The following is a 54,743-nucleotide window of genomic DNA, read 5'->3' on the forward strand; positions in this document are numbered from 1 at the left end:
ATAAAAAACATAGTCAAAAGAAATGAAGGCCTGGGAAGGAAATGTAAAGAGCATGAATTATGGAGATATAGGATGAAACTTTTAGTCTCAAAAATAATGATCTTCCAAAAGACATTGAGGCAATCACCTGCCATGAATTTAGATTCTTAAGGTTCATTCTTCCTGCTTCTGCTGTTGATCTTTGTCTAAATTTGGATGAAGTCATAGCCTGTAAATGGACAATGGCATAGACAGAATTATAGATGCTATGGCTATGACCAATCATGTTCATTTTTTAAAATGTTCCAGGAAGATCTTCTAGTTTTATTTTCCCACTGCAGATATCTCCATTCACTGAAGTTTTAAATACACAGTTGAAGGCTTGCTGCCAAAAGTCTTCAATAAATCCATCTTCTTTGCTGGATGGATTTTTATTTAAAACAAAAGGAGTGAATCTTGGTAGGTTATTAGCAGGAATTGTGAAGGACACAGCAGCACCAAGGACCATTTGGGCACCCCAGTCACATTGATAAACATGTGAAGTAAGTTCAACTTGAGCTGTCAATATCCAGACTTTTCTTTTGTTGATCTTGTCCAACTTTTTTCTTTCTTTCTTTCTTTCTTTCTTTCTTTCTTTCTTTCTTTCTTTCTTTCTTTCTTTCTTTCTTTCTTTCTCTTTCTTTCTTTCTTTCTTTCTTTCTTTCTTTCTTTCTTTCTTTCTGATAGCTCTTGTAACCATCCCGGTAGTATCATGGAATATGATTCACCATAAAATATGTTATTTGTCCTGCTATCCATGATTTTATCATGGATTTCTTCCCCTTGGTTGAACAAGCTGCCAATTTCATTAAAATATGTTATTATGGACATTTTCTCTATGGCTTCAAAGCTTAATACCATGCTTAATCAGAGGCCTTTTTTTAGCTTCTGTCAGTAGACTACATCATATACCACCCTCTTCTTTCCTTCTTTTCTTTCACAACCAGTAGCAAATATCTTCAAGAACTTGTTGGAACAAATGTCCATCTGGGTTCAGTTCCAAGTGGGGGGGAAGACACTGGATTCATGAAAGTTGCTTGGAAATAAGGTTTATTGATGTGGACAGGACCACATGGTTTGAGGTCCTTGATGGGGGGAAGGGAAGAGATGCTGGCTTTATGCCCTCTCTGGGCTTTTGAATTTGAGCTTGTAATCTGATTGGTTGTCACACTCCCATGGGGCCATGCAGGGGAAACTCTGTAGGTTGTCCTGAATCCCAGGTTTGGTTCAGCCTTGCTGGGTGATGATGTAATGAATAGGATTGGGCAATTCCTACTATGGCTCTGCCTGAAGGAGGTAGATCTTTGTTATGTAAAGTAGACTGGCTCAGGCCTTAATGACTCATTGACAAAAATGGGGCTGAGTTTCTGCCTCCCTTTTAGGGGAAATATTCTGTCCTTTTAATATCTCCTAAAACATTTCATTTTTCTAGGAGAGGGGTGGGTGCAGACTTCCTAAATCTGTTGGAGGGCAAAATGCCCATGAAGCAAAGTACAATACAATACAATAGTAGAGTTGGAAGGAACCTTGGAGGTCTTCTATTCAACCCCCTGCCTAGGCAAGAAATCCTATACCATTTCAGACAAATGGCTATCCAACATCTTCTTAAAGACTTGCAGTGTTGGGGCATTCGCAACTTCTGGAGGCAAGCTGTTCCACTGGTTAATTGTTCTAACTGTCAGGAAGTTTCTCCTCGGTTCTCAGTTGCTTCTCTCCTTGATTAGTTTCCACCCATTGCTTCTTGTTCTACCCTCAGGTCCCTTGGAGAATAGTTTGACTCCCTCTTCTTCGTGGCAACCCCTGAGATATTGCAACACTGCTATCATGTCTTCCCTAGTCCTTCTTTCTATTAAACTATTAAAAGTGGACCTGGCAAGTCAATATTTCAAAAGATGGTGATCATGATTGTGGAGATTCTCCCATAAACTTAATATGCATCATGTCAGCTGCTCACTGTTTCAGTAATAATTTGTAACAGAAGTGGGTTGCAAATCCCGGCGCTACCAGTTCACTTGTGCTTGCACACGTGCACTCGTGCAACGCTTCTGTGTATGTGCAGAAGTACCTGGCTGGGTGGGTGGAGCCTCCCACCACTACCATTATTGCTTTGCCCGATCCGGGACGAACCGGGATCAACCCTCCTCTGATTTGTAAGTATTTAATAGATGTTTCTGGAAATATATTATGTAACTTTCCCTGCAAATATTGGTGAAGGTTTTATGTGAAACACATGAAATCAAGGAAAATTATGAAGGGGAAAGTGGAAAGCATGGGGAGAAAGCAAGTTGGCAGGGAAGACTGCTCTCTTTTGGGCAAAAGCGGGTGGCTCTTTGAAACAGTAGGTGATGATGTTCTATTGACCACTAGGAGGCACTACATGACCAGATTGAGTATCATCAGATATTGAATCTGAGGATTTTTCCATACTGGTAAGGATGAACTTACCTTATGAATTGAAGCAAGGAAGAGGCAGTTCAGTATATTGTAGTAACTTGATTATCTGCACGTTAAATTTCCCCCAGAAGGTGTTTGGGGACTAATATTTTATCAAAGCATTCACCTTTGGAGGGGATAAAGAAAAATGGTCTGCAATGGAATGTGCGTCATTCTCCTTTATGGGGAAACAGAAAAAGATAATGTCCCTTCATTCAAACCAGGAAATGAATGAGTTGATTCTGAGTGCTAAAATCAAAGGGCCCTTTAGCAATAAAGCTGTGTGGTTGTTGTTTTTTTTAATAGAAAGTAGGTTTTATTCATCTTTTCTTTTTTCCTGGGACCAACTTCTTTTCATGATGGTCAAATTTTATGTGCATCCAGAAAAGCTCAGATAGGAAGCATAATGGCTAGCAATGAAAAGAGAACAGAAAGTCAGGCAAAGTTGCAGAGAAGTGAGTAATATTTCATGAAGAGAAAGAATAAACAATGAGGCTAATCAAGTCTGTTATAAAATTACAGACTCTTCTTAACTGTAAGACGGAAGTAATATACAGCACTTAGAACAGTTTGAGCTAGAAGACCTTTAACTTACTTCGTCTCTAGGGAGAGTTCGTGTTTCCTTCTCCTTTTTTCTGGGAGGGGAAAGCATTTCTATTTTGTGCCTGTTTATTTCCTTTTCAGGTTTTGACGTGAACGATCAGTAGATGTTGCAAATGGCTGTAGTTGGCAACCACAAAGATATCCAAATGATTGTTGGTAACGTATGTTGGCTGGCTTTAAGCTGTGTGATTCCCAGAAAAACATGTATCTGACAAGCTCTCTGTCCTTTGCTAGAGTTGTTGCTTTAGATTTTTTTTTAGATTTTAAAAGGAGAATGGCAACCTGGCATGTTTCAGAGCTGTGGACCTCACACAGACCCCAGAAATACTCTTAAAAAATATTCTGGAAGGCTGCAGATTTTTTTTTTTTTTTTTTGCCTTCTGATAAATTGATTTTTTAATAAAAAATTTGGTTAAATATTCTGGATGGTAACCGTTTCATGAGCTACTCATAACACATTCTCAAAATTTCAGACGTATTCATTAAGGTTGGAGGATCGTGTTTGATGTATACTATGCACACCTGGTCCAAAATATTGTGCTTGACAGGATAAGAGAACAAAAGGGTAGATCACCACCATTACTGCTAAGGCCAACATTTTCAAATACCTTGCTGAACCATTATGCAATCCTTGTTTGTCCTGCTGTTATCACCACCTCACAACATTGCTAGAAGTAGACTTCAGCTATGACCATGTAAATCTGAACCTTTGCCCTTTTGCAAGTTTCATAAAAGATTACACACTTGTAGCTGCCCTCTTGATGTTTTTTGAACTTTCTGCCCCACCCATCAGTCTCAGGTTCTCTATATTCTCATAAACGTAAATCCTTCTCTCATGGTGATGTCACATAAAACAGAACTTTAACCCTGGTGTGTTATTGTAACCTGTCATCTGGCATAGTTCAAGGATTGTTTCCTTTAACTACAGGTTGTTGTTTTGTTTTTGCATGAGACTCATCATTTCAAAAGAAAGGCAAGAATTTGAAAAATAGGCAGACCAAGTCAAAAGGGAACTAGATATGAATTGTCCAAATTTTTACTCAACGTTAGATTATATCTTAGATTTCCTGGCTGTTTTTTTTTTTTAAAGAGTTGTCACTTTGATTTTTAAGCAGGGGAAGGAGATAGAAATCTTGTAATTGTGTTGTCCTTGCTGGGAATATTAGACATGAGGCAGATCCACATTTTCTGCTCACCTATTAATAGTAGGGCCTACCTCCAACACGCACACTTCTGGAATTTAGGAATGACGACATCATCCTCCATCTGTTCCCTACTATTCATACATATTATATACCCGTGATGATGAACTTCCGGGTTGCTCATAGGGCCGTTTTTCTCCCTCTGGAGAAAAGCCTCCGGAGGGCCTCCGGGGATGGGGGAGGCCATTTTCGCCCCCCTCCCCCCAGGCTCCTAGAAATCCTCGAAAAACAAGTCCATCATGTGCCAAAAGTGGGAGGTTGTGCATGCATGCATGTGGAGGTCACGCACATAGAATTATGGGTGTGGGGCATGCCCATGTATGACTCCCCCTGCACTCCCCCCACTTTTGGCACATGATGGGGAAAAGATTAGCCATCACTGCTATCTACCCACCCTCCCCAGTTTGCGTTTATTTGGCTTCAAGACTCCTACCTACTGTTCTAAACTATCGTAAGCCCTCCTTCATAGTTGATCTGCAGTCCTGTCTTCCAGACCTGATTGGCTTTAGCACCTGACATTATCTTCTCTCCTCCAGCAACTGTCCTCTGCCTTTTATGTCCATTTCATCCTCAAATGCCAGCCTCCAATATTTTCCATTAGTCAGCAGCTGTTATTTCTCTATTTTCAACTGACTCAACTATGGTCCATTAAGCTGAGGAACATTCCTCATCCCTTTTCCCCACTAGATTTTCATCAATTCATTCAACCCTCATTATCTCTCCAAGAGGTTTTGGCTCAGGCTTTGTAAAGCTGGTCTCTTTGATTACCCACCCAACCACATACCCAAAGGACTGCAAAAGTTTTCTGTCTCTTCCCTTTCCTCCCATCCTCTCTACATGATCTTCAAGATGCAGACTCAGTATCTTGGAATAAAACTAGTGTTGCAAAAAAAAATGCTAGTTTGTTCTTATGAAGGAACCATCCATTCTTCCTTCCCCAAAGTTTTTACAGATCTAGAATGAAATCTAGAAATAAAGAACAAGCAAACTGTTCTTCTTTGGGTTGACTTTTGTAACACCAGGGCAATGACGACAGAAAAATGATAAAGAAGTATGTGCACACATGTTAAAAGAGAATATATGGGAAAGGAGGTGGGATCAAGATATCTGTATGTGCAAACATTTGGGAGAGTTAAAAGAAAGAAGATCTGCCCACATAGGAGGATGAGAAAGTCAAGAAGCAGGGGAAATGTGCATTCAGCACCTAAAGTTATTTGACAGACAGCTCTGGTTTCTATGCTTTTCATTACTGGATGTGAAAAAGCTAAATGCTTTGAATTTTTGCCCTTTGTATACCTGCTTTAGTGATCTAAGAATTAAATTAGAAAGGAAACAGAGAAGAAGAGACCCAGAAGATTTCCAGGGGGAACATGGGAACTCAATTTAAAAAAAACAAGAACTTCTTGGTTTCATTTTCAACTTGAGAGCGGAGGAATACATAGAATTTGGAATGTTCTGTACAAAGCAGTAAGCTAATAATTCCAGTATCCATCTATACAGATTAATTAGAATAATTAAATATTCAAGAATTATGGGAGGCAAGAGATAAGGAATTATACATGGCTATCAATGAAACATTATTTGGACATCTATACATCACATTTCTTTTAAAATGATAGTGTGAGATTGACAAGACACAACTTCTGCATCAGTTATGCAATGTCCATCATCCTTCATTCTATACTTGTACCCCATTTTCAGGATGGGTGGACATATGGCCTTGATGTATTCATATATTTAAGTTCATTTTATTCGATTGTGAAGTAAGATAAACAAAAACTTATCTTGAGTAGAGTTTTATGGCTGTTAATTCCATAGACAAAATTCCATATTGCTAATATAATATTGCTAATTCCATATTTTTTCGCTGGCAGGGATAAAGACATGGCTTGCTTTTGCCTTATTGTGAAACATTGTGGGGTGTTTTTGTCTTTGTGTATGTCCATGACTATAGTCCTGGGAATTCTAAGTAGTCTCCCATAGACATACTCCCCAGGTTTGATCTGATTTAGCTTTTCAAAGATCAACCAAGGTTAGCTACGTGCTACCTTATGAGCTGGCCATTGTCTTGCAGCTGAAGGCAAGACAAGTAGCAATGGAGAGAAGCAACCTAGAACTAAGGAGACATTTCCTAATAGTGAGAATCAGTGTGATCCAATCAATCAGTGGAACAGTTTGTCTTCAAAAGACACAGCTGCTCCATCATTGAGGGCTTTTAAGAAGAGATTGGACAGCCACTTGTTTGAAATTGTATAAGGTCTCCTGCTTGAGCAGGGGATTGGACTAAGAGACCTCCAAAGTCCCTCCCAACTTTGATATTATACAGACATCCTGAACGTACCTGCATCGTTTCAACTTCTATCCTATAAACTTCTATCCTAGGGCACTGCACACCAGAACAACTAGACACAAGAACAGTTTTTTTCCCAAATGCCATCACTAACCCTAACCTTGGCTATCACTAAGTGTTGTATATTTTCATTCTTGATGAATGCATTTTATTCTCATGTACACTGAGAGCATATGCACCAAAGACAAATTCCTTGTGTGTCCAATCACAGTTGGCCAATAAAGAATCCTGCCTATCTATCTATTCTATCTGTGTTAAATAAATCAATTTAGATTTGAATTTTTTAAATAAATAAAATGTCTCTTTCTGTGTATACTTGCAAGATCTAGTACATTTATTTTATATATTAACTATATATATTTCCATCAGGTAAATTATGTTTCTGTGGGCATTTTTCTTTTTTTTTTTTCTCTTTCTCTCCTCTTTATTCAAAATTTGTAGGAACAAAGGACAATGTAGGAGGAGAAGGAAATGTTTCTGCTGTTACACTTTCACCTATAGTTACCTTTATGGCACAGGTAGCAGGAACTGAAATAAAGCAGCTTTCCCTGAAGGAGAACAATTCATAGGTTACTTCCGGAGGGAAATACATGAGCGGGGAAAGGACTATGGCACAAATTCCCCCTTCTCTGGTTCTTTGGCTGCTGCTGATGTTGGTGCTACAAGGTGACGGATGGGGTCATGGTGGGTGGGATGCGAGAAGGGGAAGTAGGGGTCTTTTGTCTTGACTCCAAGAAAAAAAATAGATCTGTAATGTCTAGTTGGTGTAAAGCTGAGGCCTCTTTCATCCATGCTAAAGAACAGGGATTAATGTTTCAAAGAAGAAAAAAACAGCAGCTCCTTCCCCTAATTCTAAATTCCTTGAGAGCTGACTCAGTGTAATTTTAGAACAGTAGGAATGTAAATTCTGGAAACAAGGGAGTAAAAAGAAATGGACTATGCACAGCAGTCTTCCCCAGGCTGAAATCTTGGTAATTTGGTTTATAACTCCCATTATTCCTTACCTAGGAGGGCCATGAGGCTTGGGATGATTTGGGAATTAAAATCCAACAAAGCCTCAAACCATTATTAGGGCTAGCAAAAAGTTATCTTAGAGAGTGGCAGAAAAAGTTCTCTTGCATATTTGTGGCAATGTAAAACATTTGTTTTTCAAAAAGAGATTATTGACCGAAATCCCATCTGGGTGCTTAGAAATGGTGACTGAGAACTGTGTGGATTTGGGCTTAGTTCCTGCTTTAGTTCTTAGTTCATTGACATGGAAAATAAAAAGCAGAAGTTTTGCGTTGAAACCCCAACCTCAGTGATATTCAGGAGTGAATCATGTCTGTGGTAGATTAGAGAACAGAGAAGGGGAAACATAGATTCTGAAGATTTGCTTTTACTGTTTTCATATCCTGCCTTTTTCCTATGAAATCATGAACTGAAGACTTGTTTAATATGGTATTCTCATACCCAATATTGAACATCTTCGGACCAGGAGAATCATTGAGAAGGGGAGAAATATTTTAGCAGCCAGGAAATATATTTTAGAAAATTTGTTTTTGAGAGGCCTTAGCTTGTTTTGGTCTTCTGAAGCTAGAAAAAAAGAGCTGAGCTGTGAATAGGGAGTGAACTTCAAGGGCTTTTCCCACTGCTGAGATGAAGTGCTCTCCACCCATGCTAAAATCAATAAAACTCTACAATATTGGTAATCCTAACACCTCTGCTGTATGCTCTTCTATGCTTGTTCCTGATTCCCTGATAAGATAAGGATGTCACAGTCCAAGGAGGGGGAGGAAGAAAGAGGGAGAGAGAGAGAGATCCCATTTTAACACTTGAACTGTTACTGACGATTTAAGCCCACCTCATTTATGTGGATAAAAAGAAAGCAATGCCATTAGGATGCATGGGGGGGGATGCTTGTGCTGCACCATAGTTAGCTAATAAAAAAGAATATTTCCAATTCAGAGTTGAAATGAGGGGTCCTTATTGTTCTCTGAACTTAACTGCAAGTAAAATTTGACCTTGTGACCCTTGAGGGCATGGACAGGATTATGGGGAGTCTCAGTGCTGCCACTTGTGTGCTGGACCCGTGTCCCTCTTGGTTAGTCTCGGCTTCCTGGGAGGTGACACGAGGCTGGCTCCAGGTGATTACCAGCGCTTCATTGAGAGAGGGGTTATTTCCCACCACCTTGAAGGAGGCGGTGGTGAGGCCCCTTCTTAAGAAGCCTTCCCTGGACCCAGCCTCTTTAGCCAACTATCGTCTGGTCTCCAACCTTCGCTTTGTAGCAAAGGTTGTCAAGAGTGTGGTAGCAGGTCAGCTTCCCCAGTACCTGGATGAAGCTGCCTACCTGGATTCATTTTAGTCAGGTTTCAGGCCTGGATACAGCACGGAGAAGGCATTGGTTGCATTGGTTGATGATCTCTGGTGGGCCCAGGACAGGGGCTGCTCCTCTGTCCTGGTCCTATTAGATCTCTCGGCGGTTTTCGATACCATCGACCATGGTATCCTACTGCGACGACTCAGGGGGGTTGTGAGTGGGGGGCACTGTTTTGTGGTAGTTCTCCTCCTATCTGTTGGATCAGTCACAGTTCGTGTTGACTGGAGGGCAAGGATCGACCCCAAGGCGCATCACTTGTGGAGTGCCCCAGGGGTCGGTTCTCTCACCCCTTCTGTTCAACATATATATAAAACCACTGGGTGATATCATCCATGGTTTGGGGGTACGGTATCATCAATATGCTGATGATACCCAACTTTTCATCTCCACCCCAAACCACCCAAACGATGCCCTCAACATGCTGTTCCAATGCCTGGAGGCTGTGCGGATCTGGATGGGGAGGAACAGGATCAAGCTCAATCCCTCCAAGACTGAATGGCTGTGGTTTCCGTCATCCCGATTTGTGCATCTTGTTCCGTCTTTGATGATAGGGGAGAAACTTTACCTCCCTCAGAGAGGGCCCGCAACCTGGGAGTCCTCCTGGATACATGGCTTAGTTTAGAAGAACACCTGACGGCCGTGACCAGGGGGGGCTTTTACCAGATTCACCTGATATGTCAGTTGCACCCCTTTCTGGATTGGGATGCTCTGTGCACAGTCACTCATGTCCTCGTCCTTTCTTGCCTGGACTACTGTAATGCTCTCTACATGGGGCTGCCCTTGAAGAGCACCCGGAGGCTTCAAATGGTCCAGAATGCGGCCGCGCGGGTTATCATGGGGGTACCTAGGTGCTCCCATGTTACACCCCTTTTAGGCGGCCTGCACTGGTTGCCTGTTGTCTTCAGGGTGTGATTCAAGGTACTAATTATGACCTTTAAAGCGCTCCATGGCTTAGGCCCAGGATACCTGTGAGACCACCTACTGCCACCAGTAGCCTCCACCGTCCAGTGCGATCCCCAGTTGGCCTCCTCAGGGTGCCGCCGGCCAGACAGTGTCGGCTAGCAACCCCCAGAGGGAGAGCCTTCTCTGTGAGAGCACCTTCCCTCTGGAATGAGCTGGCCCTGAAGCTTCACATAATCCCCAACCTCCGGTCCTTCCAACGCATCCTAAACAGTTGGCTTTTCCAGCAAGCCAGCCTGGCCTGAATAAAATAAAATATAGTATTAATTTGGTTGTTAATTTTAATTAAATTTTTAAATTTTTATTATAAATATCAATTGGTGGGTTTTTTGTCTAATGTCCCTTTTAATTTTTGTAATATGTGTTTTCTTTTATGTTGTACGCCGCCCTGAGTCCTTGGGAGAAGAGCGGCATATAAATCCAATAAACCTAAACCTAAACCTAAAATGACTTGCAGATGTTTCATTATCTAAACTAGGGAACATCATCAGTGCTGAGTAATTAAATGTCTGCAAAAAAAACAACCAATCTCAGAGAGCATCAAGGACCCTTCACAGTAGTTAGCAACAAAGGTGTACAGAATGTACAATATACAGAAGGACCCCCTATTCATTGATGCTTGCTTTTTTTAGTGTTTGGAAAGGGTTAAGCCAAGTGTATAAATCCCATCTGGTAGAGTCATATTTCTCAACTTGGCAATTTAAGATGTGTGCACTTCAACTCTAAATATCCCCAGATAGTTTGGCTGGGAAATTCTATGACCTGAAATTCACACATTTAAAAAAATGTGTTACAAATTTGATGTATCTTTTTTACTAATTATGAAAAAAGCAAAAAAAAGCAAAAAAAAAAAGAACAGAAAGTACAGCTCAACACTGGATCTCAATAGGCCAGTCTTAGAAGGGGCCCCTTTTACAAAGAATAGAGTGGGGGATGAAAATAACCGAGTTATTTTTTACATGCTCGACTGCACCTCCAGGGAAGTTTATTCTTGCAAGATTTCACACATGAACATCTGCTGTTTTAACGTAAGAAGAAAGTGCATTTTCAAAAAGAACCTAAGTAATACAGTGGGCACAGTTACACACATTTTGTACAGGTGATCTTTGATTTAGGACCACAATTGGGACCTGGATTTCGGTTGCAAGGTGAGGCAGTCTTTAAGTGAGTCATCGCAAGACTGAATCAAATGTTATGCCCATTTTTCCATAGTCATTAAGTGAATCATGTGAACATTAGGAAAATCATGCAACTGTTAAGCAAATGCAGCTTCTACCATTGATATTGTTGCAAACCAGCTGAGAAGGTTGCAAATTAGGACCGCGTGAACACAGAATATTGCAACGGGTCATAAATGTGACCTACATGCCAAGCACATAAATTGTGATCATGTGACTGCTGGGGTGGTGCAACAGTCATAACTTGAAGAACAGGTTGTACATCACTTTTTCAAATGCCATTGTAACTTTGAACTGTTGTTAAATGAATAAATCAAGAACTACCTATACACATTTATGCAAACATGAACAAACTATTTCAGTCCAGAAGTTAAATACATTTCCTTTTCCCAGAGTCATGGAATCCTATAGTGCCTAGATCAGAAAAAAACCAACATGGGATGCACCGCCAGATGGACACTCACCTACTGTCATGTTCCAAAATTAAAATCAAGTACCTAAAGTTCAAGTTCTGGCACAGCCAAGTTGAAATTCAGCATTGCAAGGACTCTGACATTGATACTACAAATACAGTATAAACCTGCAATATGATTGCCAGGCATATTTAATTTTATAAGCCATTGGGAAGAGTTTGCCATCAAAGTCTCTTGTTTTGAGTTTGCATATAGAGCTCTTCTTTTTTTCCTATCTTTGAAATAACTGTCTTTTGTTTTTGTTTTTTCAGATGCTACCAAGGTAGAAGCAGGTAAGTGTTGTGCTTCAATAGAAAACCTTTATGTAAAGGAAGAAATTGATATTAAATTGCATAAGAAATTAAGCATTATACAGACTTAGGAGATCCAACCATTCTTCTATACGATTCTTCTTAACAAGAATTGTTAATGGCAGTAATTATTCTTCTCAGATATTCTGCTGACATACAATATAAAGACTCTCATGACCCAGGGTTGACTGCTGATGGCATCACAGATGCATCCATGTGGTTTTCTCTTGGAAACATGGATTTGTCTTTGACTTCTTCCATGACATTTTCTCAACTTCCCAATCTAATTCACAATATTGGATGTCCTAGTGTGGTGATGGCTAACTTTTTTCTCGTTGCATGCCAAAAGCATGCATGACAGCGTGCATGCGCCTCTGAACCAATATTGCAATACATGCATGACAGCCCCCGCACCCATAATACAATGTGTGTGCAACAGCCCTCGCACCCTGCTCTCCTGTGCATGTGCATGAGAACCCCTGCTCCCCCCCCCGGCCCGGCATGTGCACTGCCTGCACCCCATTTTGGAACTAGTAGGCCTCCCTGCAGTGCCCTCGGACCAAAAATGGGCTGGGGGGGACGGGCAACATCCCCCACCTCTGCACATGCATGTGTGACCCCGTGCATGCAGGTGGAAACCCCCCTTGCCCCAAATATGCACACACGTCTCCCTCGTGGCCCAGCCCCCCCACTCATGCATGGCAAAAACCCAAAAATCAGGTGGACGGTGGAAGGCATGCACACATGTGTGGTGGAGCTGAGCTGAGGTGACAGTCATGTGCCCACAGAGAGGACTTTGTGTGCCATCTGTGGCATGCGTGCCATAGGTTTGCCATCACAATCTTATCTAAATCTTAACTAGGGCCAACACATCACATTGACACTATATCACATTATTAATTGGAAACAAGCAAGATTTCTGCCCATGGACTTGCTGTAAATCTTCTCTCCTCCCAGCTTGTGGGCAGCCTGTGACGTCACGGATCGTTGGAGGGCTAAACGCTTTGGAAGGGAAATGGCCCTGGCAAGCCAGCATTTTTCAAGGCAGCAGACTGGTTTGCGGAGGGTCCCTCCTCAGCTCCAACTGGGTAGTATCTGCAGCTCACTGCTTCAATTTGTGAGTAGACATTAGAACATTAGACACTGCGACGCAGCCGCTACCGTAGCAGCTGGAAATTAGGCTGAATGATTATGTCATCGGTGTTGTGGGTCTCAAGAAGTGCAGTCAGACAATAGAGGGAAGGCAGAAGAAGCAGAATGTTGGGTATGAAATTTGTTAAGTGAGTTTTGACTTTTCTTTCCACATTTGTTAATGAAGCAATTAGTAACACGGTTATTAAGTGAATCTGGTTTCCCCATTGACTTTGCTTGTCAGAAAGTTGCAAAGGGTGATCACATACCCCAGCACACTGTAACCATCATAAATGTGTGTCAGTTGTCAAGCATCTGAATATAAATTACATAATCATGGGGATGCTACAACAGTCAAAACCAGAGGTGAGTTCCTACCAGTTCGGGCCAGTCTGGAGAAGTAGGTAATAACTCGGTCTACCACACCCTTGAACCAGTTCTCTCGGCGGTGCCATAGATAACGCCATCTTGTTTTTATTAATGTGCATGCGCGCATAGCATAGCCCTGAGCGAACTGGCAGTAGCAGCAGCCGGAACCCACCCCTGGTCAAAACTTTGAAAAATGGTCATAACTCACTTTTTTAGTAATGTCATAACTTTGAACAGTCACTAAGTAAACTGTTGCAGAAGAAGATAATCTCTCTTCATTGTTAAACCTAAGAAAATGCCAGGCTTTGCAAAGTCCAGCCAAATGCAATGCTTTGTGTTTAAATCAGTGTTTCTCAACCTTGGCATCAACTTGACACTAGCTGGAGAAATCTGGGAGTTAAAGTTCCCACATCTTAAAGTTGTCAAAGTTGAAAAACACTGGTTAAAACTAAAGTATTTTGTACATCTTTTGTACAGTTGTATTTATACAGCTTTAGCTTTTAATATTATAAGCCTCCCAGAGTTACCCTGTTGTAAGATAGGCAGACAATAAATTTGATAAATAAATAAATAAAGTGAAAACATCCCAGAGAAAAAAAAATTCAAACAATTATATTATTGTTTTTTTTAAAAAAATAAAACATATTAACAAATATAATCGCAGCTTTTAAAATACAGTATTTCACTTATTTCAGCGGAAAAGCTCTTTTCCTTTCGTTGCATTGAAGATAAAAGAATAATACATTGGCCTTAATAATTTTTCATGTACAAGGATTCAGTATCATAGCCTGAATCCAAGGAGGGAAGGACCTTATTGACTCTTTGCAAGAAATAATGGAATATCATGGACATTGATGAGGGACGCTAACGATGTCTAAATGATGGACAAGAAAAGTTATTTCCTGAATAGCAATAACCTATCCATGGCTTTGCAGTGGAGGAGAAATAGATTCCATGGGCACAATTGGATCGAGGAAACTTAATCCACTATCTTACACAGCTGTACAATAGTAATTTTAACTAAAGAGTTGATGAATTTTCAGCTCTAAGGATATGAGCCGTGGTGGCGCAATGGTTAGAGTGCGGTACTACAGGCTACTTCTGCTGCTTGCTTGCTGCCTGCAATTTGGCAGTTGAAATAACACCAGGCTCAAGGTTGACTCAGCCTTCCCTCCTTCCAAGGTCGTAAAATGAGGACCCATATTGTTGGGGAAAATATACTGACTCTGTAAACCGCTTAGAGAGGGCTTAAAGCACTCTAAAGTGGTACATAAGTCTGCTATTGCTATTCACAAATATGGTTTACAAAAAATCAAGATAGCAATTCTGAGATTGTGTATTAAAAACTCCTCTCATTTTTTATATGGACCATATACAGGAAGCGTATAAAAAGTGGACTGAATTTTGGTCACACTGTCACAGTCACTATCTGGGGGGGGGGGGTTAACTACATTCTACAAACATTTATTTATTTATTTTGTTTATCGAACTCGTACAAGATAAGAGGTCTAAGTATAAACATGTACATGAACAAAGGAGTACAAATAAATAGGGACAGTAGGACAGGGACGGAAGGCACGCTGTTGCGCTTATGCATGCCCTCTCACAGACCTCTTAGGAATGGGGCAAGGTCCACGATAGACAGTTTGAGGTTGAAGCTTTGGGGGTTTGAGGATGTAACAACTGAGTCATGTAGAGCAGTGGTCTCCAACCTTGGCAACTTTAAGATTTGTGGACTTCAATTCCCAGAATTCCTCAGCCAGCAAAGCTGGGAGTTGAAGTCCACAGGTCTTAAAGTTGCCAAGGTTGGAGACCACTGATGTAGAGTATTCCAGGTATTTACCACTCCTGTAAAAACTTATATTTCACTTTTGATTCTTAACTTTCAGCCCTGAAGTACCCTACGAAATACAGTTGGGTGCTTATAAACTCCAGGACCCTTCTCCTAATATGGTGACATCGACCGTTAAACGTATCATCTCTCATCCTGACTACACGAAAGAGGAAGGCTCAAGCTGGGACATTGCTTTAGTGGAGCTGAATTCCCCAGTGACTTTCAATGACTATATCCTTCCCGTCTGCTTGCCAACATCTTCTGCGGAGTTTCCTGCAGATACAAAATGCTGGGTCACTGGATGGGGACAGGTTGGATCAGGTGAGGAAAACTGGAGGAAACATGAATAATTGTTCTCAAAGAGACTATGTGTGATTTTTGTTTGCTTGCTTGATTGCTTGCTTGCTCAGCTACATATATCTTTATTTGAGAAAAGAAAGCTGCCAACTGTGCTTTTCCTATGTGGGTTTTAAAGGCTTTCCATAATCTTCCTCAATGTGGCTTGATGTATGTTGGTTGCATCATAGACAGCAAAGTCTTAATGGGAGTTGTCATGGAATAAAGTAATATGATCCATGGTAGTGCAGTGGTTAGAATGCAGTATTGCAGGCTAATTCTGCCACCTGCCAGCAGTTCGATTCTCACAGGCTCAGCCGTCCGTCCTTCAAAGGTCAGTAAAGTGAGGAGATTTGGGGGGAAATATGCTGATTCTGTAAGCCACTTGGAGAGGGCTGTAAAGTATTGTGAAACAGTATATACTGTAAATCTGTGCTATTTTGTTCCAAGATGGTGTCGCATTCACGCTATGGCTTTGAGCCCCTGGTGTCACAGTGGAGTATGGCTTTGAGCCCCTGGTGTCACAGTGGAGTATGTAGGCAAAAGCTAGAATACCCGCAGGGAGTTATTAAAGATTGGATCTTCTAGATATTACCAGCGACTTCCAGAAATCTCATAATATACCAAGTGGCATAATAAGACTTCCAGGCTCTCCATGGATCGTTGTTGGGCCTAAGAGGCAGTGAAGAGAGGGAAAGCAGAAACGGGGATTCAGAGCTGGTTTGCTAGTTTGGTTATGGAAGCAGCCTCACAAACCAGCATTACCAAGCATTTTTCTAACCAACTCTAGATCCTTTGGCACAAAACTAATGAACTAGAGCTATGGATGGCAGTGAATAAGCTCATTTGCAACTGTTGTGTGATGATCATCACAGAGACCTGGCTTCATCCACTTGTACTGGATGCAACAATGGTGCACCACACATCACTTCGACAGAAACAGCAACTCCGGTAAAAGCAAAAGTGGAGGATGTTGTATTCACACACATAATGACTGGTGTACTAACAGTAGAGTTACTTATACACACTGTTCTCCAGATGTGGAATTCTTAATGTCATTTGTTGGCCATTTTATTTACCTAGAGAGATTTCTCTTATAGTTATCACCGCTGTCTATATTCCACCTGATGCAATTGTTAGCACAGCACTCTCTAAGTTACATGACACCTTCAAAAAGCAGCAGTAAATTTACCCTGCAGGTGCTTTTGTCGTAGCTGGGGATTTTAATCAAGCCTGTCTAAAATCTGTTCTCCCTAAGTTAGTATGTATGTATGTTGTATGTTTATTATACTTGTATGCCACCCTATTCCCAAGGGACTCAGGGCGGCTAACAAACACATGGGGAAGGGGGAGATACAAAAAACAAACAAGACAAAAACAAGATACAAAAACAGCTTAAAAGCTACACAACAATCACAGCAATTCAAGTGTGGCTGGGAACTCATCAGCCCCAGGCCTGCCAGAACAGCCAGGTCTTGACGGCTTTGTGGAAAGCCTGAAAGGTGGTGAGGATCCGAATCTCCACGGGGAGATCGTTCCAGAGGGCCAGAGCAGCCACAGAGAAGGTCCTCTCCCTAGGGGTCGAAAGTCGACATTGGCTAGCTGATGGTATTCGGAGGAGGCCTAATCTGTGGGATCTAATTGGTCGTAGGGAGGTAATTGGCAGGAGGCGGTCTCTCAAGTACCCAAGTCCGATACCATGTAGGACTTTAAAAGTAACGAGTAGCACCTTGAAGCGCGTCCAGAGTCCAACAGGCAGCCAGTGCAGCTCGCGGAGGATAGTGCAGTATGTGCAGTGTATCACCAGCCATATGTACTCAAACTTAAGACAGGCATATAGAGCAATCCCCCTCTCCCATCTGGGTACGTCTGACCACATCTCTCTGCTGCTGTGCCCAAAGTATATCTCCCTTAGGAAAAGGAGAAGGCCAGTCAGGAAAACTATCAAAAACTGGCTGCAGGGAGCAATCTGCCAGTTTCAGGACTGTTTGAGACTACTTAGTGGAGCATATTTGAACATTTGGAGCTGCAAGAAATCACTGATGCTGGTACTCTCCTACATTAAAACATGCACAGACAATGTAACAGTGAATAAGCACATCAGAATTTACAGTAATCATAAACCCTGAATGTCAGCAGAGGTACAATCACTTCTGAGAGCGGTGAATACAATGAAGCCAGGGCAAATCTGAGAAGAGGCATTAAGGTGGCCAAACAGAAATACAAACAAAAAATAGAGAAGCATCTGGAAAATAATAACTCAAGACAGGTGTGGCAGGGCTACAACACATAACAAACTATAAGGGCAATATGAAAAAAATAGCCAATGCTAATGCCCTGCTAGCAGAGGAGCTAAATAGCTTCTTTACCCGCTTTGAGGTCAAAAGACCAGTCTCTGTGGCTCTAGCCCAAAAGCCCTCTGACCTCCAGCCACTCACCCTGGATGAACATCAAGTGAGAGCTAAGCTGAAGGCTGTAAATCCCAACAAAGCTGCAGGGTCAGATGGGGTGTTGGGAAAAGTGGTAAAAACCTGTGCTGACCAATTAACAGGGGTCCTGACAATGATTTTTAACCTCTCCTTGCAACAGGCTAGAGTCCCATCATGCTTGAAAGCAGCCACAATCATCCCGGTTCTGAAGAAAGCAGCCATAAACAGCCTGAATGACTATAGACCCATTGCACTGATGACTATAGTGATGAAGTGCTTTGAGAGACTGGTCCTACAATATCTCAGGTCCTGCCTTCCACCAAATTTTGATCAACACCAGTTTGCTTATAGAAGCAACAGTTTGACATGGGACGCCATCACCAACGATCTACATATTGCACTGAGCCACCTTGAGAAATCTGGGAATTATGTCAGAATGGTTTTTATAGACTATAGCTCGGCCTTTAACACCATCTTACCAGGAATTCTCATTGAAAAGTTGACTGACCTGAATTTCCCTCCCCTCACTTGTGAATGGATCAAAGACTTCCTGACGGATCGTCCACAAACAGTAAGGGTTGGGTCCTTTACATCTTCCATGCTGAAGCTCAGCACAGGCTCCCCTCAGGGCTGTGTGCTCAGTCCCTACCTGTACTCGCTGTATACACATGACTGCATATCCTCTGATCCATCCAACATCATAATAAAGTTTGTAGATGAAACAACAGTGCTGGGTCTCATAACTGGAGGGGACAAATCAGCATACAGGGAAGAAGTCCAGAAGGTATCTGCTTGGTGCTCAAAAAACAACTTACATCTAAATACTAGTAAGACAAAGGAGATGGTGCTAGATTTCCAGAAGCGCAGTGAGGAACCTGCCCCACGTATATCGAGGGGGACTGTGTGGAAAGGGTTTCCTCTTTTAAATTCTTGGGAGGGCTTATTAGTCAAGATCTTACCTGGAAAAACAACACGTCTCTGGTGATTGGAAAGGCCCAACAGAGACTTTCATGAGCTGTAAGCCATAATCGTCACAATTATGACAAATCACAGCTTGAACTATCTTGCTTTGCATGTAATGAGTCTATCTCATATATTAGTTTCACCTTTTACGTTGCATTACTGAAATAAATGAACTTTTGCACATTATTCTAATTTTTCAAGTTTCACGTGTGTATGTGTGCGTGTGTGTGCGCGCGTGCACACACGCACACATAGAAAGGTAGGTAGGTAGGTAGATGGAAAAGTACAGGTGAATTGCTTGCACTGACCTGAAAATGGTTAGAGTACTAGTTTGGGAAGATCAGGAAAAAAATACTTTGAGATATCATTGAGGGCAAAGTAATGGAAGTCTTTTTTTAAATACAGCTGTTTAAAAATCCGGGGAGTGCCATTTTTCATGACTCCCAACAATATAAAAATAAGAAACAAGATTACACAAGTGGCAAGTTGCATTATACAGCATAAGTACACATTATAAACCTGCCCAGATATTGCTAAAATACATTAGAATTCCCAGAATCTTTCATCACTCATCTTCCTGGTTGGAACTGCTAGGAGTTGTGGTTTAGCAACATCTGGAGGTCTATATAGTGCATTAATCTGTCGCCTTTGCATTCTGGGAATGAAAATTGTCTCATTTTTCTCTTCTACAGGAAACTTGCCATCACCCCAAATCCTTCAGGAACTGGAGGTACCAATCGTAGATTGCAAGACTTGCAATGATCTCTATAATGAAAGCAAAGGATATCAGTTACAAACTGATCTTGTCAAGGCTGATATGTTCTGTGCAGGGTACAAAGAAGGTGGAAAGGATGCCTGCCAGGTAGGATGTTCTAAAACCTATTCTTTACAGAGTCAAAATGATATGCAAAGATAAATATTGAGCAATTAAAAGAAAGTTCTATAGGTATCTTCACTGTCCTAGGAAGGAGTTAAATGTGTCAGGCATTTGTTAAACCGGTTTGGGGGCATGGGCAGCCAAGTTATTACCCACTCGGCCAAACCGTTCGAAACTGGTAGGAACTACCTTTTGGCACCACTGGTGATCTATTCTTGAGTGTGGATCTTCCTGAACATGAAGAGAGAGAGATGATCACAATCGAAGTGATGATTAAGTAATATGATCCATCAGGATCTCCTTCTTTTTGAGTAGGAAGTTGAGGGGAGGAGGGGTTATAGGGAGCAGGTGCCTTGGGACAAAATGGATGGCTTCAATCTTGAAAAACAAAAATGGGCTTAGCCTAAAACACTTTTCAAGAGTGGTCCTTGAAATCTTTCTGTGACCCTCAACCTGAGGGAACGTATGAGGTCCTGGTATGGACATAATCAGTCATGGAGTCTGTCTTCCCTATCTCAGAGAAGCCATCCCCCAATGATCAGTTCTCTTTTCCCTCTGGAAGGACAAGAAAAAAAAGGGTTCCAACCAGTTTAAAAAAAGGGGGGGGGAATCATACTCAAATAATCCTGTAAGTTTCCAGGCAGTCAGTCATTCAATTTCAAATGCCTAGAAAAAAGCTTTATTAAATGGACTTGTGTTAATTTCCGAGTACGCCTTCCTGCTGTAATCAAAAAATATCTTTAGAAATCATCTTTTTTTTCCAGTACACTGAATCATACCATCAAGGGAACTGGATCAGCATAATATACAAAGCCATAACCACATTCAGTCAGAATAAAAGTTTTATTATTAGGAAATTAGGAAACTATTATAAAAGCTTAAGTATTGGGAGTATTAGGATCTTGTAACTCAACGCCAAGAGTGACTTCAGAGCACAGTAGGAGTGTGATTTTATGTAGGAGACAGAAAGAACAACCACAGACTAGGCCAGTGCTATCAAACTCATGGCCCATGGGCCAGATGCATCAGGCGCTGGCCCGGTTTAGCGAAGGGGAGAAAAGTCCTGATATGTCACATGATGCTGCTGTGACGACACATGTTTGACACACCTGAACTAGGTAATAATCAGATAAGAGACAGCTGAGGCCTCTGAATGAATGGGGCATGACGTGTCTCTGAAGGGACCATGGAGAGGAGATGTACTTTCAGATTTGAAAGAATGTTAATGTAACCATACAATAAAAATAGAGGTAGCCAGGGGTGGGATCCTACCGCTTTAACAAGTGATTGTGCACTGAGAACGTGCATGCACACTTCACAGGAAAACAGCTGAGGCGCCTATCAGCTGGGCTTCAAAACAAGGGAAGTAGGTGAGTATAGCACGGGGGCGGGCCCAGCTAAAAGTTAGAGCGAACCAGTCCACTCCCAGCTGATAGTCGGAGCTACTGGTTTGCCCAGACCAGTCCGGACCAGTAGAATCCCACCCCTGGAGGTAGCATCTCTGGGTATTCATCTTGTCTGGGCTATTGCACAAGGAAGACAGGATGAAAGTAGTTTTGGTCTGCAGTTGTTCTTAAAGCAACTGCATCACTTCACACAGCTACTTTAAGAAATTGCAGACATGGGCCAGGTCCATGGCCTTCATGTTCCAAAGCATTTGGGAGGATTTAAATTCACAGTTCTGCTTAACATGCTGTCTATGTGTATTTGCCAAGAGATTCCCATCATAATTGAAGAACAGCAATATGTATTATTTCTGACGCGCTCCACCTCCCAATCAACTTTGGCAACAAGGTTGAGGGAAGATGGGGAAATTATTACATAAGTGAATATTTTAATATTCGTTTTTACTATCAGACTTTGGAATTTATGGCTGCTTTTTGAGATGTACTTTTACAAAACGAGCTGAGACTTTTCAATTATATTTTTACAGCATCTGTAAACAGAGGGTGGACTTCTAAAGGTTTACACAGATGAAAAGTGTAGTCCACTGACATTCAGAAAATGCACATGGTCACTTCCTGCACAATGGAGATCAATTCTGCCAATCACCTCCCTACGACCAATTAGATCCCACAGATTAGGCCTCTTCCGGATTCCATCAACTAGCCAGTGTTGACTGTCGACCCCCCCCCCCGGGGGAGAGCCTTCTCTGTGGCTGCTCCGACCCTCTGGAACGATCTCCCCGTGGAGATTCGGACCCTCACCACCCTTCAGGCTTTCCGCAAAGCCGTTAAAACCTGGCTGTTCCGGCAGGCCTGGGGCTGATGAGTTCCCAACCCCACTCGAATGGTTGTGGCTGTTGATGTGTTTTTAATTTGTTTTTGTATTTGTTTTGTCTTCTTTGTCTTTTGTATTCCCCCTTCCCCTATTTGGTTTGTTAGCCGCCCTGAGTCCCCTCGGGGAATAGGGCGGCATACAAGTTTAATAAAATCAAAAATCAAATTGCTGATTGATATCAAGTTTTTATATGTACTTACTTAGCCATGCTCTTTGCCCTCTTCAATGGGGTTTACTAATCTAATCAGGAAGAGGAATCATTAATGAATCAGTTCTCAGGAATTTCACTGAGAACAAAAACAAATCTACCAGATATAATAAATGCCTATAAATTGCAATATTCCACAAATAGTAAATGTCAATAAATCCATTGGGACTTCCTTCTCAGTGGAATATAAATTTTTTGCTCTAATTCTTTCCATATATATATATATTTCAAATGAAGAAAACTTGCTAGTTTTAAGGAAATTGAAGTTCTCTTTCAATGATATATACAGGTAATCATCTTACAGGGTATTTCCCATCAGCAAAGTTGATAAATAGTTGTTTTTAAAAAAATATTTTAAAATTAAAACTGGTAAGCTACCATCAGCGAAATTAGGACAGAAAGAACATGATTTGTTTCAGGTGAGTAAAAATTCTTCAGATTCTTCAAATTAAGCTATATCCTGTCTTCATGGGTAGTTTTTTGGCAACTTCCCTTCACAGGGAAGATGGCAAGCCTCTTTGTTAAGTCCCCTAAGACTTCCTGCATTGGCACCCACAGTGCTATCCATCTCCAGTCTTCCCGCACAATCAGCAGATCTCCAAGTCTCTTCCACAACTCACATGCGGGTACTGCCAGCCTTCTGAGGGCCTTTTCCAGTCTTATTCACCCCCCACTCACCCCCATGGCATTACCTCCCATTGTTCTTTATAGGTCTCCCACCACTTTTCACTTAACCTGCATGTCTTGGGGTTACGTCAGTAACTGTTACTGCTTGGATTACTATCACTAAATGATTCAGTCCTGTGATATCGCATTTTACAAACATACAGTAATTCCAGTCCTAATTGCCACTGTAATTTCAAGGACTACCCGCAACTAAAAAAAAAAAAAACACTTGAAAATGTCATGGTGTTTTGCACAGCAGCTCTTTCCATGGTTTAGGTCCATATGAACTGGATAGAGTTGGAGAAACTCTCAGAATAATGCCATTTAATTCCCTTTCTTTACACATGGCCCAGTGTGTCGGTTCCACCACAAAACCGCGCTTGACTAAACCGCGTCCGACTAAACCGCGTAGCTGACGTCATCAGCAGGGCGACAACAGCGCGGAGACAGAAGCACGCTGTAAACCCTAAACCTAAAATTAACACCTAAACCTAACCCCCCTAAACCTAATCCTAAACCTAATCCTAAACCTAACCCTTAACCTAACCCTAATCCTAATCCTAAACCTAACCCTTAACCTAACCCTAAACCTAATCCTAACCCTTAACCTAACCCTAAACCTAACCCTAACCCTAACCCTTAACCTAACCCTAACCCTAAACCTAACCCTAACCCTTAACCTAACCCTAAACCTAACCCTTACCTTAAGTTGAATCGGCTTGCTTTCAAAGCGCTATTTAAAGCGCCCTTCTTTCTCCGCGCTGGCTGTTGTCGCCCTGTTGATGACGTCAGCGACGCGGTTTAATCGGGCGCGGCTTAGTCGAGCGCGGTTTTGACGGGTCACGCAGTGTGTCACTTGCTTGGCTTTAGCTAAGGTTTACTCATGTGTTACCCCAGTGCACTTCTGATATGAACAAGAGCCTTGATATGAACATTAAGCCTGGGAAACATTGCCATATTTTGCCTAAAGGTGCTTTAACACCACACAAACAACGTGATTGCCTTCATTGAGGTGCAGCATCAATGCTATGTATCTCATTGAGAGGCATTACTCTGCATTATTTCTAAAGAGATCCCCCAGCACATCCAGTAACTGGAAGAAATTTCTATGCCAGTCCTGAGGCAAACCCAAAAGGCAGATTTACTTCTTTCTTTAGAAATTGGGAGCCTAACCCCTAATCTGATGCAGATATTGAAGGGATTCGATCTAGGTCTTTCTGCATGCAAATTTTATTGCACTGTTGCACAGTCTAGAGGAAACCAAGGGGTAAAAATCATGAGTCTTATATTGAAATAGGTGTTCTGAAAACCTCATTCCTATTCCACTGAATATTTCTTTTCATGTAGTTACCTCCTTTGTTCTCTTTTTTCTCCACAGGGCGATTCTGGAGGACCCTTAGTTTGCAAATCCAATGGGGCCTGGACACTGGCTGGGGTAGTGAGTTGGGGGGAAGGCTGTGCTCAACGCAACCAAATTGGCGTCTATACATCAGTGCCTTTCTACCTAGACTGGATCCAAAGCAAAATAAATGCAAATAATGGTGGACTTTCAAACTTCCCCAGGGTGACTCTTCTTTTGCTGATTTTTGCACCACTCTTCCTATGAAATACAGACCCTCAATCACTCCGGACATGAAATCTGTACCAGCAACACTATGAATCTACTTTCATTTTCAGCAAGCTGTTGATCAAGGGATTGATTATGTCAGATTCTTTTAGGGAAACAAATTTTTTATCACAATGTAGTAGCTTAAGTTCACTACAGGCTGAAGAAAAGCAGTGTTTCATCTGTGCCATGAGAGTAAAGTACTAGAAATACTGACCAATTTGGTAGGGAAGAGAGGGAAATGATGAAAATCTCATTTATCAAATAAGATCAAAGACACTATGGTATATTCTGCCATCTGGTGGTAAAATATATAAATGTAAGAATTTGTTACTGTTTTCATTGTAGCCCATCTAGGTCTGGGTTTTAAAATTGTTTAAAATATTTGAACCTTACCTAGCTTCCATGAAATTCTAGGCAGTCCAATATACTTTTCCATTATTAAGAGCCCCATACAACCTATTAGTAGCTTGAGTTTTACTTACCACGATGTGAGTGTAAACAATTGTATTTTGTACAATGTTTATGGTATTTTTCATTATCAATATCAACTGGGGCCATATAATCTATTGGTGCATGGTGAAGCTTGGGCTTTGCTTAGCACATGTTATGAATCCAAACAATTGTGTTTTGTACACAATGTTTATGATTTAGCATAAACTGATCACTGTCTACAGAGTTGAAGATGATGACAAATGTCCAAGTATCTCTATTGATGTTCTATTTCAGTGAAGTTCAACAAGATCTATTGGATAGCATCACATTTGACTGTGGGAAGATGACAATATTTTTCTGTTGGAAAACCTACCTAAGGGGGGGGGGGGACTTTCAAGTCCTTTCTTCACCTTGCTGAGCTACTCAGAAAATGAGGAAACCAAACTTTTGAATCTCTACAGCAGGGGTAGTCAACCTTTTTATACCTACCGCCCACTTTCGTATCTCTGTTAGTAGTAAAATTTTCTAACCGCCCACCGGTTCCATAATAATGGTGATTTATAAACTAGACAAGTCAGTTAAATTAAAAAAAGGAAAGTGCTTCAGTATCAGACAAAACCCTTTCCACCATGAAAGCTGGAACACCCACAAAAGGGGTTAAATGACAAGGTCCAATTTGCATTATGGCCTGGTAGTAAAAAAAAAAACAAAAAACCATTAGTGCATTATAATTACAGACTGGGAATGTATTAGATACACATAGAAATGCAGCTTTTTCTTCAGCAAAGAAAATGTTATGATAACTTAGATGTGGCAGTCCACCCCAAGATGGCATTGTGTCAAACTGTAAAGCATACCTCCCTTGGAAAGTGCATATGAGTCCAAAGAAGGTGTGAAGAATCTTTTGGCTGCATATTTGCAATAAATCCACCTTTTAAAAAGTTTAATTATTGTGTTTTCATTGTTCTTTTGGGTTTGTTGGAAAGGAAATCCAGCTAATTCAGTTCCAACCTGGGAAAAAGAGGCTGGAAATAACCTAAGAGGCTGATTGGAAAGAAAGATTATGTTTACTGGTAAACAGAACCACCAGGGTTTGTGGTTCTGGAGCAGCCAGATGAGTGTCAGTATTTTTATACAGATCCTGAAATGCTGCTGGGAGGTGGTTGTGCAATGTCTGAAATGCCCTTAGGAAATTGGGCAATGTGGTGAGCTCTGTGTCTTCTGCTAAATGGTAGTGGGTTAATCTCATTATGTCCTAAATGGTCATGTCCTGCTCTTAGAATTTGGGTGGAGGAGAATGTAAATTTTTAAGGCCATCACTGGAGGTGAAGGTCTTTTGTTTCTGAATAGGCTGGCCCAATCTTTCTTATGTTGGAAGAAATGTCCATCTGGGTTCAGTTCTTAGGGTAGAGAAAGACACAGGAAACACGATGGCTGCTGAGAAATATGGTTTTTAATATGGTGGACAGGACCACATGGTTTGAGGTCCTAGGGGAAAAGGGAAGAGATGCTGAGAGTGCCCTGGTTTTATGCCCTCTTTGGGCCCCATCCCAGAGCTTCCTGTTCTGGTACGAGAAATGCACTCTGATTGGTGGTCAGACTCCTGGGGGCAGGGTCCATAAACTGTCTGTTTTTTGAATCCCAAACTTGGTTGAGCTGTTGCTGAGTAATGATGTAATGAAAGGGTTTTGGGATTCCTATTATGGCTCTGCCTGAAGTAGGTAGATCTTTGTTATGTAGAATAGAGTGGCTCAATCCTTAATGGCCCATTGAAGGGGGGAGCAGGAAGCTGCAGAGAGCTGCTTTGTCTTTAAAACATATCTTATCCAGGGAAATATAATGTTCTGCTTTTAATATTTCCTAAAATATTTCATTTTTCTAGAAGGGTGGGAGCTAACTTCCTACACTTAATGGGTGCAAAATATCTGCTGGGAGAAATTAAGAAAGACCGCTTTCCCTCTTTAAGAGCATATTTCTCCTTTAGGGAAATATAATATTTTGCCTTTTTAATATTACTCAAAATATTTCATTCTTCTGGGAGAGGGGGCTTCCCACAGGTTCATTTTAGTGTTTGAATTTTTGGGAGAGGCATATACATTAAGATTACATTTAAGGGAGGTGTAATAACAAGGTTTAAGGACCCCTATTTTAGGTACTTCCAATTCTTTTTTTAAAAAAAATCCTAATAATTCAATGGTTTGTAATACAACATAACTGAGGAAATGATGGGGGTGTGGTTTAGTTTTCTCGCACTGGATTCGAGGTTGGCTGCTGCAAAGCACTGAAAAGGCCAAAATCCTGAGTATGCAGCCCAGCCTCATGAAACTCCATGTTACAAAATGGAGTCCTTCTCTACAAGCCACAAATGCCCTTCTCAAAATGGCAGCCGCCTTCCTACGTAGTTACATATAAGGAGCCCAGCGCTTGACTTTTGAACCACTTTTAGCTCGGAGAGGCGTAAAACGGAAATCATCTCTTTAAGACAGCTCCCACTTTATGAGGAAAGGAATTCTCGCCAAGATTCGTTAAGCGTATATATTTAAAAAAATTAAAGTTCCTAAAAAAATAAAAACCAGGCGACGACAAACTTTAACTTCCGCACTTTAACGGAAGCAACCATAGAGAGTAGTGACTCCCGAAAGAAAGCCCTTGGGAAGATGGCGGCGCTTTAGCCGCCACGACTTTTCCAAACTGGGCGAAGCTTCAAAGGTGCCTCTTTTAAAATGGCCAGCAAGCGCTTCCGTTCAGTCGACCCGTCCTTCCGGCGGCTGCTTCCGCGAGCGCTTCTATGGTCCTTTTTTTTTTTTTCTCCGTAAGGCGAACCTGGGATGAGGCGCATGCGCCACGGTGTTCTCCCTCTCTCTCTCTCTCTCTCTCTCTCCCCCCCCCACACCGGGTTGGGTTATATACCGACTGCAGTGCATGTTGGGAAACCGGGGGTTTTGCTGCTTTTTCCTCTCTGGGGGGTCTGGGCTGAGGCTGCATCTGCAGAGATGGTGAGTCCGGGAGGGTAGCCGACTGCGGGAGCCGGGGCCGGTCCTGAAATAGTAGCCGCGGGAACGTAAGGCCGTCCGCGACCCTCCAGGAACCAGCGTCCTCGCCCCCTTCCCTTTCTTTCCCCGGGGGAGTCTCCACTGCCCTTCGGTCGGATGCTCCTCGTCGTCTCGTCCCCCTCCGCGATCTCTTCCCCGGCTCCGTTTCGAGCATCGTCTTTCCCGACGCCCCGAAAGGAGGCGGCTTCCTGTTTAGTATACTCCCTTTTGGGGGTCCCCCCCCCCGGGATGGTCTTATAATCGGGTTTCCTCTGGGTCCGCCCCCGCCCTCGCCCCCCCCCCAGTCCCCGCTTTATCGTCCCAACAGCCCTGCCAGGTAGGCTCCGAGAAGGGTTATGGGGCAGAGAAGGCAGCCCGAATTTTTTACTCGACAAAGGAGAGGCTTTTCCTGGTTCTTGTGGGTGGCGCTGAGCCGTCTGACGCTCCCATCTTGGGGCTTCCAAGACGCCGCCCTCGCAACTCCTCTAGTATTTATTTGGTAAAGCGTTGATGGCTTTTTAAAAAGGCACCCAGAAAAGACCTCGGTTAGAAAGACTTAGATAAGTTTATCTTGGAAGGCTTGGATCTCCAAGGAAGTTTAAGGGAGCTTCTGGATGCTTTTGGCATCCAGGCTGCTTTGTATGTATGGGGGGGGGGGGGGAGTAATAAAGTTTTTTTTAAAAGTCTTTGAATGTGCAAAAAGCTTCCCTGTTTCTGGGTAAAAATGCCCAGTATACCAAACTACCTATTACACCAAATTGGTTCTTACAAAGGTTGCAAACATAACAACTCTAAACTTCTAGGTACTTTTACTCTCTAGGGCACACTATGAAAAGGCTACATGAAACTGGAAGTCCCCTCTAACCATTGAACTTGGCCAAATTCTTAGTTTTGGACTAAGAATTTGTTACCTTATTCTTCCTTTAAGGTGCTTTCCAGAAGCTTTGGACTTCAACTCCCATTAACCCTTGGTGACCTGGCCCCTGGCATTGGGTAAAATGTAAATAAACATATTTAAAATGACAAGTGATGGGTTCAATGCTACCCTGAAATGGTCAAAGCACTATTGCTGCTTCTTATCAACTCAAGAGGAAGCTATTAAAAGAGTATTTTCTTGCAAGACCCAATGTGGTGTGATCTTAAGGCATCAGACTAGAAACAGGGAGACTGTATTCCAGTCCCACCTTGGTCACTAAGCCAATTGGATGACCTTGGGCTGATCATTCTCTCAGCCCTAGGAAAGGGGCAATGGCAAGCCATTTCTGGAAAAAACTGCCAAGAAAATTGCAGGGATTTAAATTGCAGGAATTTGTCCAGTTTCTAAGAATCCAACACAATTGAACAGAAATAAAAATTCAATTTCAGTCTTTATATATATATTCCAGGTAGGCCATGACAGCCCAAGTTCAAATTCCTCCTCAGACAGGATATTCATAGATAACTTTAGGTGGGTCTCATTCATATGTATATATGTATATATGTATATATGTATATATGTATATATGTATATATGTATATATATATATATATATATATATATATATATATATATATATATATATATATATATATATATATATATATATATATATAGTGAATTGTTCATATATATATATATTATCTATGAATATTCTGTCTGAGGAGGAATTTGAACTTGGGCTCTGTCATGGCCTACCTGGTTCATAAACCCTAATGTCATGATCTTGTATTTGATTCAATCTGTAACCTGCCTATCCTCACTATATTAATTTTTTCCTTTATTATTTTTATAAATAACTCAAGGCAGCTAATGTATCTCATACTTCTTTATCTTCCTATTTTCTTCCAACAATTTGTGAGTTAGACTAAAAGTGATTGGCCCAAAGTCGCCCATCTGGCCTTCATGCCTAAGGTGGTAGTAGAATTCATGCTTTCTAACTATTAAACTAAAGTGGCTCTCTACATCACATCTCTACATCCTACCTGGTTTTCCTCCTACAACAAGCCTGTGGAATAAGATCAATTGAGAGATATTTACAAACCAAAATCAACTACACCACTTTCCTGGCTTAAGATGGATTGAATCTGACTCTCTCCAGTCCACGTTCAACATCTAAACCTCAGGGGTGAATCAAAGACTTGGTTTCTGTATAATAGGGTGATTTAAACATTAGCTATGAAAGGTTACCCTTTATGATGGAAAGAAGTTAAGTTGCCAAGATTTTGCATTCTAAATGGGCAAGTATCTAAACTAACAGATTTTTACCAAAGTAAAAGAACGTTGGATAACTTCTGAAATAGGACCAAAAACATAAAATAATAGTTTGGGGAATCTTGCAAATGTGAAGAGTTGTTAATACAGGTTTGTGTTATATATGAAAACTAGTGGTGGGATTCAGCCAGTTCGCACCTATTCGGGAGAACTGTTTGGTAACTTTCTAAGTAGTTCAGAGAACTACTTGTTGGAAGAAATCTCCTTTTGTTTTTTTCCACTTTGCAGGGCTAATCCTGTAAGGAAGGCATGAAGGAAACATTCTAGTGTTGTTTCTAGTCTAATCTTTATTGCCCTGCTTACAGAAACTGCCTCTCCGGTTAACCCTTATTACATTGTAACAGTTAAGGCGAAACGCCCATCGACGTGAGTGACCTTGAGTTGGCCACGCCCACCTAGTCACATGACCACCGAGCTCCACCTACCCAGATGGTCATTAGGGGAGAGAACCGGTTGTTAAATTATTTGAATCCCACCACTGATGAAAACTGAACTATTACTTTACCAGAGCTTTTCCAAATTAGTACCATCTAGATATACTGGACTACAGTGCCTACCATTTTGTTGTTATTCCTACTGGCTGTGAATGATGGGTGTTGTCAGCCAACACATCTGAAGAGTACCACACTGAGGAAGCCCGAATTCACTAATTCAATCTGGAAGATCTAGCATCTGTCATTCCTCTGTCAGGGTATCTTTTGTTAGATTCACAAATTGTACTAAGCCAAGGTTTGTCTAACAAAATATAATTGATAACATACTTACCGATCAAGATCTAATATGTTATGTATTCTGTCTGGTATCTATGGAGGGTCTGGTAGCATTGGTTACCTGGAGTGCCTTCTGTGGTTTTAGCTAATATGCCCAGCTCCATATCTATGTAGAGAGGAGCAACCTTGGCAAAGTCATTTGTGGTACTGGGTTCAGTCTGGAGAAAACTGTTGTAATATTCTGTATGAAGTTTAATAAAGAGTCTACCTATATTTGTAAAAACTCACCTGAGCCTTAAAGTAGGCCATAAGAACTAGTCACATGGTTATTAATTGGCAAATATGAGAAATAGGATTGTAGTATATTGTGAAAGTAGGGTCTTTGATGGCTTCATCCTTGGGAATACCTGAAGGAGGACTACATCTACTACAACTTCGAGATTCTGAGGTGTTAATCTGGTTGTTAATGGCAGTGCTAATTTTAGTACACAATTGTTAACTACTGCTTTTCTGTTCATTACAAATCTCGATTGGCTGACCCCTTGAAGACCTCAGAAGCAACAACAATGTCTGAATTTAGGCCGCTTATTCAAACAGTGGACTTGTCTGTTGCTTGGCAAATCAATCTGAACAGTATAGTTGCATTTTATGTAGGTTATATAAAAGTGGATGTAGCAAGCACATGGAAATAATTCTCAATTGTTCTATAAAACTGAGGTTTTAAGTATTTTGTATTTTGGAGAATAATTGCCTATCCTACATACAAAATTGAGGTTTTCCCAATGTATAAAACAATATCATCATTATTGATAGTGATGGCTTGTTTGGATAAAATTACGAATGCTAACGATCGCCTAATATTATGAACCGCTTTGTTGTCCAACAGGATGTTTTTCTAATGATCCGACGTCACAAGGCAACTATCTTCACAGACGCCAAGGAGTCCAGTACAGTATATGAGCTGAAAAGAATTGTGGAGGGGATTCTCAAGAGGCCTCCAGAAGAACAGAGATTATACAAGGTGTGGAGATCTTATTATAGAACTATACATTCTTTTAATAAATTATGGCATTACACTGAGACCTGCTGTTTACTAAGATGGTATATCAGTGCTTTCCTTGATCAGTTCATAGGTTTTTGTTTTTTTTAATTTAACCGAATTGCTGCTCTTAGGAGATATTTCCATCTGAGATCTTACCCTGTTAGCCTTCCAGAGGACTATGAACACCTGGCTCTTCCCCTAAGCTGGCTGGGGAATTCTGGAAGTTGAAGTCCACGCATCTTCAGGTGGGCCAAGGTTGTGAAGAACTGCCCTGAGCATTGAGTTAAGTTAGGATAGTAGTTGAGCTGAGAGAATAATTGGTTTTTAGCTTTTTTTAATGGATTGTTGCCAAACGAGATAGGTGGCCATGTATGTCCTGTAAACAAATAAAATATTGAGTTTCCAGCACCCAGAAATCTCTCACAGCCTCAGCTGTATTTTTCAGACACTAGAATTTCCAGGAGCTCTACCTTTTTCCCCCCACTGCTTAGTCTGCAGCCAAATTGTAGGGAATAAATCATTAGCGGATTCTGATAGTCTTTTGGAATCCCCACTGTTTAAGAGAAGAGGATAGCTGTTAGGCTTCTGGATTTTGCTGGTCTTTATCTCGATACTGAGTGTTTGGAAATTACATCTATGGCCTGACCTTTAGTGTTGGAAGTAGCACACTCAGTATGCTAATCTTCATATATTGCTTTAAAATCCTATACAGTAGATATCTAGGTATCTCTTCAGTGGAATAAATTAATAACCAGCCATCGAACAATAGCTATGTAAAACATTAAGAAGTTAACAACCCACAGAATTGTATCAGATATACCAATGCAATTGGTTCACTAGCCACTTAGTCCTTTGCCCATCTAAGAAACTATTTTTCTGTGTGCCCTAGAAAATTAGGGATTAAAGAATCCTTAGAATTAGAGCTCTAACCTCATACTTCATTTTTTTAGTAAGATCAGAAGTAAGGAAGGTAACAAATTGTTTCCAGTGCATACTGGTTTGCAAGTAGAACAGTTTTAGTGAAGAAGAAAAAAATACAGACTTCTTACTATAGGTATTCCACAACTTAAGGCTACAATTAAGCCCAAAAATTTCTGTTATTAAATGAGGCATTTGTTAAGTGAGCATTGCCCCATTTTATGACCTTTTTCACCACAATTGTTGTGAATCACTGCAATTGTTAAGTTAGTAACCTGGTTGTTAAGTGAATCTGGCTTCCCCATTGACTTGACTTGTGAGAAGGTCGCAAAAGGTGGTCATATGACCTTGGGACAAAGCAACGGTCATAAACATGAACTCGTTTTCAAGCATCTGAATTTTGATCATGTGACCATGAAGATGCTGCAAAAGACGCAACCGAAGAATAGTCCTAAGTCATTTTTTTCAGTGCTGCTGTAATTTTGAACGGTCGCTAAATGAACTATTGTAAGTCGAGGACTAACTATTCTATCCTTTGCCCCCAACTCTATGGCAATTTGATGTGCAGAGGACAGTTAAACCATATCCTAAACAAAGTTTGCATTCTCGTTGCCCAATTTCTTGATTTTAATTATACACAGTGGTTCATGATTACCAGACTTTTTTTTAAAGAGACGTTTCTTGCATCCTTGTGCAAATTACCCTATTTTCCAGGATGATCAGTTGCTGGAGGATAGCAAAACTCTTGGAGACTGCGGGTTCACCAGTCAGACAGCACGGCCCCAGGCTCCAGCAACAGTTGGCTTGGCCTTCAGAGCCAGTGGTGAGTGAAATTGTTGCATGCTTCTTGAAACCAAAGAAACACAACATTATCATTGAAGATTCAGACTAAGAGCCTAAGGAAGTGGTTTTTACTGATAACCTAAGGGCGTTGGCCAAATTTGCCTTAGAAAAATATTCTGTGCCTGGCGTGCTTCCTTTTGAAAAGACCCACTTGTAATGGTGTAATGCCACACATAAGATGGCAGGCAGCCAAGAGATGGCTTCCAGAGGTGGTGTCAATGTGTAGCTAGATATATCGGGTATCTGCAGCACAAGCCATGTAGAGCTTTTAGCACCTGCCATCTTAGAGCCCATCTGGTCCAGGAGTCCCTGATCACTGACTACTACCATTGTTCCCCAAAAATAAGGCCCAGCCTTATTTTCTTTTGGGCACCAAAACAAGGTCTTATTTACAGGGGAAGTCTTACCAGTTTACCTTAGGACTACCGCAACCAAGCCTCTCATGCCCCAACCTCTGTCATGCCGCTGCCCGACTTCTTCTGCCCCATGTCTGGACGGGGTCTTAACTACAGCTTATTTTGGGGGTAGGATTTATATTAGGTGCAGATGTAAAAACCAAGCTAGGGCTTATTTTCAGGATAGGTCTTATTTTCAGGGGAACACGGTAATCATGCTGAAAATTGGCAGCATAGAAATCCTCCATTTTGCTTTGAGGCAAGAAATATACACAAACTGCAGTAGAAAGACTTGAAACAGGCTTAAGGTGCTTTTTAAAGTACAGGTAGTCCTCAATTTATGGTCACAGTTGGGACAGGGTTTCTATCACTAAATGATATGGTCATTAAGTGAGTCATACCTGAATTTATGGCCTTTAAGTGAATTGTAGTTAAGTGAATCTCGCTTCCTCCATTGACTTTGCTCATCCCTTCTACAAAAGTTGTAGATGGCAGTCCCATGACCCCATCATAAAGTAATGCTAGTTGCCAAGTACCCATTTTTTTTCATCAAGTGATCTCATGGACCCTACAAAAACCTACCCTAAATCATTTTATGTGCTGCGGTAACTGCATACAGTTGTTAAATGAATCATTGTAAGTTGACAATTACCTATAAAATCTCTGTACTTTCCAGAAAGGAGTGGGTGGGTGAGAGAGAAGAATCATCCCGCCCATTTTTACATAATTGCTTCATTAGCTGCACCCCTTTTACCCCTCATTAAAAAATGCAGCTCCCAGTGGTTTAGTCCTGTTTTAGAAGCTTAAATTCTCAAAAACAGACCAGACACCCAGAATCCCTTAAGCACAAAAGTGAGATTTCATCAAAACAACAACTTGATAAATTTTAACCTGTGTCTCTCACTCTCGGTGGAGGTTCTCAGTCATCCAGGTCATAGTTGTCCCAAATATGCTTTTTCAGAAGGCAGCTGGACTTTCTAGTTTTTCTTTGAAGATTTTTCATTTCTCATCCAAGAAGCTTCTTCAGTCTCTTCACTGGATTGTAAGCTGCTCAACTACAATAATATAAATAATTATAAAATGCCTTCTGCAGGGTTGCTCTTGTAAAGCTAACTGTAGTCACAATTGATGATAGATTTTTATAAAACACTCTGTGTGTCTCCCCACTCCCCAAATCAGTTGGAAGGAATGGTTGTAGCCAATAAAACAATATTAAGTCAAATCATGATGCCCCCCCATATTGCTAACTTCATTTTGACAGGCCTTTGGTGAATTAATGAATAAATAATGTTTTGAACTCAACAGTTTTTAAAGAGTTTGAAATCTATTGTTGGGATCATTTTGAAAATGTATTGTTTATATCCTCCCCTTATTATTTTTACAAATAACTAAAGGCAGTGAATAGATCCAACATATATTCTCCTTATATTTTATTGCCTACTAACTCTATTTGAAGTTTAAATCACTATTTTGAGCTCAAAATTGGTTATGGTTGGCCACAGAACATTTCTGAATGGCTGGAACATCTCTTATTGAACATGAAATGAACCAACTGAACAGCCAAACCCACTTAACATACCAAAGGCCTGGATCATCTATTTGGTTTTATTCATACTTTTAGCTGTGTGGCTGTCAACACAGAAAGATGTGCTTAAATATAGTGATGGAATAAATTTTATCTCAGATGGGAAACAGTCTGAGATTTAAAAAATCATGGAGTTATAGAGAACGAAAGCAAATAGGGTTGCCTCAGGAATAACAACTACCATGTTTCCCTGAGATAAACGCTTGGCCTCATTTTTTGGTGAGGTCTTATTATTTTTGAGGTGCAGGAGGAGGCGAGTGTGATCACCTCATGGCTGCTGCTGTGTTGCAATATTTTTGGGGAGGGCTTATTTTAGCGCATGCACTCAAAAGCCTGATTGGGCTTATTGTCAGGGGATGTCTTGTTTTGGGGAAAACGGTACTTTTTCCTATGTTTGCAGGAAACCAAAAGAAAGATATATTAATAACCTTATTTACACCCAAGTATTATAGAATCATCAGAGCTGGTAGTGACCTTGGAGGTCTTCTTGTCCAACCTACTGCCCAAGGCAGGAGTCCTCAAACAATCTTGTGCAAATGGTAGTCCAATATTTTCTTTAAAAGCTCCAGTGATGGATCAGCCACAAATCCAGGAGGCAAGCTTATCCCATTGCTTAACAATTCTCACGGCCAGGAAATTCCTCCTTATTTCCAGGTTCAATCTCCCTCTGATGAGCTTCTACCCGTTGTTGCTGCTTCTCCTACTCTCGGGTGCTGCGGAGAAAGCATATCTTCCCTGTAGAAGCCCTTCAAATATTGGAATACTGTGTTAAGCTTAACATATCTAAATGTCTGTGGAGATTCTCAGTCACCCAGATCATAGCTGTCAGTTGGATGAGAAGCGAAATATCTTCAAAGAAAAACCAAGTTCAGTTGAAAAAGGACACCTAACACATTGAGTTCCTTTAGCCTCCAGGCCCCTTATCACCTTTGTTGCTCTTCTCTGCACCTTTTCTATGGCCTCAGCATCTTGGTCACCAGAACTGGATACAGTATTCCAAATGTGGCTTCATTGGTGTGAATGATATAGAAATAAAATGCTTATATGCTGCTGGTGATTAAGGATTAAGCAGCCACTATTTGGGGGGGAAAAATAGGTGTGAGCTGTTTATGTGCTCAACTAGTTTGCCACTGCTTTGGATTTCTCTGGTTTGAGATTTATAGTAGCCAATGATGTAACATTAAATGGAACCATTCCAAGATGACGGTGTCACACATGTCTTTCTCCCCCTTCAGAAGATGTCTTTGAGAACCTCCGCATCGATCCCTTCTCCAGCCCGCCAGAGCTCCCCGACGTGATGAAGCCCCAGGACTCCGGCAGCAGTGCTAATGAGCAAGCAGTGCAGTGAAGAAAATGGAGGCTTGTGGAGTTTGCTGCACAACCCATGGTATCCTCCTTCCCCCAGCCTCATCTGACACGGAGAAAGATATGGCGTCATCCCTTGTCTCCGATTTTGGTTTCCCTTTTAGCCTTCCTCTTCTAAGCAAGGCTACGTGTCGCCCTTCTAAGCCCAACCTCACTCATCTGACAGAGCTGTTTTCATTTTGTTTTTGAAAATAATAAAAAAGGTCAGCTGTTTTTTTCCCCCTTTTTGTTGTGCGTTGTATGCCTGTTCAGTGCAATGGAAAGAGGGCCTTAGGACAAAGAGGAGATGATGATATGACAATTATTCTATAAACATTACTGCAACTGTTATTCTGCTCGTGTCTTTATGTCAAATTGTCTTTCCTGCTGTCTTAAAGATGAAGACAGCTACTCTGTAGTTAAATACGCTATTGACACCTCCTAAGCCAGCCCCAAAGGTGCTTTTTCAAGAAGCAACTGGACTTCCTTTGTTTTTTCTTGAAGATGTTTTGCTTCTCATCCAAGAAGTGAAACATCTTCAAGGAAAAACAAAGAAAGTTCAGTTGCCCCTTGAAAAAAAATGGGGGGAAAGCACCTTTGGAACAATGATGACCTGGATGATTGAGAATCAGTCTTCTAAGGCAGCTTTCAGCCACCTGTAACTTTCCATTGTGTTGGGATTCCATCATTTAAATTTTGTAGCCATGAGAAAATTCACTAGGAAATGTAATTTTTTTTATTGCCCATCAAGGCTAAAACAGACTCCTCTATCTTAGGTAACCTTAGCCCCCTTGAAATTGCTATATGTAATCGCATGTCACTGCAATGCCCATGCAATTAATCCTCTGCTTCTTGATAGGCAGCCTGGTGTCCTCCACATGTCTTGGGCTGAAAGTCTCACAATCCCTTCCCATCGGATGTGGTTGGAGCTGATGGAGTTGACATTAAAATACTTAGAGGATATCCAATTTATCACCTATTTTATCACTGTAGTATTGCTCACTGGCCCAACTATTTTTTTTAACTAATTGTTGGATCTAGATTGCAAGTTGAGAGCTTAGTCTGTGACATCAAAGCTGATGACTCTACCAAAAGATGGCAACAGCAGCAATTCCCTGTAGTGTCACTGCCTACATGTGAGGTAGGAGCTAGCTATTTCTTCTGGATGATTAAAGCAAAAGCCTTAACTTTTTATACGGCCATGTCTTTGTCATTCTTAAACTTAAAAACCATCACCTAAAATTGCTTGGAGAAATCCAAGTTTCCTTTGGCTGTGATATCTAGGTTCTTTAAAAAAAAAAAAAAGACAGCCAAACGAGGCCTTTGTGAAAAAAATTATAAATGCTGATTAGCTTTTAAACAAAAGTATCCACATCCATGAGATGATGCAAGATAAATAGGTATCAGATTTGACACAGGAAAGAAACTCTGTTGCTTAAAATATCCATATACCACGTGCTGCTAGGAGTCCTGCAAAAAAAAAAGCAGTGCCAAAAATGAAAAGATGAAGGCACAATGGGCTGGTTTACGCTCCTAAATTTTTGACGTCCACTTTATTTTCATAAGCAAAAGGACGGAATCTATAAATGTAAGCAGCTGGCCACTAGGGGCACTAAATATTTTTTTAAAAAAACAACCTACTGTATAGTTGGGAAGGCTAAGTGTGGAAGAGAAAACTTTTTTAAGGTCTCCACTTGTTTACTCTGTAATCTTATGCTAGCTCTCTGATCAAGAAAGCCACTAATTTCAGCTCATTCCACCGATTTGTTAAAAGATTTAAGCAGGATAATCTCAGGCTTGCTGTTTATCACATTTAAATTAAGGGCCCAAGGACCAATGGGAAAAGACAAAATGTAATCCGGAATATGGAAGTTGAAACGTACCTTTTTAAAAAAAAAATACTACTTAACCCTGTAAAGGCCTCGTGTTTTCCTGAGGAAAAAGGAATGCCCCTTTCAAAATTGGGAAATATTAAAAGCATTGTCATGCTTGTTAAATCTGCCACTTTTAGGTGTTTGGTTTTTTTAATCTGATTACCATTTTTATAAAGAGTAGCACATGTTTCCTCTCCCATCATAAAATCTTTGCCATGGCATTTTAATTAAAACTATGCTGAAGGCTATTTGCGCGCACAACAAAAGCGCGCCTGACTAAAGCGCGGTGTCTAAAGCGCGGTGACAAAACCACGCGACGAATGAGCGACTAATTAGCCCCAAAGCGCGTCGATAGAAGTGCGCTGTAACGTAACCCTCAACCTAACCCTAAACCTAACTGTAAATCTTACCTTAAATGAAGGTGCGCTGTTGTCGGCGCGCTTTTGAAATCGCGGTGTTGTCGGCGCGCTTATGACGTTCGCGCTTTTGATGGGTCACGATTTGTATAATCTCTGTGTTCTCCGGCCTGGAGTGTTCCAATTTCTTATACCCGATAAACCAATTTTCTAAACTGATATTCATCCAGTGTGTTGGACTACAATTCCTGAATCCCTTGATCTACCTAAAAAACTAGTCCAATATAAGTGCATGGTGAACATTGCAGCAACTCTGCTGTTGTCCATAGGCAACAACCTACTGAAACCCAAAGACAATCTGATATTTTGTGAGAATTATAATGGGGATACAGTTTTCTCTTGGGCCACTTACTAGACTTGTCTCGCTTTACATGCATTCAGCATATAAACGTGATGAGAACTATAAAGCGAAAGAGGACTCAGAACTTTTTTCCTTAAATATGTTTTACTTCCTATTTCTCTTCAGGAAATTGATTCCATATCTACCTATAAAGGCAATTTTTCATATAGTTACCTGCAGTTTTATTTTTATAATGTTGACTGCTGGTATCTCCCAACATTTTCTATAATATTGGAGCTGACAGTCTTTTACAGCATACCATCCAATTGGGGGGGGGGGCATGCCTTAAAATGGGAAAGCTAAATCTGATTGGATAGTTACAATTTATTATCATGAATTATGTCTATGTAATGAGACCCATGCTTAAGAATCTAAGCTATGTTGCCATCATTTGTGTAAAATTTTGTTCAAGTAGTAATTGAAATTGTTATGTAATTATTTTTTAGGATATGGCTCAGTTCACACATTACTTTAAACCATGGTTTACTAAGTGCACCACAACTTGCTTAGTACAAAAGCCAGCTATTAACTCAAAGTCAGCAAACCAATGGCTTAAGCATGCTGTGTGAACTCAGCCTATGCCTGTTTCCTTAGAGGAAAACCTCATTCTCTCACATTTAGTCTAGCATGTGTAGAACTGAGTCAGGCAGTTTCTCAATCTAGATCATTCTCTGACTGCAGAATTGTATTTGGAAAGCTTGATTTTGTTGCAATTGTTTTTTTAAGAAACCATTTTATTTAATGGTGAAGATCCATTGTAATGGTTATGATACTATTTAAAGTCTGAGCCATAAAAATTTCCATCAGTTATAAGTAGTTTTTTTTAAATTTTATTTATTTGTTTAAAACATTTAGCTCCCAAAATAACGAGGTTACATTACATCCTCTGCCATGTGCAACTAGCATCTACCATTGCCCACAATCTTGCCTAGAATTGTCTATTTATGTATTTTTGTGCAGATTACCATATACGTAGCATGGAAAAATACAGACGTGTTTTACCAACCAGCACACAAACTCGAGAACATCCAATGCTGCATTGTATACAGGGTCATGTCCAGCTAAGTATTACATGGTTTAAAAAAAAAACAGAGGATCTTTGTAAACAGCTAAAGTTGTATTTTTTTGATACCGTATAGTTTCATTTAACCACTGAAGTGAGATAGAAAGGAAGCATGATGAGGACGAGCAAATATGGAAACTACCCCATAACTATAGAAAAGTGTTTCTGCATTTCAGCAGAAATTATTTTATCATCTATTTACCTGTTGAGGTTCATAAAGTGCTGGTAACTGTACCGATAAGGTTTGAAAAGCATATGCTTTTTCATAGATTCATAAATATAAATGTATGCTATCCAGACAGACTGGGGTGTTTGTTCAATGTATCCTATAACAAATATCCATGTATTCACAGGCCTAACAAAGGGAGTTGAAAAGCAAATGTATATAGCCTCACCTTTTAGGACACAAACATTCGGATTGTCCTTTATCTTGACAGAGCAAGGTCTCACATTAGGGCCGCATTCAGTGCAAAATGATAACAGACGACGATGGCATCTGGAGAATGTGGATAGATCATTTATAAGTTCTTTAAGGACAAGATCACACAATGTTGTACCTCCCTGCCCAAAAAATTGACACTTTTTTTTAGTGGCTCCAGTTTCACCACACTGGGAATCTTTGAGTGTAAACTGCCATTCTCACTAATAGAAGCTGTCAGTTACATTTTTAGCGAGATAGAATGACACTACTCAACAATTAGTGCTATAGTGGTAACAGAGATGGAAGGGACTTTGGAGGTCATCTAGTCCAACCCCAAGGCAGGAGAGCTATACTATTTTTGACAAATTGCTGTCCAGTCTCTTCTTAAAAGCCTCCAGTGATGTGGCACCCACAATTTCCAAAGGCAATTTGCTTCACTTATTGGTTGTTCCAAATTTTTCTCCTTAGTTCCAGGTTGCTTTCCTTCTTGGATTAGCTTCCATCCATTGTTTCTTGTCTTACCTTCAGGTGCTTTGGTAAATAAGCCAAGTATACACAGTTCCTGCAATTGTTCTTCATGTGCTATAGCTGTAGGATTATTTTTATTAATGCAATTTCTCCTTTTCCCTTAGTCTAATCTATTCCACAATGGAAACCTCTGAGCCATCTTCACCTCCAATGTGTTGAGAATAATCCATTAAGGAGATTGAAGTAAGGTAAAACTCAACTCCTGATGATTTCACAGACACCTCTAGTTTTCTCAGCAACATTACAGAAGTTGTTTGTCACTGCCTATTTAGAATTTTTTTTTTCTGTCTCTTCAGTCTAACCTACAGTCCTATTATTTCCTGGTCATCTTTCATGTGGCCCAGCCCTGCTTAGCTTTTTGCTATCAGAAAAATACAGGTTTAAGATGTTCTTTCCGCAGCTGCTTTAGACAACTGTATTCAATCACTTGATGCACGAACCATGTCTACAGGGCTTCCATCTATCTCTCATTCAAACTCAATTCAGTGTAACCCATCACAGCCATCACTAGATCCAGATACAAATTCGGCATTTGTACACTTTCAATCAATTTGAATAATGTGGAGAAGCAGAACAAAGATCATCAGAAGCACTTAAAGTCTCCATTGGCTTCTACCCTGCAGCTTCGTAGATATACAAAGCACAGGAGATAAGCTGGGCCACAACTGCCAAAGGGTGAATAAACATCACCCAAAACTTTGCACAGATAGGAGCAGTACCACTATATCATTTTGCCTCTTACCCACAGGGCCAAGTCTATTAAGAAATCTCTGCCAGCAGTATTGAAAGTCCTTAACTGATCAAGGATCCACAAGGTCATCTTCCCTCTTTCCTGATAAGAGATCATTGATCAGGAAAACCAAAGCAATATTAGTGACAAGCCAAGCTATGAAAAATTATTATTTTAAACCAAACTTCTAGGTATTGAAGACTTGCAACTATTTATCGCCCGTGACAAGACATACAGCACCAGTTGCAAATGATTACACTTCTATGAAAATCAGTACAAACGTCAAGGTGTTCTTCCATTTGTAGTTTTATAGCTCTTCAGTTAATATTCTGGGTAAGACTGCTCCAAGAACACAGCTGGGTGCTATCAGTTTCCTTGGGGCCAATTTCTCATAACATGATCAGGACTCATGACCGTATACTACATGTCTTTTTGAGCAAACGATTAAGAAATTTCTATGGTCACAAAAATATGCATTCTGGTTGCAAATTTTCTTGAGAGTAATTTTGGTGCTGATAATTAGGCCACGGGACCTAGCAGGAGGGAGGAGGGCAATGGAAATGTACAGCAGGAAACATGCCAAGAAGGTTTCAGAACAGGTCACTGAGCCTTCAGTATTCGCAGGTGACAATTCCCCTTCCCCCTCACCAAGCACACAAGCAAACGTCTTTCTGCTAGCAGAAACCGCAAGCCAACCACATCCTGTCTCATAAAATGGTGGCAAAAGCCTTGCCTGGTTCTTCTCTGCAGTTTCTGCCCATATAAGGCAATCGGCGATGCGCGCTATAGCTCACCGCTCATCCAATCGCACGAAGCCTAAGTGCAGCACCCAAGCAGGAAGTCCCAGTCACACATACGCCAATCTGGGTAAGCAAGCGAAGGGAGGAGAGGAAACATCTAGCAGGTTGCAATGAGGAACAGGGAAGGGATCTGGAAACCAGGGCTTAAAGCTTCGCCATTAAGGGGGGGGGGGGGAGGAGAACAACCATGGAGTTGGAGAGGGATAAATAGAGTCAGGACATGAGAAGCAAGGTTCTCTGGGCAGAGGAATGGGGTGTAGAGAAGAAGGAACTAGATGTGTTGAAGGTTATATACAAGAGCCAGAAGCAGAAACATCTGTAAATGGTGATAGAAGGACTGGATGGAAGTGAATGACACAAGACATCTGTTGCCTTTGCACACAGACAGATGCTCATATCAAAACCTGACTCTCCTGCCTGCCTTCTGTCCATCGTGTTAGAAACACTGGTTCCATCATACACAGAGGAGGGGTTCCTTCCTGTTCCATATCTAGCATGAGGTTCTCACTTAGTACATTTACATTTCATTTAGTACAAAGAACAGAAAACATTGTCTAAAGCAGGGGTGTCCAACTTTGGCAACTTTAAGACTTGTGGACTTCAACTCCCAGAATTCCTCAGCCAGCAAAGCTGAAGTCCACAAGTCTTAAAGTTGCCAAGGTTGAAGACCCCTGGTCTAAAGGCTAAAATTGCCATAAAGCAACAATACTTCATTGGGCTTTTCTTTTGAAACTTGATAGGCCAGGTTGTAACTAATTATTTGGGAATATCTTCAGGGCTTTTATTTTTAATAGCCTCACTAGCTTCATAATTAAGCCCATTTTACAAATGGACAGAAACTAAAGCTGAAAGTTAAAGGGGTTCACATCCTGCACTACGCTAGAAATTGATTTTTTTAACCCTCCCCCCCCCCACCCCCAGATAGCAATGCAAGTAGATAAAACTCTTGGTACTAGGCCAGCTACATGCATGTTTGATCCTTGATTCTTCCTGGCTGATTAAGATAACCAGATGTTTGGTTGATCAGATACCCAGACTGGTCAATGCTTCACTGGGACCAGCTACTGTTTAAGGTGGCTTTGGGAAACCTCTACTGAAGAAGTCCACTCTGGGGTGCACCAAGTTGGATAATTCGCTCCAAACTCCAACGTAATATTCCTGCATGAGGTGCTTAAAGGCCTTGTAGCATCTTGGTTCTACTCATTTGTTGATGAAAAATATCATCTAGCTCCATTTGAATGAAGGCCTGGTTAAATAGCAACATAACATTAGTTATCTTTATAGATTATCTATGCCAGGCAAGGCAGGGGGTATATGTCTACTGGCCTTCCAGCGTGGGCTTAGGAGGTACCATTATACATAGATGTTGGGTGATTCATGGACAGCCCTTTGGGCACAAGTACCCCATGTTTTATTTTGTCCTCTGCATTATTCTGTGTTTATGTGAAATTACTGGAAATATTATCAAGTGATTTGCAGGGTCTTATTATCAACGTGTGTGAGATATGCACTATATTTCTCCTTTTCATTTAGTACCAGGGTACTTATTGATGCTTAGAATCGATGTCTGATGGCAACAATAAGGTGAGTAGGGTGAGTGAATTGAAAGATAATCTTTTAACCAAGACCAGGACCCTGTGGTTAGAAAGCAGACAGATTCAGGAATAGAAATTAAGCTTGTTCTGAAGTCTCATGATAACCTCACTGAAGAATCACGTTAATAGTCTGTTGGTGGCTCAGATTTCAGCTCAGGTGGTGACTACAGCAAAGAGTAACGGGCCAGGTTGCCAACTACATTCACTTCTGATGAGATCAGACCTGACTACAGTAACACATGCCTGGGTGACATGTAGATTAGATACTGAACTATATATCTGATAGGGGTTACTAAAGTAAAGAGGCTTCACAGACAACAACATGCAGTGACAACATGGATTGACGTTTGCAGCAAGTTCTACAAGGATATGAAGAAGGGACATGGTGACTCAGTGGGTAAGATGCTGAGCTTGATCAGAAGGTTGGCAGTTCAGCGGTTCGAATCCCTAGCACCACATAATGGAGTGAGCTCCCGTTACTTGTCCCAGCTTCTGCCAACCTAGCAGTTCAAAAGCATGTAAAAATGCGAGTAGAAAAATAGGAACCACCTTTGGTGGGAAGGTAACAGTTCCGTGCACCTTTGGTGTTTAGTCATGCCGGCTACATGGCCACAGAGACGTCTTTGGACAGCGTTGGCTCTCCATCTTTGAAATGGAGATGAGCACCTCCCCCTAGAGTTGGGAACAACTAGCACATATGTGCGAGGGGAACCTTTACCTTTTACTACAAGGATTGCAGTGATTGCCAGTTTGTTCTCACACCCATCTCAGAACAATGGTGATATTTTAAGTTATAAATGCATTAGGTCCAAAATACCTTAAGGAACATTTCTTCCCGTACAAGCACATCTATTTCCCTAGTTCTGAAGGAGAGACTCCTTATATCTCAATGATGGCCAAGGAATGTTTCACTGGCCATTTTCATTCACTGTGTCTGGCTTTCCGAAATTCCACTTCTCAGGAGATGAAACAAATACTGATATTTCACTCAAATCCCCCCTTTAAAAAAGCATTAAAAATCAGAAATAAAATATTTTATTAAAAAAATAATAATTGAAAGCAGACATGTCTTTTAAAATTCAATGTGTATTGATTTTAAATGCTATAATTCATAGGTCACTGCTTTTTTATATATATAAAAAAGGGAAAGTAGCACATTAGGCCTAGCAGACATTTATAAAGTTTGTTTGTTTTAAACTAAACAGATAGGGATTGTTTAAAATTATGCTACTTAAAGCTTCAGAAGCTATATTGACATCGGATACTTAACTCTAATGAATTCTGTTAGATTCCACTTAACTCTTGTGCAAATCCAGCCACGGAGATATAGAAAACATAGTTTATGGCTTAGGAATAAGCAGGAACTAGTTCACATGGTTTAGTGCAACACGTCAATCTTGAGAATGACTGGTCGATACTACCACGTATATCCATAGCAGAGAAGAAACCTGGATGTTTTACTCCAGAGTTAAGCAGAAATGTTCAAATTAATGTAATTGATTCATCCTTAAGAGCAATTGGCTCTCAAACAAATCCTTTCTTACCTAAATACAAATGGTTTTAAACAACCTCCTACACTATGGATAATTAAATCCAGATGCTGTTCTCTGTTGATCGATATTCATTAACATTGTACATGCTACCTTCCTGCATCATTCCAGTCTCAAAAATTACCTAGATAAAAAAAGGCCTTAATTTTTTCCTTTTCTTTTTTTTCTCCAAATGCTATATCACTGAAAAATCATGAAATGCAGATGAGCCCTTGGTGAGGAGCCAAGGAATAAATTGTACGGGGACAATGAATAAGGGTCTTTCCGATAATGTTGACTTAACTTTTACAGGTTTTAAACCCATTTCTGTTCCCCCCCATAACTACACATGCATCCAGAATGGGGAAGTGAGGAGAACAGTATAATTGGAGAGGAAGCAGGTGGGCTGTTGGGTGAGGGAAAGGGAAGCTACTAACTAGTTCTTTTTTTAGCCCAATCAGTAAAAGTAGAAATTAAAAGTCTGAGGTTTAGACACACATGGTATCTTCCACCTGGTTGTTTGTGTGTTGAACCCATAAGTATGGAGGCCCCTAACGAACCATTTAGTATCTTTCAGTGCAGCACTTTAATCATTTTTTTAAATGCCCCGATTATTTTTGGTAACAAGATTGGTTTTAATCTTAATTATTTGTATAAAAAATCCCTATCAAACAACTTCTTCCTCTTCACCACCACAGAGGAAACGCTTGCAATAATAAGCTACATAATTTCCTCTGTGTACACACACACAAAGTACACTGTGTTCGAGGGGGGGGGGAAGTTTAATTCATATGCCAACTTACCCAAATTCAATCCATTAAATCAATATGCGTTTGGCCCATTTGTTTAATCACATGGCAGCTTCAATTTATTTGGGGAAAAGGGTACTGTAGAAATTCCTATGTCAGTTCAACTTTTCAAACCAGATGGCCTCAAACTGCGCCAGTATTGCAGGTTTAAAACAGGTTTGCCACAGCTGATCAAAAGCCCTGGCCATAATTGCCAATTTCTTTCCCCAAACTTACATGTTAGTCAGAGATACCTTTTTCTACCATTTCATATATAGGTAAAGAAAATGTTCACCTGTAAAATTCTATGCTTTGCTTTAAGGGTACATGAACAGGTCTAAATCCATGGGGGAAATATACAAATTGATGAGCCTGCCCGCAGACAAAGCACTAACATGCTGTTCAAACTTAGCTTGTAATTCTATTGTGTATTCAACAGTTCCAGATCTCACATTAGTGCTTCCTTGGGCTACCTGTAAGTTCTTGCTTGAAGCAGAAGTCATAAAGAAGATGGACGTATCTGGCCAACTGAAAGAGCATCTCCCAGTCATGTCCCAGAGAAACCGTAATACACAAAAGGAATGAGAAAATTCATCTGGGAGATTCATACTATGGCAGAGGGGAGTAACAAGGGGCATGTGATTTCTGTGAGTTTTGTGGTGGATACAAAAATAGACATTATTTTAAGGAAAGAACGATGACAAGATGCTAAGGAAGTGACAGCTAGAAGAAAATAATGCTGGGGCCCACTGCATTTAAAGGGACTACAGATAATTCTCGACTTACAACAGTTTGCTTAGTGACCATTCAAAGTTACACCACCACTGAAAAAAGTGATGCCACCGTTTTTCACACTTACGACCAACCCCATGGGCAACCCCCATGCTCATGTGATCAAACTTCAGGTGCTTGTCAACTGACTTGTATTTATGATGTTCTAGAGTAATGTTTTGTGACTCACTTAACAACCGTGTTATTAACTTAACAATTGCAATAATGCACTTAACAACTGTAGCATGAAAGGTTGTAAATTGGGGCAAAATTCACTTAATAAAGGTCTGTCTTAGCAGAAGAAATGTTGGGTTCAATTGTGGTCGTACCACGAGGACTACCTGGAAGAGAGTCCCATACAACATCACTTGAAAAGAAGAAAGAGCAGAGATGAAAAATTACCGGTCTGTCACTGCTCCAGAGCAAATCCAACCTTTTGAGAAATACAATTTTCCAGTCAAGAACTGGCTAGAACATGCTGCTTGGGGAATTCTGGGAGTGAAGACCATGCATCTTGAAGTTGCCAAAGTTGAGATATTCCTCTAGAGTATCAAGAGTAACAAAATTGAGATACTCAGATTAACAGAGTTAGAAGAGACCTTATAGGTCACCTAGTCCAACCCTTTGCTCAAACAGGAGACCCTACACCATTTCTGTCAAATGGCAGTCCAATCTCTTCTTGAAAGTCTCAAGTGATGAGGCCCCCACAGCTTCCGAAGGCAACTTCCGTTCAATTGGTTGATTGTTCCCACGGTTAGAAAGTTCCTCCTTACTTCTAGATTGAATCTCTTCTTTGTCAGTTTCCATCCATTATTCCTTGTCTGGCCTTCAGGTGGTTTGGAAAATAACTTGACCCCCCCCCCTCTCTGTGACAGCCCCTCAAATATTGGAACACTGCTATCATGTCTCCCCTGGTCCTATTGTTTTCTAGACTAGCCATGCCCAGTTCCTGTAACTGTTCTGTATATGTTTTAGGGGACTGGAGACTAATCATCCTGGTTGCTCTTCTCTGCACTTTGTCTAGAGTCTCAACATCTTTTTATAGTGTGGTGACCAAAATTGGATGCAATACTCTAGGTGTGGCCTTACTAGGATTTTATAGTGATATTAGTACCTCACTTGATCTTGATTGTATCCCTCTATTGATGCAATTTAGGATTGCATTCACTCCTCTACATTAGAAGAAAAAATGATCAAGGCAACCAGCTATTTGTCCATGGAGCATGTATCTAATCCTCTTCAAATAAAGGAAATTGCCCTACCTTAAGCCATGACAAACTCATAGTAGCTTGTCACAAAGGGTCATTAGGCTTAATGTCTATGGAGGTTCTCAGTCATCCAGGTGACAGTTATCCCAAAGGTGTTTTTTCCAAGAGGCAACTGGTGCTTTCTTGGTTTTTCTCTGAAGACATTTCTCTTCTCATCCAAGAATCCAAGCTTCTTGGATGAGAAGTGAAATGTCTTCAAAGAAAAACCAAAAGGGCCAGTTGCCTCTTGAAAAATACTTTTGTGAATATCATTAGGCTTATTTTACTTTCATGTAAAAAGCCCCCCAAAATTTCAGTCTTATAAATAAAGAGAAAATACCATTGATGAGTAAATTAAGATAGCTATAAGAGAAAATGTGATCATAATTGCAGGACCTTGCATTTATATGATATTTTCCAGTTTCAGGCTAATATACCTTTGTTCTAACAGACATTTTAGACTTTGATTGTTGAAAACTGAATGTTAAGTGCCCGCATTTCTGGAATCATGGCTGGCACACTTTGCACATTTATTGATTTTATTGGGTGTGCTCAGTGATCAGACATACAATAAACAAGAGGTTGGTCTCAAAGATGAGGAATTTCTGAACAAAGGGGCCTCAGATGGTCTTCCTGAACAGATTGGCAAAACCTTTGGCAGGAGATGGTACTTTTAAAGGCTTATTGGGAACTGCAATAGACAGAACTATGATTTCTTAAATACATACTTAAATATATTAAATATTTAGTCAGTTAGTTCTTTGGGGAATTTAGAAAATTAGTATGTTAAAATCTACTTTAGGATCTATATTACTGTTTTCATGCTTTCCTTTTCAAGGTAGAAACTGCAATGTTGGCAATTGTATATTTGAATAGGAGTAGCATTAATGAGTCTCGGTCAAAAATAGATTCTGAGGCCAAAGATTTCCTACCCATGCATTCTGGCGGATTCTGGTGGACTGATTTGGTGTTGACAAGAGCAACAGCACAAATAGGCCAGCAAGACTAATGAGTTATTACCTCTAATTTGGCTTGGAACAACCCCACCATTAGCAGAAGTCCTTTGCATTCAAGGACTTAGGTCCCCTCCTGTTAAAACACTATGAATTAGAAAGGAAGGGCTGGGAGAGATATTTGGGTGCTATGAAGAGTCTATATCTAACTGCAGAATCATGCACGTTATGTCCCAAAGGGGGGTTTTCAAAAGGCAACTGGACTGTCTGGTTTTTCTTCTCATCCAAGAAGTGAAACATCTTCAAAGAAAAACCAAAAACTCCAGTTGCCTTTTGGAAAAAAAAACACCTGTGGGACAACCATGACCTGGATACTGGGAATCTCCATAGGCATTCAAGTTATGGTATTCTCCCTGACATTCTATCCATGCAAAATTTGAACTGTGAAAGAAATATGATAGGAAGAGTATTGCCACTGGTAAATATAGCTGTTTGAGAAGAATCCTGAGAATACCACAGAGAGCCAAGAAAACAATAGTAGAACATACAGTAGAATAATAGAGTTGGAAGGGACCTTGGAGCTCTTTTATTTGTCCAAGGTCCTTTCCTTGTTCAGTAAATCATTGAACAAATTAATCCAAAATTCTCACTAGGGGCATAAATGGCCATGCTCAAATTATCTTACAGTACTTTGGACAGAATATGCAAACACATGTAAAGTTCTCTGAACAATGCTATAACTCTGAGAAAGGTAGAAGGAAAGGAAAGAGCACAACCAGCAACAAGTTGGATGGACTCATTTACAATGGTGATACATGTGCACCATCAGAAGACCTGAAAGACCAGGTAAGGAACAGAGCGCCGTGGAGGAAATCTACAGTGGTGCTTAAAAGATTTGTGAATCCTTTTGAATGGTCAATATTGCTGCATAAATATGAGCCAAGACATGATCTGGTCTCCATACAATTCCCAAAGCCAAATAAAGATAATCCTGTTAAATAAATGAGTGAAAAACATTTTACTTGTTCATTTATTCATTGAGGACGATGATCCAAAACTATGCATTTGTGTGTGGTAAAAACATGTGAACCTTTGCTTTCAGTAACTGGTATGAACCCCTTAAGCATAATAATTGCAACTAAATGTATTTGATAATTGTTGATCAGCCCTACACATCTGTTTGGAAAAAGGTTTAGCCCATTCCTCCTTTACATATGAGGTTCAGCTCAGGAATGTTGGTAGGCTTCCTTGCATAAACTGTCTGCTTTAAGTCCTTCCACAACATTTCTATAGAATGAAGACCGAGACTTTGATTTGGCCATTACAAAATATTGTCTTTCTTTTCCTTTTACCATTCTTTGGTTGTGTAACTTGTGTGCATTGGGGTCACTGTCTTGCTGCATAATCGATTTCTTCAGTTCATGCACTGACACACTAACATTTTACAGTGGGATTTTCTGATACAATTCAGGATTCCTAGTTCCAGGGATGGGTTGCTACAGGTTCGCCCAGGTTTGGGAGAACCCATAACTAATGTTATGGCCGGTTTGAAGAACCTTCAAATCCCACCCTACCCACCCTTCCCATACTGGCCCACCCCACCCTAACCAGGAGTCTCCACGCAGCCCATTTTGGATGTGAGGTAAGTGCAGGGCCCACACAGAGGCTTAGGGAGGGGGGAAATGGGCCTCCCAGAAATGTTTTTGGCCTCTGGAGAAGCTCCTGAGCCCGGGGGAGGCAGTCTTCGCTCTCCCAGAGGCTTGAGAAAAGCCTCTGTAGCCTGGGGAGGGTGAAAATTGCCTGCATGCTGTGGTGCAGGAGGCCAACTAGGCCACACCCACCATGGCCACGGCCAATCAGCAACCAGGCAGAGAACCCATTGCTGAAAATTTTGAAGCCCATCCCTGCATAGTTCCATCAATGATGGCAAGCAGTCAAACTTGGTCCAAATTATGACATCATGTTTCACAGATGGGATAAGGTTCTTCAGGTGGAATGTAGTGCTTGGCGCTCACCAAACATTGTTTTCCATTCAAGCCAAAAAGTTCTATTTGGGACTCATCAGTCCACAGAACATTCTTTTGATAGCCTTCTGGCCTATCCATGTGGTCTTTTGCAAACTGTAGGTGAGCAGCAAAGGAAAGTAGTGGTCTTTTTCTTTTTATAAGCCTGCCATGCACATCATTGTTGTTCAGTGTTCTCCTGGTGGTAGCCTCATGAACACTGGCATTGTCAATGGAGAAGGGGTCTTTAGTTCCTTAGACATCACTGTGGTCTTCTTTGAGATCTTCCGAAATCTTACACATCCTGTTCTTGATATGATTGGTCAAACATTTTGAGGAGGGTAACAATGATGCTGAATTGCCTCCATCTGCCTAACTGTGGATTAGTGTAAACTCTTTGGAAATAGTTTTGTAATACTTCCCAGCCTGGTGAATGTCAACAACTCTTTTTCACAGGTCCTCAGAAATCTCCTTTGTTTCAGCCATGACACACTTCCACGCCCTTATGTTATAAAGATCAGACTTTGATGGTGAATACCCAGAATTGTATTCTTTAAATAAGGCAGGACCCACCTCCCCCAGAGGCTCATATTGCATTATCATTCCATTGATTAAAACACCCAACTCTAATCTCCCCTTCAAATGAACTGATACTCCTAGAGGTTCATATCCTTTTGCCATATATAAATATGTAAACTTGGATCCTTTCCCTGAATAAATAAATGAACAAGTTTAATTTTTTTTTTACTCATTTGTTTAATTGGGTTGTCTTTATTTGATTATAGGACTCTGTGGACAACAGATCAGCAGAAATATTGGAAATTCAAAAGAGTTGCCAAGCACTATTGTATCAACACAAATTTGAGGCACATATTCACAGAGGGGAAGGGTATGGTACAATGCCTTCTCTAGAACATTCTTGTTGCTTTGTCTACGAGCTTCCTAGCAATGTCTCTTTTTTTGTTTCTGTTTCCCCCACCATCACCCCTCTGGCTCTTGCAGTAAGGGCGCGGGAGGCCAATTGAGCAAGGGAGGCTGCAAACCAGAGGGAGGGAGGGAGTAACAAACTAAACGCAGACAAACTCATGAGGGCTTTCAAGTTTGCTCTCAGGCTCTGGGCAGGATGTGGTTGCCTCATCTTCTTTGCCGGGTCTCAGTAGTTTCCCCCCCTCCTCCCCTTTTCTTGGCTGCAAATACTGAACTGAATATTCCTAGCCAAGGAAATGAAAGAAGAAGAAAAATAAGAGCAGAACAAGGTGATTCAGAAATGCCGTATAAACAACAGATTTTTTGAATCAGACCACTGGTCTCTCCAGTGGAGTATTTGTGAAGGAGATGAATACAGAATAATAGAGTTGGAAGGGACCTTCTGGGTCATCTAGTCCAACCCCGTTCAAGCAGTATACCTTATACCATTTCTGACAAGTGGCTGTCCAGTCTCTTCTTGAAAGCTTCCAGTGATGAAGCACCCACAACTTCTGAAGGCAAGCTGATCCAAGTTGATTGTTCTCACTGTCAGAAAATTTCTGCTTATTTTTAGGTTGAATCTCTCCTTGATCAGTTTCCATCCATTATTCCTTGTCTGGCCTTCAGGTGGTCTGGAAAATAACTTGACCCCCTCCTCTCTGTGGCAGCCCCTCAAATATTGGAACACTGCTATCATGTCTCCCCTGAACTTTCTCTTCATTAGACTAACCATGCCCAGTTCTTGCAACCATTCTTCCTATGTTTTAGCCTCCAGACCCCTAATAATCTTTGTTGCTCTTCTCTGCACTCCTTCTAGAGTCTTGACATCATTTTTATAGTGTAGTGACCAAAACTGGATGCAGTATTCTAGGTGTGGTCTTACTAAGGCTTTATAAAGTGGTATTAATACCTCATGTGATCTTGATTCAATTCCTTTTTTAATGCAACTTAGGGTTGACTTTTTTGGCTGCCACCACACATTACTGACCCATATTTAATTGATTGTCCACTAGGACTCCAAGATCCATCTCATAGTTACTGCTATTAAGCCAGGTTTCACCTAATTTGTATGTGTACTTTTGGTTTTTCTTGCCTAAGTGTAAGACTTTTCTTTTCACTGAATTTCATTTTGTTAGATAGTACCCAGCGTTCAAGTTGTCGTAATCCATCCGGATCTTGAGCTTGTCTTCTGGGATGTTGACTATTCCTGCCTGACTATTCCAATCTGCAAATTTGATGAGTTCCCCTTCTATTCCCTCATCTAAGTCATTTATGAAGATATTGAAGAGTAGTGGGTCTAAGACAGAAACTTGTGGTATTCCATGGCTTCCTTCCTTCCACGAAAAGCACTAGTCTTTTGTCACTGGAGTTCCAAAATACCTCATGTTCAATGGTAACTGCTGAGGTAGTTGTGCATATCCTGCAGTCCAAAAAGACTTTTTAAAAAGCAGGAGATCAATAAAGGGACAGATCACACAGGAAAAATACTGATAAGTAGCTCCATATGGTAGTGATGTTCTCAGACTTGTTAAAGGTCAGATGAATTAAGACAAGATGCAAAGAATGAACATCAGAAATGTTCAAAATGAAGGAAAAGA

At 40.8% G+C, this 54,743-nt stretch overlaps 2 protein-coding genes and 1 long non-coding RNA gene across 5 annotated transcripts; all 3 read left to right on the forward strand.

Annotated features, from left to right (window-relative positions):
- Positions 1 to 7,134: 7,134 nt before the first annotated feature.
- On the forward strand, positions 7,135 to 24,789 carry LOC106540343 (serine protease 27). The gene is made up of 6 exons (XM_014055419.2): positions 7,135 to 7,272; positions 11,829 to 11,849; positions 12,825 to 12,984; positions 15,257 to 15,522; positions 19,622 to 19,791; positions 24,339 to 24,789. The coding sequence occupies exons 1-6, from the start codon at positions 7,197 to 7,199 to the stop codon at positions 24,564 to 24,566; spliced, it is 921 nt and encodes a 306-aa protein (XP_013910894.2). The 5' UTR covers positions 7,135 to 7,196; the 3' UTR covers positions 24,567 to 24,789.
- A 3,051-nt stretch (positions 24,790 to 27,840) lies between these two features.
- On the forward strand, positions 27,841 to 37,355 carry ELOB (elongin B). Of its 3 annotated transcripts, none has more exons than XM_087713754.1 (4): positions 27,841 to 27,997; positions 31,881 to 32,015; positions 33,669 to 33,777; positions 37,013 to 37,355. In XM_087713754.1, exons 1-4 carry the CDS (start codon positions 27,995 to 27,997, stop codon positions 37,123 to 37,125), a joined length of 360 nt encoding a protein of 119 aa, XP_087569880.1. In that variant the 5' UTR covers positions 27,841 to 27,994; the 3' UTR covers positions 37,126 to 37,355. The 3 variants fall into 3 exon arrangements, with proteins under 3 accessions (XP_087569880.1, XP_087569881.1, XP_087569882.1); XM_087713755.1 differs by having other exon boundaries at positions 37,016 to 37,355; XM_087713756.1 differs by lacking the exon at positions 27,841 to 27,997 and adding an exon at positions 28,044 to 28,062.
- Positions 37,356 to 41,082: 3,727 nt separating this feature from the next.
- On the forward strand, positions 41,083 to 48,272 carry LOC148046285 (uncharacterized). The gene is made up of 3 exons (XR_015696470.1): positions 41,083 to 41,951; positions 44,827 to 44,877; positions 47,645 to 48,272. It is a non-coding gene; the product is annotated as an uncharacterized LOC148046285 (long non-coding RNA).
- Positions 48,273 to 54,743: the final 6,471 nt, after the last annotated feature.

The sequence above is a fragment of the Thamnophis sirtalis genome, unplaced genomic scaffold, assembly GCF_051295495.1.
Source record: "Thamnophis sirtalis isolate CommonGarterSnake01/CBP01778 unplaced genomic scaffold, rThaSir2_p1.2 scaffold_4, whole genome shotgun sequence".
In the NCBI taxonomy this organism is placed as follows: Eukaryota; Metazoa; Chordata; class Lepidosauria; order Squamata; family Natricidae; genus Thamnophis; species Thamnophis sirtalis.

Bases quoted from the DNA above. Each gene is read 5' to 3' on its own strand.
- LOC106540343 (XM_014055419.2), top strand. From the start codon at position 7,197: ATGAGCGGGGAAAGGACTATGGCACAAATTCCCCCTTCTCTGGTTCTT. The intron at 7,273-11,828 runs GTGACGGATGGG...TTGTTTTTTCAG, and splicing joins GCTGATGTTGGTGCTACAAG to ATGCTACCAAGGTAGAAGCA. The intron at 11,850-12,824 runs GTAAGTGTTGTG...CTCTCCTCCCAG, and splicing joins TGCTACCAAGGTAGAAGCAG to CTTGTGGGCAGCCTGTGACG.
- ELOB (XM_087713754.1), top strand. The intron at 32,016-33,668 runs GTGTGGAGATCT...CCTATTTTCCAG, and splicing joins AAGAACAGAGATTATACAAG to GATGATCAGTTGCTGGAGGA. The intron at 33,778-37,012 runs GTGAGTGAAATT...CTCCCCCTTCAG, and splicing joins CTTGGCCTTCAGAGCCAGTG to AAGATGTCTTTGAGAACCTC.